Source organism: Humulus lupulus, chromosome X (assembly GCF_963169125.1).
Source record: "Humulus lupulus chromosome X, drHumLupu1.1, whole genome shotgun sequence".
NCBI lineage: Eukaryota > Viridiplantae > Streptophyta > Magnoliopsida > Rosales > Cannabaceae > Humulus > Humulus lupulus.
This window is the reverse complement of record NC_084802.1, coordinates 168,848,997-168,921,085: the sequence shown is the minus strand read 5'-3', so window position 1 is coordinate 168,921,085 and position 72,089 is coordinate 168,848,997. Positions and strand designations below refer to the sequence as shown.

The 72,089-nt window shown below is 40.5% G+C and overlaps 1 pseudogene; it reads left to right on the top strand.

Annotated features, from left to right (window-relative positions):
- The first annotated feature begins 38,655 nt into the window (after positions 1 to 38,655).
- Positions 38,656 to 43,643, top strand: LOC133806443 (uncharacterized; annotated as a pseudogene).
- Positions 43,644 to 72,089: the final 28,446 nt, after the last annotated feature.

Sequence of the window (72,089 nt, the reverse complement as noted above, 5' to 3'; positions counted from 1 at the left end):
GCCGCGGATGAGGATGAGGACAAGGAGGACAAGGTGCCCCTCGTGCGCTAGAAATGGGTTCTGGAGGTCGCCCAGGAGGCCAATGCAGAGAGGACCCAGTCTGGGGCAGTCGCCGGCCCCTCCGGCCAAGGTAACCCTTACTTATTTAGGGACTTAGACAGGGCCGCCGTAGACCTACGGCTCGCTAGGTTTAACCCCAGCCAACTCGTTCACCGCCACAAAAACGACCCAGATTGCAACATCGCTCTACTCCAGTGTGTTGACCAGCTCGTGTTACGTAATGACATGGGCCGCCCTAGGGGTACTATATTAGTAGATAATACCCTAGCCTTTACGTCGGCCTTCTTTGAGGAGTACGGGACCAATCTTAGGTCGTGGCCCTCTTTTCTGGAGGGTGTAGTAGCTCCGAGTCTTAGGCAGTATGTAGAGGAGTCTAGTCCTGAGGCAGACTCGGAGCCAGAGCCTCTTCTCACCCGCGAAGTCATCATCTTAGACTCCCCCGTAGAAGCCCTGGGGCCGGAGGTCGTGACAATAGATTCCTCCTCTAGCTCGGAGGGTAGGACCGTTTTCAATACATTAGCTTTTTGTTATCAAAGTATTGTTACATGCATATTAATGCTTTGCTGTCTTTGTTTCAGGCGAGGAGATGTCTCAGCCCAGGGACAATGTTCTGCGGTCTATGTTCCAAGGGGGAAAACCCTCCTCCGGGTCCTCCGGGCCCTTGGTGAAGAGGCTTCGGGAAGCCAAGAAACTCCTCCCACCGGGACCAGCTCCAAGTCTCCGGCCAAGGGGAGAAACCAGGGTCCTGCTGCCATAGGGAAGGTGCCTCCACCCCCTCCTGTAGTGGAGAAGATGGCTCCACCTCCCTCGCGACCTCCTGTCCCTAATCGGGAACAGGAGGTACCCTCCGGGACCTTGTCAGCCCCAACTCCCGACGTGCGCGTCCCGGTCAATCCTCAGGCCTTAGAGAAAGTCCTCGACATCTTTAGGAGGACGGTTTACGAAACTGCGACCTACATGGTGGACCATTGTTACAATGCCACCTCGAGGGACATGCGCGAGATTGAGATGAGGAGCCCCGAGCATGTGATGGAGTCTTCACTGGGGATGACCCTCACGGTAAGCTTGCTTTACCACTGGTTCTTTATGTTGTTTTTTTTTTGTCTAAGGCACTTGCCTTATTATCATTTTGTCTTGCAGGCGACTTTGTCTCTCCACCAGAGCATATCTCGGTCCAGGGCAGGATTGACGAGATCAGGGGCGAGCACCAGGCTGCTCAGGTTGCCCTTGCGTCCGCTCAGCAACAAGAGTAGGATGCCAAGGCTGCCTTGGCGACTGCCCAAGAAAATGAGAGGGTCGCTGAGGCTGCTTCGGTTGCTGCGCAGACTGAGCTGGAGGCATCTCGGGCCAAGCTGCTGGAGGCCAAGGCTACCAAGGTTGCCCTAGACACCACGAAGGTCCAGCTCGAGGAGGCCAAGACTGCTCTGGTGGTGGAGAGGGCGGAGTCTAGCTCCTCCATGGAGGCCATGATGTACCACTGCTGGGCCTTCAACCAAGATTGTGACTTTTCCTTCTTAGGGTCGGACGTGTGGGGGTCCTTCTTGGAGAAGTTTAAAGCTCGCCTTCAACAAGAGGAGCCCTCCGAGACTGGGGAGACTTCCACTGCCACCGAGCAGGATGGCGAGGGGGTGACTTCATTAGAGTGGCCTGGCGGGGCTTAGGATTTTTCTCCTTTTCTCTTGTTATTTATTTATTTTTTTTGTAACTTTTCATTACGAGGTTTTTATCCTTGAAACAATTGGTATCCCTAACTTTATTTCAATCTATTTACATATTTTTGCCTCGACCTTACTGTTACTTCTCTTTAATGCATTTGGTGAGAACTTAGTTTCTGTTGGTGTTGTGATTGACATCTTATGCTTTTTAGGAAAAAACATATGTTTATCAAATTGACCCAACTTCTAAGATTTAGGACCGGGTTATATCCAGGATATTAATTTGACAACTTAGTTCGCGTCAATTCTTTATTGATATCTTGTGCTTTTTAAGAAAAACATTGATCAATCAATTTGAACTAACTTCTAAGTTTTAGGACCTGGTTATATCCAGGATATTAATTTGACAACTTAGTTCGCGTCAATTCTTTATCGATATCTCGTGCTTTTTAAGAAAAACATCGATCAATCAATTTGAACTAACTTCTAAGTTTTAGGACCTGGTTATATCCAGGATATCAATTTGAAAACTTAGTTCGCGTTAATCCTTTATCGATATCTCGTGCTTTTTAAGAAAAACATCGATCAATCAATTTGAACCAACTTCTAAGTTTTAGGACCTGGTTATATCCAGGATATTAATTTGAAAACCTAGTTCGCGTTAATCCTTTATCGATATCTCATGCTTTTTAAGAAAAACATCGATCAATCAATTTGAACCAACTTCTAAGTTTTAGGACTTGGTTATATCCAGGATATCAATTTGAAAACTTAGTTCGCGTTAATCCTTTATCGATATCTCATGCTTTTTAAGAAAAACATCGATCAATCAATTTGAACCAACTTCTAAGTTTTAGGACCTGGTTATATCTAGGATATCAATTTGAAAACCCAGTTCGCGTTAATTCTTTATCGATAGCTCATGCTTTTTAAGAAAAACATCAATCAATCAATTTGAACTAACTTCTATGTTTTAGGACCTGGTTATATCTAGGATATATGCCCCCCAAGTAATTAGGAAAAGGGTCTTTCATGGTTACTTGAGTTTACACCCAAAAACATATACAATAATGTAAAAGATTAGCAGTAATTACTTAATAAACAAAAGATGGCCTTTCCAATTAAGTCTTATAAAGATGTTATTGATAATATTTCTTCAAGTGGATAGCGTTCCAAGTCCGTGGGACTGCTTCTCCATTAAGTCGAGCTAGCTTGTAGGTTCCTTCTTTCACAACCTCGGTTATTTGGTAGGGCCCTTCCCAGTTTGGTCCCAACACTCCATCCTTGGGATCTTTACTGGCTAGGAAGATTCTTTTGAGTACCAGGTCGCCAATGCTAAAGACGCGTTTCTTGACCTTTGAGTTGAAATAACGAGTGACCTTTTTCTCATAATGCACGAGTTGCAGCTGTGAGTCTTCTTGTTTTTCGTCAATCAGGTCGAGGGATGCGCAGAGCAATTTGTCATTCCAGTCTTGGTCAAATGCCTGGACTCTGTGCAATGCTACCTTTACTTCGACAGGAAGGACTGCCTCACTCCTGAAAGCTAGGGAGAAAGGAGTATGACCCATCGACGTTCGATGTGAGGTCCGGTATGCCCACAGTACCTTGGGGAGCTGTTCTGGCCAGACTCCCTTGGCTTCGCCCATCCTTTTCTTAAGGCTTTCCTTTAGCATCTTATTGATGTCCTCGACCTGTCCATTAGCCTAGGGATAGGCCACGGAGGAGATGCTTTTAACAATGTCGTGCCTCTCACAGAATTCGGTGAAGAGGTCGCTATCGAACTGCGTTCCAATATCTGACACGATCTTCTTTGGCAGCCCGAATCGGCAAATAATGCTCTTGACCACGAAGTCGAGGACACTTTTTGAAGTGATCGTTGCCAGGGGCTCTGCTTCTGCCCACTTGGTGAAGTAGTCGATAGGCACCGCCGTGTAACGAACCCCTCCCTTTCCAGTAGGGAGGGCACCAACCAAGTTAATCCCCCAGATCGCGAATGGCCATGGGGACGAGATCATCTTCAGCTCGACCGGGGGAGCTCGGGCAATTGTGGAAAATTGTTGGCACTTTTCACATTTTTTGACATAGGAGATCGAGTCCTTTGACAGAGTGGGCCAGTAATACCCTTGCCTTAAGATCTTCAAGGCCAGGTTTTGCCCCCAGTGTGATCTCTGCAAAAACCCTCATGCACCTCCTGTAAGATGGTCTTCGCCTCGGCTGGTAGAACACACCGTAGGAGAGGTAAAGAGCATCCACACCGATATAACATCCCATCTATCACTGTATACCTTGGAGCTTGGTAAAGTACCCTCCTTGCATCATTTCGCTCCTCAGGTAACATTCCTGCTGCAAGATTTTCAAGGACGGGAGTCATCCAAGTTGGTCTGGCATAAATCATCTCGATCTCCAACCTGACTTCCTCTATGCTGGGCAGTTCCAAGAACTCTACCGGAACCAATCCCAAGGTCTCCGCCTCCCCAGAAGTAGCGAGCTTCACGAGGGCGTCCGCATTGGCATTCTGCTCCCGCGGTATTTGCTTGATTGAGGCACGCTCAAATGCGGATAGCTCGCTCTTTATCCTGGCCAAGTAGTAGCCATCTTGGTTCCCCGTCCTTGGTATTCTCCTAACACTTGGTTTACCGCGAGCTGGGAATCGCTGTAACACTGGACGGAGCTGGCCTTCAGCTCCTGGGCCACCCTTAGCCCAGCCAGTAGAGCTTCGTATTCAGCCTCGTTGTTGGACACTTTGAATCCGAATGATTCATATTCAGCCTCCCGCGGAATTGATGCCCTTCCGGGGATATCAATATGATTCCAGCCCCGGAGCCACTCTCGTTAGACGAGCCATCTACGAAGACCTTCCACGAGGCCTGGGTTAAGGAGGCCTGGACTGACTCTTCTGTAGGATCTTCTCGGAATCCTGTGCATTCTGCCACAAAATCAGCCAGGGCCTGGCTTTTTATTGCAGTTCGTGGTATGTACAGCATCTCAAATTGGTTGAGTTGATTAGCCCACTTCAACAGGCGTCCCGATGCTTCAGGTTTTTGCAAAACCTGCCTTAAAGGTTGGTCGGTTATGACGTGTATTGAGTGGGACTGGAAATACAGCCTGAGATTTTGGGAGGCCGTTATGAGACAGAAAGCCATCTTTTCCATCAACGGATACCGGGACTCAGCTTTGAGAAGGCTCTTGCTAATGTAATAGACTGGCTTCTGAGATCGGTCTTCTTCTCAGACTAATACGGAGCTAGCTACATCTTCCGTGACAGCTAGGTAAAGGAAAAGAGGCTCTCCTGCTGTTGGTTTGGATAATACGCGTGGCTTGGCTAAATGTGCTTTCAGGTCAAGGAAGCACGCTCGCATTCCTCGGTCCACTCGAATTTCTTATTCCCCCGGAGCAGATTGTAGAATGGCAGACACTTGTCAGTAGATTTAGAAATAAACCGATTAAGGGCTGCCACTCTTCCTGTCAGACTTTGAACGTCCTTTCGCGACCGGGGGAAGGGCATCTCGAGTAGCGGCCTGATCTTATCAGGGTTTGCTTCTATTCCCCTGGTATTGACAATGAAACCCAAGAATTTTCCTGTTGCGACCCCAAAAGTACATTTTTGGGGGGTTAAGCCTCATGCCGTATTCTCTCAATATCTTAAAGCATTCCTCCAGATCGGAAACATGGTTATCGGTAGTTTTTGACTTGACCAGCATGTCGTCAACATACACTTCCATATTCTTCCCGATCTGGTTGGTAAACATCCTATTTACCAACCTCTGGTATGTAGCTCCGGCATTCTTCAGCCCGAAGGGCATGACCTTGTAACAATAAACGTTAGTTGGGGTCATGAAGCTAGTGTGTTCCTGGTCTGCTGGATTCATGGCGATCTGATTATAGCCCGGGTATGCATCCATAAAAGACATGAGCTCGTGCCCCGCCGTGGCGTCTACCAATTGGTCGATCCTTGGCAAGGGGAAGCAATCTTTGGGGCAAGCTTTGTTCAGATCGGAGAAGTCGATGAAGGTCCGCCATTTCCCGTTGGGCTTCGGGACCAACACAGGATTGGAGACCCAGATCGGGAACTTTCCCTCACGGATAAAGCTGCACTTTAAGAGCCGGGCTACTTCCGCTTCTAGGGCCTCAGCTCGGGTTGTTCCTAGGCGCCTCTGTTTCTGGGATTTTGCAGGCACGCTCTTATCCAAGTGGAGGGTGTGCATGATGACGTTCAGACTAATCCCTGCCATGTCTTCATGAGACCAGACGAAAACCTCTAGATTCTCCTGCAAAAACTTAATCAGCTCTGCCTTCATTTAGATACATAGATTTTTCCCGAGCTTTACCACCTTCGAGGGATCTTGTGGATCGATGCTTACCTCCTCGAGCTCTTCGATAGCCTGGACCTTGAATTTATCCTCGCCTATTCTGGGGTCGATATCATTATTTAAGATGATATTTTCCCCTTTGGCACTTTGAGGTTTTTCAACCTCAGGACTAAGCACAAGTTCCTGAGATTCCTCACTCCTGCCCTGGATGGCCATTGTTAACTGCCCGGGTTTTGATTTTCCCTTCATAGAAATTCTGTAGCATTCCTTTGCAGCGAGCTGATCTCCTTGGACCGTGCATATCCCCGTGGAAAAGGGGAATTTTATCACGAGGTGGCGGATGGAGGTTATGGCTTCAAACGCTATCAATGTAGGTCGGCTCAAAATAGCATTGTATGCGGCAGGACAATCGATGACCACAAAATCGAGGAGTTGTGAGACAGTCCGGGGTCCCTCTCCTAGGGTCATCACCAGCTCGATTATTCCTATTACCACCACCCCTTCTCCAGAGAATCCATATAACATCATGGAGGTGGCTTTCAACTCGGTGAAAGATAAACCCATCTTTTCCAGCGTAGATCGGAATAGCAGGTTCACCAAGCTCCCATTATCGACCAGTATTCTCCTAACTCTCCGGTTAGCGAGCTAAGCGGCTATGACCAGAGGGTTGTTATGAGGGAACTGGACGTGGCTGGCATCTTCCTCAGTGAATATGATTGGTTGCCTCTCCAATCGTTGTTGTTTGGGTAGATGCTGCTCAAGGACGAACTCCACTCCATTATGAGCCTTAAGTTCGTTGAAATATCTCTTCTGGGTGCCTCTGCTCGTGCCAGCCAGATGGGGGTCTCCGGAGATCGTGGAGATCTCTCCTCCTATCACAGTAGGAGGGACGTCCTGGTCTATCCGAGACCCGGGCTGACTTATCGGAACTTCCGGAGCTGGTTGGCCGGCGGGAACTCTTTTCCGTGCATACTGAGCCAAGGGTTCAGCTCTGATGAGGGTCTCGATCTCATCCTTCAAGTGCCTACAGTCATCAATGTTGTGTCCAATTTTGTTGTGTAACCGAAAAAACTTGGAGGGGTCTCGCTTACCTTTCCGGTGCTTCAATGGTTCTGGCTTCTTCCAGGGCAGGCGAGCAGAGTTTGCTAGGAAAATATTCTCCCTAGTGTGTGTGAGCTCGGTATAAGTCGTGTAGACTAGCTTAAATTTCTCCACAGACTTGTTCTTCTTCGGGCCGTGCTGGCCGCCCTCGCTGCTTCCTTTTCTCTTGCCTCCACCAAACTGGTTATTCTGTGTAACGGCTTGTGTCGCTGTCACGACATCTGTTCCCACTCCAGCGGGCTGTTCAGGGGCCTTGCTGGTTCCCGCGGCTGATGCTCGCGCCTCCTCCAGGTTTATCCATCCCTGAGCCCTTTTTAGGAATTCATTTACGGTGCTGACACCCTTTCTATGTATCTCTTCCCAGAGTCCACCTTTGACGAGGATCCCAGTCCTCAAGGCCATGAGCTTGGAGCTGTCGTCTGCGTCCCTGGTACGAGCAGCGATGTTTGCGAATCTGCTCAGGTAAGCTTTCAAAGGTTCGTCGGGCTGCTGTCTCACGTTCGCCAGGGTGTCGGCTTTGACGCGGGCCGCCTGAGAAGCTCGGAATGCCCTTTTAAAGTTGGCAGAAAAGGTTTTCCACGAGCTGATGGACTGTTTTTTACTCTGCTTGAACCATTGTATGGCCGGCCTAGTCAAGGTGGAAGGAAATATCAAACATCTCAGCTCGAGACCAATGTTGTGGGCCATCATCAGGGTGTTGAACATACCCAAATGATCTGACGGGTCCCCGTCTCCATTGAACTTGGACAAGTGAGGCATACGGAAACCAGGTGGATACGCCACAGCTGCTATGCTTGGGGCGAAGAGCTCGAGTTTGTCCCCTGAGTCGTACTCATCTTTTTCTTTTTCTGATAAGAGCTTCCTCATTAGCTCCTCCATCTGAGCCAGACAGTCAAGGGTTTGGCCCTGACTTCCTTGGTTATTCTGGGGCTATTCAACAGCTCCGGTTCCATGGTACGCGTTAGGCAGGTCATTGTCCCTCCTATCTTGAGATAGGTTATATGGGACATTCCCGCTATCACATACTTCAGATAGGCCTTCCCCTTGGCAAGCACGACTGCCACTTCCAACTGGGTCTCTCTGAGAGTTTAGACGATCTCAGAGGTTGCCCCTCGGGGCGGCCTAAGGGCTTTGCGCCAAGCTCAAGCGATGGCGCAGGTCTCCGCTGGAGATGTCACTTCGACGACTCCCAGTCCAGTAACTTCCATTTGAAAAGCTCGGAGCCTGCCGCTGAGTTTGAGGGTCCGGGGCTTCCCTGGGCGTTCGACTATGATGGGAGGGTCCAACGGAAGGAGGATTCCTCCTGCTGCTTCCATGAGCCGGAATGTCTCGGACTAGACGGGGAGGAGATGGGTATCTTATTAGTGAAGGTGGATGCCTGACTGGGGACGTGATCCTAGTCCCGTTAGGGCGGATTAAGCTAGGTCGTGGCCGCTCCACCCTACCATTCTCCGCGTCTTGTGCTCAGCGGTCTGAGCGGGGAACAGGACGGCTGGCCGGGGAGGGCTGTCATCATGAGCCCTCCCCGGATCTCCTTCGCGAACTTCCTCAAGCCCTCCTGGGTGCACTCGAGGGAGGAAGTGAGCTAGGAGTTGAGGTCCGGACCGATCGGCTGAATTGCTGCTCGACCCTAGGAAGTTCCTCAAATGCGGTTTACCGATGGTGCAATGTGGGAGTAGAATTTGATGTTGAGGGTCTAACCGTCCGACTGGGCCTAGACCGGTTTCCCCGGCAGGACTTATGAGTCTCACCATGCCTCTTTCTCACATTAGCGTCGGTTGTAAGGGGGGGTAGTCGGGCCAAAACTTCTTGAATTTGCTTGTTTGCCTTCACCAGCTGACTCCTCAACTATGCATTCTCCATTTCTACCGCCGTGTAGAAATCCGAGTTCGGATTGGGTGGCCAGGGAGCCGAACTTCCGGTGTCGTCTTGGCCCATTGGCTGCTTCCCCGGTCGCTGCTGAACCTTAGGGTTCTGCCCATCTGACATGGCAGCATGGTGGGCCTCCTGCCCATCACGTTGGTCCGCCCCGTTACCATGCCTTGAGCGAGTAACTACCATGGTTGGGTATTTGCGATAGCACCAATCTAAAAGCTCTCAACGAGAGCACCAAACTGTTGATGTGGTTCTTCAGCAACAGATAATTATATGAATAAGGCGAGGGATTAGTGCTAAATGATGAACCGTAATAGATGAATGATCTCAAAGGAAGATTATAACTCGAATACTTTTTTTAGGTGGTTCGAAGGTTAAAATCCTTCTAGTCCACCAGTCAATATTATTGATATATCTCTGATATTCCTCACCGGGTATTTCTTTACAAATTAGAAGCCAACCCTTTGCAACTCCTAGGGTCTCCATATTTATAGGGAGAGGAAACCTGGGTGTTGGCTAAGAAGGTCATCCCGTGACCTTCTTACCCATCATGTCACTTCTGTGACATTCATGATTAATTCCTAAAACCTGACAATGAAGTGTGGTCTAATCAATAGGTAAGGGGGATAATGGGTCGCACGGCCCAAACCAGTCGTGGGATGCCTGAACACACACGTTTATGCTGCGTGTCCGAGAATTCAGGAATGGGGCAGACACGTGATGTCTGATATATGCACGTTTACATTGCGTGGTTGACTTTATAAAAGTCGGAGGTGTCAGCTCCAGCTCGTACCCCGAGCTTGATGTAGTCTCAACTCGTGGTGTCCACACTGTTGATCCGACGTTAGTAATCTCACTAAACCTTTGGCCATCTCGAGCTAAAGAGGCAGAGACTTTAACAGCAGCTCTGGGTAGGTGGCTTCCACGTGGCGGATAGAATTAGGTCCTTTTCCAGTTCGCTAATAACCAGTGGATATTTAGGGCGTACAATTATGCAGACACCGGGCTCCGCAATCAGCAAAAAGCAGCTTGCTCTTCTCTCTCACTCTCTCCAAATGTGAGTGAAGCTCACACACACATCAGGGAGCAAGTAGCTCTCACGCATGCCCAATTGTTTTTCTCCTCTTTTAGTCCACGTGGGTCCCACCTCAATGAAGCTTTCTCTTTTTCTCTCTCCGTGTTAATTTTGGAGCTCAACAATTCTCTCTAAATTGGTCAATGCAAATTCAATTTGATTCATAGCAAATTAACACTAAATTCCCACTTTGAAGATAAAGCATGCAATAGAATCTTTATTAATGTTTTAATCCTTTATTTTATTGTAATATCCGAATATTGCCAATTTAATTTCATATTTTTGGAATTTAATTTGTTAATTTATTTTATTTAATTTTAGGTAAGGAAAAACACTATAAATAGGAGAAGAAATTATGAAGAAAGGACATTTTAGTTTTTCACTTTCTTCTCATATTTTCTCTATAGATTATTGTAAGAATGTTTGGCATAATAAGCTAATAAAGTTAGAGATGATCCTATATGCGTAGTGATTTTATTTGTAATTTTGATTCACTAACCTCTTATTGTTTATATATTTGAGTAATTATTTTTCTTCTATTATTATTCATCTTCATATCAATATTTAATCTTTGTAGTATTATATAGGATTAATCACGTTCTTTCTACATATCTCAAACTTGTAAGGATATATATATATATAAATTGATGTTCAATTTTATGATCAATCTTTTATTGCATTCTGTCAAATGGTATTTTGTCAATTTTATATTTTTCATAAGATTGTTATTGTGTTTTTAAGGTTATGATTTTAATTACTCATATATATTTTTGCCGAAATATGTATTGGCTTTAAACTTTAATCTTTCGATTTTTTTTGGGATGTGAATAATTTATTTGCGTAATTTTCCAAATATATGAACGATGTATTTAGGTGACTTTGATACCTTTCAATTTTTTATTATTGAATTAGATCTCATTTTTATTATTGTTATTTTGTTATTAAATCCTAAAAAAAATCACAAATAATTTTCAGTTCTCGCTTCTCTTTACTTTTTTTTTTTTGAGTCTAATGTTCTACTAATATGTTTCTTTATTCTATCTCTTTATTCTATCTTTATTCTATACTACATCCACCGCTAGTGGAAGTCATAGTTTAGGCGTTACACATGAGCTCACCACTTCCAACCCTCATTGTCATCATGCTACCAACAAGCTCCCTTGAAAACTAAAGTATATGCAAAGAAGGATAAACAAGGGTAGTGTCTCTTGAATCTAGAATTCAGGATGGCATAATGTCTTCCACTATGCAAGCTTAAAGGACAAGTAAATCAAATTTACCTTCTTTTTCTTCTTAGGGTCTGTGAGATACTTATCTTTCCAATGACCATCAACTCCACACTGGAAGCAAGTTCCTCTATGTTCCTTTATTTTTTCAGGATGAGTTGATTATTTCGTATAAAGCCTTGGTGTCCAAAAGATTCATTCCATAAATCTCACATATCTCCATACATCTTATGTATAGATTTCTAAAATCGACATGCAGATTTCTTTCTTTTGAAAAACTTTTTATACGCACCACCCATGCTCTGGTCCATGTAGTGACAAACAATATCATTAGATCTAATCCATTTCAAATACTTGTCTTGAACCTTCAGAGATTACGTTGGTTCAAATTCATGAGGCCTAAGTTCATTTAATCCATATATATCCTAAGTATAAATTAGGTCACTATATTACATTCATCAAACTTTAATAAAACATTTTTTTTATATAAAGTTGGTTATCTAAAAGGCTTAACTTAAAAAACATGCCTTTATTACAATGTGATTTACCAAGTTTAACTAGTTTGTTGTTGACATGGAAATTGATTTCATCAAAACAATTCACATAAACAATTAGGACAATCCTACATCATCATTTTTCTACATAAGAGATGCATTATTAAAAAACAGTGTGGGGTTTCATGTATGGCATGTAATCGACTAATTAATGATCATGTTATCAATCACATCAATGAATATTTATTTAAATAAATACCATAAATAAATAAATAATAAATGATGAACCGAGTAACAATCAATCACTGCTCCGCTTTGCCCTTACCTTTTCCTACAACATGAACAACTAGGTAAGTGACAATGCTTAGTAAGTACAACTTTACAAACATAGAAACAAATAGATCAACCAAGTGTTAAGAATGAAAACATTTACGTCATACAAAACCACTTACCAGAATTAGGTTATGGACATGGTCCAAACCTTAAACAAAATAAATCAAGAATGCCTAAGCATCATGCAGAACCAAGTATAGTCTAACTAGCATATCAACATAACCATGCCTCATAGGTACACAGGCGAAAAGTCAGACAACAATACCACTAGTCATTGCAACCAACTTGGGAAAATACCAATTAGTTTTCGGGGCTAAGAAACCCTAACATGCATACCACTCAAGTGGAGAACCAATCATACGATATCCAATCCAATTAATAAACATAACATAATAGATATTGGTTCTTAGGGAAAAAATATATATATATCCAAGGTGTAATTGTGATTACACCGGTTTACAGAGACTCCTAGTTATAATCGGGTTACCCATCTATCATCCACTTGTCACAGACTTGGACCGAACCGAATATAGTTGTCTCGGACTATAAGCAGGCCGAATATAATTCTCATGGACTTGAATTGGATCGATATGGTTCACGAACTAAAAACGGAACAATATGGTTGTCATGGACTTGAACCGGACCGAATATAGTTGTCTCGAACTTGAACCGAACCGATATGGTTGTCACAAACTTGAGCTGGACCAATAATTACAAATAGAATCAAACCACACAAGGATAAGCACCCTACTAGGTAACAATCTCTATGTAAATCTTCTACGATAAGTGTATGCATGTGCATGTGTTCCTATACTAACATATTTAACACAGGGTATTTCATGTTGTAGCCATAGAAGTCAAAAAGTTGACTTACTAGTAATCCTTAGCAATAAGTGGGATTTCGTCTATTAGACGTTCCGTTCCCAATTGGCCAATACTGTACACTCAGATTAATTTTGACCATTAGTGATTATAAGTTTTCTTTGAGCATCAAGATCAACATTGAAAAATATTTAACTTGGACAACAATTTCATTATTGGTTTTCCAAAACCTTTCTTTTACGCCCCCAAAAACCTAACCTTAGATTTCTCTAAAAAGATTCGACCTGAACTACTCTCCAAGGTTTATTATATTCTCGACCCTAACCGAGTAATTTAAATTTAGAAACCTATTATTGTACTAAGCTTAATCCCTTATAACAAATAATGGCAAAGAAAATTTGTTCAATTAAATTAATATTTGATAACAAAGAAACTAGGTTTGATTTTTTAATTAAATTAGGTCAAATAAGAATTAATATATTTTTAAATCCACGTAAGATCTTATTTAGAAATTTTTTATTTTTACTTAATGTTTATCCATAAATCAGCTGCGGATGACGTGGCAAGGATTTTCGACACGTGGCGGACACGTAGCAGAGATACGGCTCTCCTATCGACCAGCACTATTTCCACATGAAAAGATCAAGTTTATATATGACCAGACTGGTCTTATACTCCGTTCATTTATGTAAAGATCTGTATAGTTGTAATGATATTCGAGAATATCTCTTCATTATGGCTTGCAGATCCATTTATTAAGGATAGATATTATTTCCTAATTCATGTAATCTTTCTTGAGCCTATAAATACACAAGAAATAGCTCAAGGAGGGGGATCAATCTTTTTCTTTCAGAATTATAGTACTATTATCCATTGTTTGTATTGCTTTCTTCTTCCAAGGTCTGTGAAACTCAAGAACCCTAGTTCTTTGATCACACCTTTGGAGCTCAATACTAATAATAGCATCAAGTGGATGTAGGTCATTACCAATCACTGGGGCCGAACCACTATAAATCTCTGTGTTCTTTATCTTTCCATTAGATAATTTTCTCAAGCTCTATATTACTTTCCTGTCGTTTTCTAGACTCCGTGTCATTGACCAAAATCAAGGTCAACATTCTGGTGCTTTCATTGAGAGACTTGAATCCAAGAAAATCTAATGGAAAAGACTACCAAGAAGACTGGACAGGCTGCCGCTGCACCATCCCAGCCACCTCCGCCAAATATGGCTGAAGACGAACCTCATTTGGAGTTTGATGAGGAGAAAGTGGACTCTGAGGCCCTGAAGTCAACACTGGGGGTGTTGCAAGATGAGTTGGTCGCTTTGAGGGCCAATCAGGAGAGTGCTGCCGAGATAATGGCGTCACAGCAGAGGGAGACAGAGCGCCAGTGCCAAGAGCTGAGCGAGAGACAGGCGGAGATGGACCATCGTCAGAGGGATGCCATGGCAGCCCTTGAAGCAGCCCTCCAGTTGGCTAGGAATCAGGCTGCGCCTGCCTCGCAGCCTGATCAACCCCCAAGCGGGCCACCTCAAAGAGGTCCCAATCCTAGCCCTCCACTCCAGCCAACAAGCCCTGAAAGGCCGGAGCAGCCACCGATGCTTCAGGATGATATCCCACCTAGGGCCCCTGAGACGTAGCCTCCGTCCTAGGCTGGTCGAGGCAATCCCCCGCGCTCGAGGTAGAATAGGTCCGGGCAACAGCCCCACGGCCCTAGACGCCCAGGGGTGAAAAGCCGCATCCACCGAGCAGGGGGCAGCGTCCTTCTGCCAACAGAAGGAACTCAGAGACAGGCTCTGCGGTCAGGGGCCCCCCACGACATGACAATGCACGGGGACCCACCGACCAATGCAGGCCTCCCCCTAACGCCCGGGAAATGCCAACCCAAGGAGGCAACAGTGGAAACAGTCGGTCCCACCATAGCCAGTCAAGGTTCAGAGATGGCCACGGCTACAATGAGGCCAACTCAGGCAGAGGGAATGCTTGTCGGAGGAACGAGGAGAGACGTGGAGGCAGAAGCCCCTCACCTAGAGAAGACCGAAAAGCAGGACATAATGCTGGGGGGCAGCCTAGACAAAATAATGTCTTTAGCCGGAGCCAGTGAGCAGTGACGAAGAGACGATGACTTGAGGGATGTACCCAATGACTGCCGAGAAAGGCATGATGAGTACATTCCCCCAGCACCAGAGGCCCCAGCAATTCCTGAAGCCGTTCAGGCTCAAATCGATGCCCTGAACCAGGCTGTGCAACAGCTGGTCGGGGGGCGGACATCGCATATCGAGTACAATCGGAGGAGAGGCACCCCTTTCATACAAAGGATTGCTGTGGCAGAAACCCCCAACAAGTTCAAGATGCCGACTCTGCCAAATTTTGATGGGTCTGGAGACCCGGTATCTCATGTGAACAAATTTGAGATACAGATGGACATTCAGAAAGTCTCTGAAGATGCTCGCTGCAGGATCTTACTAGCGACCCTTTCTGATGCCGCTTAGGAGTGGTTCTTTAAGTTCCCTCCTACAAGTATAGTATTCTGGGAGATGTTCGTGAAGGAGTTTTACGGAGAATTCTACGCTATTCGTGTGCACCCCACCGAGGCGAACCAACTGGTCGAGATACGCCAGAAAGAGGGGGAGCCTTTGAAGGAATACGTTCAGCGTTTCATGCGAGCCGCAGCAGGAGCCAGGACTGTGGGCGATGAAGGCAAAATGATGGCCCTAACCACTGGGGTTAGGCGCCATTCTCCCCTCTGGAGTAGCCTCAGGAAGCATGGAGTTAAATGTACCCAGGAGTATTTAGATCGAGTTGATCGATACATCAAGCTCGAAGACGCGATTGCCAATGAAGGCAAGTCGCCAACAAAAGACAAGGGGCCCAAAGAAGAACCCGCCAAAGTCGCGAACGGGTCTAAGCCCAATGGAAACGGCAAAGGCAACGGGAATGGCAACGGAAAGAATGGTGGAAAGATGGCAAAGGGCAAACCCTCGACCTTCGAGAGTAAGCGCCCCAAAAATAATCGGTATGAACCGAAATTCACCAATTACACCGCCCTTGTTGAAAGCCGAGCGGAGGTTTTCCAAGCGACCAGCTCGAGCGTGCCCTACAGACGACCCGCACCCATAAGGAAAGATATCTCCAAGAGAGATTCAACAAAGTTCTGTCATTACCATAACGACTACGGGCACAACACCAATGAGTGAAACCAACTAAAGAACGAGATTGAGTTCCTGATAAGATAGGGACACTTAAGTAGGTATGTATGAGCTGCGGGAGGTTCTCAGCGAGAGGCTCAAGGATGCAACGAGTCGGCGCCTGCACACCAGCGCTCGCAACCTTTACAACCAGCTCCCATGGCAGGCACCCTACTCACCATCTGCGAAGGCCCACATCTTGCAGGAGATAGTGGAAAAGTGAGGGAACGATATGCTCGAACCCTAGGCCACGACCAGGATATCGAGATGATGAGTGTCAAGGATCATGCACCAAAAAAGGCTCGAACAGAGGAGGAACCGATCACCTTCTCTGACGACGATGCCCAGCATGTGCGATTCCCACATTCCGATCCTCTGGTCGTGGATGTCCAAATCGCAAATATGATGGTGAAGAGGGTGTTGGTCGATACAGGAAGTTCGGTCAACATCCTATATAAGTCCTCGCTGGAAAGGATGAAATTGTCCGTTAAGGACCTAGAGCCATGCAACCAAACCATTTATGGTTTTTCCGGAGAAGGGCTCGCCCCAGTGGGGTCAATTAGACTCCCAGTCACAGTAGATACTGCGCCTACTAACAGGACATTACTCACTACTTTTATAGTAGTTGATTGTCCTTCAGCGTATAATGCCGTGATAGGGAGACCAATTCTAGTTGACCTTCGATCTGTCACATCTGTATGGCACCTCGCCATGAAATTTCCAACGGATGCAGGAGTAGGATGCGTGTTGGGAAACCAGCGGGAGGCGAGAGAATGCTAAAACGCCTCGATCACCAAGGCAAAAAAGGGTGTATCGAGGGATGCCGCCGGGAAAGAGTTGCAAATGGCAACTGATGTTCAAGCCTGCTCAGGTGATAATCTCACCAAATAGGGCATTGCCCAAAGTGAGGATAGAGACTTAGATCCTCGCTTTGGGGATTTCGAAGAAGAAGTAGGCCCAATCGAGGACCTAGAAGAGGTCCAACTTGATGAGGAAAATCCGACTAGAGTTGTGAAAGTTGGTATTAATTTAGAGACAACAACAAAACACGCACTGGTGGAGTTTTTAAAGAGGAACCAGGACGTCTTTGCCTGGTCGCATAAAGACATGGTTGGGATAGATCCTGCAATCATCAGCCATGTCCTGAACATTGACAAAAGCTTTCCACCTGTGCAACAGAAAAGAAGGCTGCTCGACAAAGACCGATCAAAAACTTTGAAGGAATAAGTCGAGAAGTTGAAGGAGAATGGGTTCATCAGGGTAGCATTTTATCCATCGTGGGTCTCCAATCCCATACTCGTGCCCAAGCTGAATGGCAAGTGGCGTACATGTGTGGATTTTACAGACCTCAATAAAGCCTGCCCCAAAGACAGTTTCCCACTCCCGAGGATCGACCAGCTGGTCGATGCCACTGTAGGACACGAGATCCTCTCATTCATGGATGCATACTCTGGGTATAATCAAATTAGTATGCATCCCCCTGATGAGGATCACACTAGCTTTCGAACTGATACAGGGCTCTACTGTTACAAAGTGATGCCCTTTGGTTTGAAAAATGCGGGTGCGACTTACCAGAGACTCGTCAACCACATGTTTAAGGAGTTGATCGGTGCAAACATCGAGGTTTACGTCGACGACATGCTGGTTAAGTCGAAGAAGGCATAATGACATGTAAGGGATTTGCAGGAATGCTTCAACGTCCTGAATAAATATAGGATGAAGCTAAATCCCTTTAAATGTTCCGTCGGAGTTGGATCAGGGAAGTTCTTGGGATTCATAATTAACTCAAGAGGAATTGAAGCTAATCCCGAGAAGATAAAAGCCCTGATCAAAATGAATTCGCCAGTGAAGATTAAGGATGTCCAAAGCCTGACTAGGAGAATTGCTGCTCTTAGTAGATTTATTTCAAAATCAACGGACATGTGCATCCCATTTTTCAATCTACTCAGAGGCAATAAGAAATTTTAATGGATAGATGAGTGCGAACAGGCCTTTTAACCACTAAAAATGCATATGGTGCAGCCACCCATCCTGTCGAGGCCGGTCGATAAAGAGACTTTGTTCATCTACCTGGAAATCACGGATTATGCTGCTAGTGCAGTTCTGGTGAGAGAAGAAGAAGGTGTGCAGAAGGCTGCCTATTCCGTAAGCAAAAGGCTGATCGGAGCAGAATTGAGATATTCCCCCATCGAAAGGTTAGCCTACTGCTTAGTATTGGCCTCTAGGAAGCTGCGGCCTTACTTCCAAGCCCATTACATTATGGTATTGAACGACCAGCCTCTTCGGCAAGTCTTGCAATAGCCAGAGGATGCTGGAAGATTACTAAAGTGGGCAGTCGAACTCTGGTAGTTCGACATATCTTACCTGCTGCGAGCAGCAATAAAGGGACAAGCCTTAGCTGACTTCATCGCCAAGTTCACAGAGCCCGCGGGAGGCGAGCAGATCAAGGAGCCCAGCGAGCCTGAATGTCAAATCCAAGCACCCTCATGGAAATTATTCACAGACGATTCATCTAATGAATCCCACGCAGGAGCAGGAGTGATATTGATAGCACCGGAAGGGCATCGATTTCACTGTGCAAAAAGATTTGACATCACTGCCTCTAACAATGAGGCTGAATATGAAGCATTGCTCGCTGGACTACGGTTATCCAAAGATATGAACATGAAAGCGCTTGACGTCTATAGTGATTCTCAGCTAGTCGTGAATCAAATCTTGGGAGAGTATTAGGTGCGAGGATTGAAGATGGTCGCCTATCTCAACAAAGCAAAGGATCTGTTAGCCCAGTTCGACAGATACACTCTTTAGCAAGTGCCTCGTGATCAGAATTCCAACGCAGACGCTTTGGCGAAATTGGCAAGTGCAAAAGATGCTGATACTCTGAACATAGTTCCAGTGGAGCAACTATCCGTGCCCAGCATCCAAGCAGCAGAAACCACTCTGGTCATCCAGATGATGAATACATGGATAATGCCATATGTAGAGTATCTATCAAGCAGCATGCTACCAGCAGACAGAAACAAAGCTAGGACCCTTCAGCGGCAAGCTGCTAGGTATATCCTGGTCGATGGAATCCTGTACTGAAGGGGATATTCACTGCCACTCCTCAGATGTATTACAAAGGAGAAAGCCAAAGAGTTGATGAAGGAGGTACACGAAGGCTTTTGCGGGGACCACGCTCGGGGGCAAAACCTGTCAAAAAAGATCCTAAGGCAGGGATATTTCTGGGCAACCATGAATGAAGACTCAATGGAGTTCGTGCGAAAATGTGACAAGTGTCAGAGGTTTTCTAAAATCCCGAGAGTAGCTCCCAAGGAGTTAAAGCAGATGCAGAGTCCATGGGCCTTTGCGGTTTGGGGAATAGATCTAATTGGATCTTTGCCTACGGGGAAAGGTGGTGTAAAGTATGTCGTGGTTCCCGTCGACTACTTCACCAAATGGGCCGAAGCTGAGCTACTCACGACCATAACGACGAAGAAAGTGCTTGAATTCGTAGTAAAAAACATCATATGTCGCTATAGATTGCCACAGAAGATAGTGTCTGATAACGGCACCCAGTTTGACAGTGATCTATTCACGGACTTCTGCAAACGTCACGATATTATCAAAAGTTTTTCTTCAGTCGTTCATCCCCAGGCGAACGGGCAAGTCGAAGCAGTTAACAAAACGCTGAAGGATACCCTGAAGAAAAGACTTGAAGAAGCTAAGGGAGCATGGAAAGAATGGTTGCGTGAAGTCCTCTGGTCGTACAGAACTTCCCACCGAACAGCAATAGGTCATACCCCATTTTCCTTGGCATACGGGTATGAAGCCATGTTGCCTGTCGAGTTGGATCAACCCTCGCACCACAGATTAACATACGACCAGGATTCTTACAGCCAGCTACTGAGGAAATCCTTGGACTCGTTTGATGAAAAACGTGAACAAGCCTAGCTCCAAGTAGCAGCATACCAGCAGAAGGTCGCCCAGTATTTCAACTATTAAAGTGCGAGAAAGAAAATTCAATGTTGGAGACCTTGTGCTCTGAAGAGTTTTCCTTAACACCCGCGGCCAAGCTGCTGGAGTACTCGAGCCAAATTGGGAAAGGCCTTACCAGATTGATGAAGTCCTTCACCCAGGCACTTATAAACTTGCACGCTTAAACGGAGATCCCGTTCCTCAATATTGGAATGGAGAACACCTGCGCATGTATTATCAATGAACAATTCTTCTTAAAGAATTGGCTTGTATAAATTTTACTTTTTACAAGTTTTGTGTACGATGTTATTGATCACTCGTAAAGACATGTTTAGTCCATTTACTACGAGAATAAAAGGGACTGTGCTCAGCCAGTCATTTCTTGCCAACTATTGTATTTAATACAAGTATTTGCTCATTACGTGTGTTGTTTTGCTGTATTATAATTCTAATTATATTGCTACGAGTAGTAACGTTCGGGCAGGTTCTAGTCAAGGCAAGTGACCAAGGACCTAAAGCTCCTCGATCACTTGGGGGGCATACAAGGTACAAGTAAGTAAGCAAAGCATATCGTTAAAAGGTATGTAAACACATGAGCAAAATAAGTGAAAGCATGCTAGGGCACTTAGAGTATTTTTCAAAATTTTGATATTTTATTAAATCAAACCAAAGTTCTATGCTAAGTTCGGTCATGCGAACAAATAGATGTTATAATATGCAAATATATTATAATATCAAAGCGATCCTTTTACACCACAAGCAGTAACTGCTTGGATGTAATTGTTCAGAGTAAAAGTAAGAGTTGCCCGTGCAACAAACCAAAAAATTATATTATCTTTACATCATGACCCATAGGTCGTGTAGTTAAAAAAGAAAGAAATATAAAAATAAAAGACTAAGGAGCTTGAGGAGTTGGAGGATCCTCGGGAAGATTCTGGTCGACAGCACCCGCAGCTTCGTAGTCTGCACCCTCCATCCCGGTGGCCAGCGAGATTTCGGGGGAAGCAGGGACCCTCGATGTTTCTTCTTCAGCCAATTGAGCCGCGCAGCAAGCCAGCTCAGCTTCCCTCGCATTCTCAGGAAGTAGTCAAAATTGGCACCCTGACTGTGCTTCCAGAAATCGTAGAAGCACCTCAGGGTGGCATTTTTGTACCTCTCCAAGCTGTCGGTGTTGGTCTTCTCGAAGTCCTCAACCCGACCCTCCAAATCTCTGGTTTTCTGCCTACTCGCGATCAAGTCGATCTCGAGCTATGTTAGCCACTTTGAAGTTAGAACAGTTGGACTCCTTGTATTGGCCCCTTTGCTCGCGGGCTTTTTCCAAAGACTTCAGCTTCTCCTCCAACTCCTTAGCCAGTTGGGCCTTTTCCTCAGTCACCGCCGCCAGCTGATCAGCATGTCTAGCCTCAACAGCTTTGAGTTCATCCTCGTGCCGTTGCTCCGAGGTCCTGGCCTGCTCGGTTACAGCACCCAGGCGGATGTGGCCGACAGTAAGGGTTAGCATGACCTGTAGTCATAACAAATATTAGACAAACAGTAAACTAACGAAGACCTGTTTTCACAAAAAGAGATGACTTACACTAGTGAACTCGTTTAGGGCACAGTTCAGAATTGGGTCAACACCCATCATCTCCGTAGCCGCCATTGCCTCTCAGTAGCGTTCATGCTTTGCGATCTTGGTGACCCTCTCCTTGATCAGCTTAAAGGCACGACCAACCATCAAGTTCCCGGTTGAGGCAGGATCTTCCTACTAAGGTTGGTCAGATGGGGCATCGAGAGAAGGAGTCGACCCGGCCGCAGCAGATGGAGTCAGCTGTTCGCGGGGAGAAGCCAGAGTCACTGTGGCAGAGGGCCTATCCTCCGAAGGGCCTGTGTTCCAGGCCTTCTTCGCCTGAGGCACTTTGCTGCTCTCCCCAGTATGTCTCTTACTGGTTTTCTTCTTGCTTGGAGGAGCAGCAACAGCCTCTGGGGTGCTGTAAAGATCGAACACATTGGTGGAGTCCATGTTTGAAAAGCAAGAACAAAGTCAAACAGTAAGATAGCATGAATAGCCAAACACATTACATCAGAAAAAGAAACAAAAAAGGATTGCAAAGTCCAATACCCGAGCTATTATTACTGTTCGCTACACTACAGAATCTACTAGTCTTTCACTCATTCTTTGACACGAAGAAGTCTGGCCCTAAGTGTGGAGCATATTTAAAATTGTCGTCCCCGTCGAATAGATGACAGGGAATTGGAAAATTGTCTAAAAGCGAAATAACTATACCGTTGTCATCTGACGAATCACCAGAGAGGTCGACAGGCTCGGTGACCTTCTACTTTCCTTTCCCTAAGGGGGCCGAGGGCCTCTCTGCTCGAGGAGTGCCAGCAGGTTCCCTGATCGTGACCCCAGTCGGTCTCCTCCGTGGAGGTGACACTTGAGCTTGCTGCTCGGGTTCCTCTTCGGCATGAGCACTCCCTGTTGAGGGCCCCCTCATGTCCGGTTGAGGGGCCCAGAGGCCAGCCAACCTAAAGTTAGCCTCTGTAACCAGATTCTTGACACTATTTTCAGCATCAGTCATGCTGGCTAAGAGTGCCGATCTCGACTCCATGCCCGGAGTTGGGTTTGGTCACAGCCACAGGCCTAGAAGACATCAAAAAATTAAGATATTGTGGAGGAAAAAACTAAGTGAAGAAGTATGCCAGCGATACGAAAGTTTTACCTCCTCGTGCGAAAGCCAGGTTGTTCGCGACCATGTCAGCCGTAAGGAAGTACCCTTGGTAGTACCTCCCCACGTTTGAGATGTGGGTCGTGTAAGTCAGGAAAGTGCGCCCAGTTTCCTGATGACAAAGGTGGAAGAACCCCGTGCCTTCATGTTTGGGGTTAAATTTGAGGTCGAACAGGTAGTTGACCTCATGAGGTGATGGCACGGGCCATTTCTTCTGGCTGTACAGGATATAGAGTGCAGCAGGCATCCTATATCTATTCGGGGTTATTTGAAAGGGGGAAACTCCAAAATAGTTGGCCACCCCCTAAAAGAATGGGTGAAGAGGCAAGGTGGCCCTTGCCTCAATATGAAACTGCAACCAGGCGCTATAGGCGCCTCCAGGCAGATTAGCCCTTTGGTCTGGGTTGGGCTTTACTAAGGTCACCCCTGGCAGACTATATTTCCTTAAGTAGTTGGCAATCATTTTGATCGTCACCCTACTTTCAGAGACTACATGCCACTCAACATCCGGCTGAATGGCGTGTCGAGGGCGGGCATGTCTTTGGATGTTTGGGTCGGGAGCATTTTCATCTCTGATGGGTAGTGTCAGAGGTTTTTCTTATCTGGGCCTTGGTTTTGGTGCGAGCCATGTTTCAGATTAAGACTGGGGAAGTGTTTGGATTGGTATGAGAAAAGGGAATGTCAGGTATCAATGTCAAGGGTTGTTCTTCATCCTTGAGCAGTTGAGTTAGCAGATCGTCATCGATGGGTCTTTCTCCTCCCCACAGGTCTTGCATATAAACTGCAAACAGACAAAGGAGGAGATAAGACGCATAGCCTGGGAGCTTATGTTGAAAGTTGGAATAACATTGCTCGTGTCTACGACCAGCATCATTCTAACCGAAACACTATGTTTTATGCGAGCAGTTTGAAAAACGGATCAAAAAGTGAAAGTAAAAAAAAATTTCTGAAAAAAGCTTTTGCAACTCCAGAGGGGTGGGAATTCAGCTAACCTAAAAATCGAATTTTTACTTCAATTTTACGCCCTAAACCCATGATCCTGACTATCAAACTGATTCCTAACTTCTACAGGGCAAAACTACACTACCCTATCAAGCATCAAACATTATATACAAAATCCTCACAAATTTCTACCCAAGAACACAAAAAGTTTCAGAGCATAGAAGCAGTATGCATGGCATCTCAAAGGGTTAAACGTCGAAATTTTTTACCTGAATGAAGATTGGAGATTCTGAAAAGGTGTAGCTTTGGGATTGCAGGCGAAAGATCCTTAATAAAGCGACTGAAAACCTTGAAGTACCAGGCTCTGAAATATGGTTCTTGAGAGTTCTTGGCAAAGGGGTGGCGTGTAAAGAGTTAACAGGTAAATGTGAGGATTATTTATAGAGGCTGAGATGTGATGAAAAGGGGTAATCATGAGCTACCTTTTTCAAGGCATGGAGGAGTGTAACAGCCATTGGAAAGGTTTCTTGAAAACTGAAAAGGCATGATTGGACGTGATTAGGTCACAGTTTTGCAAGAACGCACGAGAGGCTCTGACAGATTTCGTGGGGCATACGAAAAGTTAGTTTCCTAAGTTTACTTATTGTTGGTCGCAATAAATAAACTTAGGGGGCAAATTTTTATCCATAAATCAGCTGCTGATGACGTGGCAAGGATTTTCGACACGTGGCGGACACGTAGCAGAGACACAGCTCGCCTATCGACCATCACTATTTCCACATGAAAAGATCAAGTTTATATACGACCAGACAGGTCATATACTCCGTTCATGTATGTAAAGATCTGTACAGTTGTAATGATATCCGAGAATATCTCTTCATTATGACTTACAGATCCGTTTATTAAGGATAGATATTATTTCCTAATTCATGTAATCTTTCTTGAGCCTATAAATACACAAGAAATAGCTCAAGGAGGGGGATCGATCTTTTTCTTTTGAAATTATAGTACTATTATCCATTGTTTGTATTGCTTTCTTCTTCCAAGGTCTGTGAAACTCAAGAACCCTAGTTCTTTGATCACACCTTTTGAGCTCAATACTAATAATAACATCAAGTGGACGTAGGTCATTACCAATCACTGGGGCCGAACCACTATAAAATTTAAATCCCTGTGTTCTTTATCTTTCCATTAGATCATTTTCTCAAGCTCTATATTACTTTCTTGTCATTTTCTAGGCTCCATGTCATTGACCAAAATCAGGGTCAACACTTAATTACTAGTTGATTCAATTAAATGATATAAAATAGCCATAATATTTAATTTGTTATATTATTTATAATATAATATAATGTAATATTATATTATTTATAATATAATGTAATATTATATTATTTTATAATATAATGTTTTAGATTAAATAAATGTGACAAAGAGTGTCACATATTGTAACATATAATAGAGAGTTACAATATTTAGATATATGTGAATATCCAAATATGTAACATATTTGGTGTTACAAATTCAGTTACAAATTTGTAACTTCCAAATATTGCCCATTATTTTGTAGATTTGTTGTTACACAATATTGAGATGAATTTCTTAAAGCGATATGTGAAATGATTGTTAGAGTTATGATTTTAACCCCAATAATGTGTTTTAGGGGTTACAAAATCAATTTGAAATGATTTGGAACCGTTTGGAAAAACATCACAATTTGGTGTGTTGAAATTGAGCAGTGGCCACGGCCAGGAGCACTGGTGGCCACGGCCTGGGGGACAGAGAGCCACGACCACGGCCATCAATGCCCATGGCTGCGGCCACAGTGTTTGACTGACCAATTTTTAGTTTGTTCCAACCTTTTTTAATGGCTCCAAAAACACAAATAACTCCCAAATCTCATTTTTAATTCCATAAACATCCAATTAATCATTGGTAACAGAAATGAGGGTTGGTGGAATTTAAAATTCAAAGGGTATCTCAAACTCTATAAATAGGAGCCTAATGCTCACTTGTAAGACACACCATTTTCTATCCACAAAGCATTTGGCTGGAAAATACACCATAGAGGCTTGATAATTCTAGAGAGCTATTTCCTAGAGAGATCCCTTAGTGCTTAGAGAATAGGGGGAAATAAGCTTTTGGACAAAGGTTTTGAACCTTGTTCAAGTTGGTGATCCCCCTTACTCTACACTTTTGTTGTGTGAGAGTTTGGGTTTTTCATTGATTTTTCATTCTTTTGTTCTTGTTGTTCTTATTTACTTGTATTATTATTATTTTGAGTTCGTAATCCTCTTCTTCTATTTTCTATTTACATATTTATTTGTATCCCTTGTTTTAGAGTTTTAGTTATTACAATTCTCTTCTTTCTCTAATTTCTATATTTACTTGTATTTTTGGTCATTGAGTTATAAACTTATTTATCTATCATCTTGTCCATTGTACTTTTCTGCATAGAGTTGTATTTTGGTTTTACCATTTCTATTGAGCAATAAAATATATTCTCTAACAATCAAAAGCTTATTGCTTTTTGTTTCAATGAAAGGTGAGACCATCAACATCATGAACCAAGACCTAGTGAGGTTGGATAGGTTTGATGGATCCAATTTACTAGGTGACAATACAAGGTGAAATTCCTTTTGAGAACACTCAAGATAGCCTACATCCTTGAGTAATCCTTGGCACCTCTAGCCGAGCCATCCGACAAAGACACTGCCGAGGAGGTGGAGAAAAGAAGGAAGAGAGAAGAGGACAACCTTCTTTGTAGGGGTCATATCCTTAATGCCCTAATCTGCGAAGGAGATTTGGGATGCCTTGGAGAGTAAGTACAAGGCCGAGGAAGAAGGTACAAGAAAGATTTTAATTTCTCAATATTTTGAATTTTCTTTCATTGGTGGGAAAACACTTTTACCTCAAATTCATGAGTTACAAGTGATTGTGAACAAGTTGAAAGTTCTCAAGATTGAGCTTCCCGGGGCCTTTCAAGTTGGTGCAATAGTGGCAAAATTACCATCAACTTGGAGGAGCTATAGGAAAAGAATCATCCATAAGAATGAGGATTACACATTGGAAGAGATCCTAGCCTTTTTGTTATCTTTTAAGTTTGATCCTTGCATTTTTCTCTAAATTTAGAATGATATAACTCCTAGCCTTTTTGTTATCTTTTTATGAAACTATACCAGTTTTATTACCAATATACAAATAGTGCTCAGTTTGAAAATCAGCCTAAAATACTTGATTTTACTTAAACATTTTTCCAAACTACAAGGATCAAACTCACCAAAAATATTTTTCAAAATTTCTTGTCAATTCAACATTTTATAACTCCAATCCATTAGTCGTCTTTGTACAAAAATTTTCAGATCTAAACTTTTATACACCATAAAAATTTCTATATAGTTTCACTTAAAAATACTTTGATTAGACTATTTAAAATGCTGCCCAAAATTCATGAACTCAATTGGCCAACATTTTTTCATATTTGTACAAGTTTCACAAAACATGCATAACTCCTAGCATACAAAATATTTTTTAGCGTCTCAAAAGCCTAAAATTAATTACTCTTCCAATAACATTGATTTATAGAGTTTATTTTTATGAACTAACTCATTATTATAATGCTTGACCCTTTGGAAGTCAAGTAAAATATTTGGTAGCAAGCATAATATTGTACAGCTTAATGGAACTTTGGATTCCAAGCTGACCAACCAACCCTACAACCATGCATGCATAAAAAATTTACCATAAACACAATATTACAGACCAAATGAAGAGTGTAAACACAAGATACACTCATGTAAATTAGATTTACTAAGTTACAACAACTTGAACCAAAGTTCACTAGAGTTTTACCTTCGTTGCTATAGGTTTTGGATGTGTATCTCTCATAGGTTTTGAACCCCACCACTATCTTCTAATACCTTAAAACCTCTCCCAAAATATCACCAAGTCATAATGTAACCCAAAAAAGAGAAAGAAACAAGGAGAGAATTTTGAAATCAAAGATTTCAGATTATGGAAGGGTGCTCTAGGCTTGACATGGAGAAGAATAAGAAGAAGTAGGGTAAGAACTCACCTTGAACTTTGCCTTTTTAAGCTTGTTCACAAGCTTTCGTGGATGTTCCCTTGAGAAACCAAGAGAGAGAGAGAGAGAGAGAGAGAGAGAGAGAGAGAGAGAGACAGAGGGAGAGAGAGAGAGATGAGTGAGCTCTGAAGTGTTTTAGAGCTTGACTGAAAAAAATGTGAAGAAATTGAGTGTGGGGGTTGACCAAAGGAGGGGATGGGTGTGGATCAGGGTGTTTGAATTGATTTGCACCCCAAACTCAACAAGTGTCACAAAGATCTATTGAGAGAGTTGACCTCAGTTAAGCTTAATACACTCAGCCAACCTCATTTATCCTTTAATCCATTTCATTCAAATATAATCTCCCAATTAGGCCTAAAATTGGTTGTTCCCAAAAGTTGAATTGGTGCCACTAATCCACTAATTCTTTCTTACTATTTGGGGTAAATTCGCAACTTAGTTTTAATTAATTAATAAGATAAATGTGACACCATGAATTTAAATTCCTCAAATTCATTTAGATCACAATTCTTAAAATAGTGGATTTATTTAATAGTTAATTTCCACTAATATACTTAAAAGGCATTTTCTTTGAAAAAAAATGATTAAGGATTTCAAAGGGCTACCCTTTCAAGAATTACAATCATAATTTATTTTATGCCCAAACTAATATTTTTGTCATGATTATAAATTTTCCATTTAAATATCTGAGATTTAACCTGCTTCAAAAAATTTCAGTACAATACCCAAATTCTTGGTTTGCCCGCAAACCACACTTTTCTTTAATAGGCTAATTCTAACAACATGAAATATGATTCCCAAGTATATATATTTTTTATCGATAATAATATTCATTACAAAATGCTAGTCTCCCGGCCTTTCCCTAGCTAGTTCTCGAGATGCGAGGTGTTATAGGTACATTACAAAGCATGCCCAAAAAGTTTGCAAACATTCGAAGGTGTTTTAGGTCACTTTTGGAGAAGTTGACCAAGCCTGGAGGAAATGCATTGCTTGGCAAGAGGCGCACGTCACAGCTAACTTTTTAGGTTTAATGAACATAGCAGAGGGTGGCACATCACCTACATGTTCTATATAGGTCCATCAAACTTTTCAACTATATCTCTCTCTCTATATATATATATATTTATATCTTCCTAAGAATATGAATTTTCTCCAAGAAACTCACATAGAATTACTTGACTTGTGTGAGTTTCAAATGTTTATTTAATCCCACTTCTTATTCCATCTTGGTGAAGCTTTAAGAAAATTTGGGAAGGCTTGGAGTAGAGATTTTGGACAGGTATACTCCTCGTGTATAAGTCTTTTGATGTTCTTCCTAGTTTGAAGACTAAATTGTTCAATTCAAAGTTTGTATCTCTATAAAACCCTAACTCTTTGAGATATACTGTTTTGATTTCATTTTTTAGTTTTCCATTATATTTTGTGACTTTATCTTTCATAGTTCTATTATATTTTATGTGAGGATTCCATTTATCTAGGTGGTGTAATTTTACTATCAAGTTTGTGTCATTTTCTAGATTATGGTTTAATATTTGAATTTTCAAGATTTGCCTTCGTACTATGCATGGATTCTTAATTAGTCTTTAGGGTTTGAATTAATGAGATCATTACCTTTAATCATTGTTGATTTAAAGTTCATGTGCCATAAATTCCCAACCATCAAAATATCTATTCTAATTACTTTCTCTTTTGTGTTTTGCATAATCAACAATGAGGGAAAATTGATCATCATGTACAAATCTCATATCCTCTCTTTCTCCTTCATTTTCAAGTACCAAAAACATACACTAAAGGCAATTTACTTACTTTGGAGATCAACCTTTGTTGGAGGGAGATTTTTGAAGGGATTTGGTCAGCAAGAGAATAAGTTGGGAACCACCAAGGTCAAACTCTAGCTTAGGAATTTCAAAAATTGGAGTAGAAGATGGTATGTCTTGAAGCTCTTTACCATCTTTTGTGATTTCTTAGGTGTTCTTGATGAATTTTGGAGTTAATGCCAATTCTAAAACTTTGATGGTCTAGGAAATTTTATGTTGTTGTTGGTGGAGGAAGTATAATCGCTAGTTGTTCTAAAGCTTGGGATTGGATTTGAAACTTGGAATTTGGCTTGGAATTTTCAAATTTGCGGTAATTTCAAGCTCAAAACTAAAAATGTTGCAAATGGTGATTTAATGTGTTTGTGTTTTGTTTGAGGGTACCTAGATGATGTTTATTGGTTATATCGATGTTTGGAGGCTTGAATTACATGTTAAAACTACTTGGGAACAACGTTTGGTTTGGTTTTGGGTCAGAAATCGCAGGGGAAAAATTGCATTTCTGGGTTTTTTGCAGTGGAGTCGTGGCACCTGGGATGAGCGCCACAACACGTATGAGTTCCTTCGAGGGTGGGTTTGCCTTCGGAGCATCGTGGCGTTGCGACTCTAAATGGGAAAATTTTACAGGGAAAGCTCTCTGGTTATTGAGGTGTTGCGACCCTTTAGAGAGGGCGCCAAAGCTCAAAATGCACAAGTTTTAGAAAGGGGTTCTCGGTTCGTTTAAAGTTGTGGTGATGCATGGGGCACCGCGGTACTATTGCAATTTAGAGTGCAGTTGTTTAGAGTTTCAGGGAGCAATCTTGGGAGGCTTGGGGGACGATTCCGCTATCTCGTATAGTGGTATTCGAGGTGTGGAGAGCTACGTCTTAGTCTTGAGGCCCATTATCGTTGATGTTGTGACTAGGGTTCCATGAAGCTTTGGAAAGAGGATCAAACTCGAGGTCACTCTGTCATCAGGACAAGACTTGTGGTAAGAAAACTGACACATACACCGAGTGTAGGGCTTGACCCCTGATTAGTGAGCGTGGGTGTAACCATGCCATGAATCTGTTTAGAGTTAAATATTTGATCTACATAAGCTTATGTTGTTAGTAATGATTGGTTTTTGCTTGTGATTGATCGGTCGGGAGGCTGTTATTGGCCTTGAGGTCATTATCGGCACTACATGCATAATGTTGGCTGTAGTGGTGGGGCCATTAAAGGGATGTAGTGTGCATCTACTCGGCATGAGTAGTTATACTTGTTGGAAAATCCACGTGAGTCTGGTTACGATTTATAAAACACGTATTTGATATAAATGCTTTTAAATGTTCGATAATAGGCTAGTCTCAACATAGATGGTACACTTATTAGGAACTATATTTGATAATAGGCTTCAGGACTAATTCCTTTACTAATTCCTTTTAGGGGTCAGGTCTCACTGGTGTAGACCTTAGCCTATACAAAATGAGATTCTCCTCCCCACTCCCCATCGGGTAGTGGAATCATCCCCAAACCCCCCGAGCCTAATTCCCAACTACGTGAAAAAAGTGCACCCTAAACGAGCATTAGCATTGCGGTGCCACAGAAGTCAAAGAGAAAACTCTGCTCTGTAGGAAATGCATCCGCACCGCGGCGCTCGTCCAGAGGCGCTGCGATTCCACTGCGATAAACCTAGAAATCTGCATTTTCTAGAATGTTGAATTTAACCCAATTCAACCCCAAACATAATTTCAACTACTTACAAGCATAAACCTGACCACAACTCAATAATATAACCCCCATATACCAAAACCCAGCATCAATTATACACCAATTCAAGCAGAAATCTCAAAATTTTGCCAACTTAACTAAAAACTCTCAAGAACAACAATGATAACATAAAAACATGCTTACCTCTCTGGATTTTTAAAATCCTTGAGCAGCAATGATGCTAGCAGCTCCTAATCCCTCCTTGTGGCTTGAATCTTGCTTAGAGTTTCTGAAATCCCAATCTTTGGCCCTTTGGTTCTAGTATGGTCTTGAAATCCACTTGAAGAGAAAACAAGTTAGGAGAGTGTTTCTAGTGCGAATGGCAGACAATCTAACACTTAGCCAAAATAATCTCTACTTCCTTGGTCAAATGACTCTTTTACCCCTCCTAACAAAATGACCTTCTAACTAACCCAAGGGAATTTTAGTCATATTTCTAAATTCCCGTTAAACCTCAAATTATAATTCCCAAATTAATAAACTAATCCATAAAATTCAATTATTCCACAAAAAAAATTCTAAAATAACCCTAGGCTTGACCCGAGCCGCACATTTATCCCAGCTTATTTCTTCAAGTTACGCTAAACCACTCGAACGAATCCACTCATGTCAGAAATCACCAATATATCAACATAATAATGTAGTCTTATGCACATAGCACATAAAATCACAAATATACCTCCTCTTGACGGTAAGAACTCGTTAACGAATTAAGGTCGGAAAACTCGAAAACTTAACACGAAACTTATGAAATTAGAAGAACTTGTAGAAACTTGGAGAAAATTGAAGAAGAACAATGGAAGAAAACTTGTATATTTCTCTTAGAATAGACTAGTGTTACAAGAATTTTCCAACCCCCTTCTACGTTGAAGGAAGGTCCTATTTATAGGGGAGCTCTAATGGCTCTTAGTACAAAAACGTTCCCAAGGGGACAAAGAGGGGGTGGTATGACTTGGCATTTAGAGGATCATGGAGCAGGCGATAGTGGTGTCGGGCTCCAGGCCTGTTGTGCCAAACATTTGTCGGAGGCGTGCAAGGAGGTGTGCCACCTGTTAGTATTTTTGTACAACCACTACTCTCCTGACTTATGTATGACCACTACTCTTCTAATGGTCGTGTCTGGTTCGTACTCTGTTCTACTTGAGCCTTTTTCGTACATCCTCTTTACCCATGCCTTAATAAGTCATTGAGAACTTGAGTGCAAGACATTTATAGCTCGAGGTCGATGAGGTACTTTGCCTCCACGCAATAGGGACTCCTTAAGATTATTTCCTTTCAAGCTTGGTGATAGCCTTAAGTTAGTATTCCAAGATTGTTGAAGCCCGCCAAATCATCTCCTTAGCTATTTCGGAGTCTTGCACACGTTTCATGGTCTAGTGAGGGGTAGAACCTACGCTTGGGCTTCAGGGGGGCCCTGAGCTCGCCCCTCTGCTGAGGTCACCCCCTAGGTCACCCCCTTGGTGAGCTCTCCCCTGGGGTCCTAGGGAGTGTGAGCTTGGTCCTCGTGTCTCCTCCATCTATTCAAAGCAACTCTTGGGCATTGGAATCTTGTTTGGCTTCTCTTGTCATTTCTCCATGCTCACATTAGTTGCTTAGTAAACAATAAACTCCATGGAGTCTTGAGCTCACCCCTTGAGCCCTAGGGAGGCTTGAGCTCACCCCGAAGCCCAAGGGAGGCTTGAGATCGCCCACCAAGCTCTAGGGAGGCTAGTGCTTGCCCACACGCTCCAGGAAGGTGCAAGTTTAATCCCCGAGGCTTTTCCTATGTCTTTGGACTCCTCTTTGGTGCTTTACTTGATGTAGAATTTTAACATCCACACTTGCCCCCAATCTATGTGAGGGCCTTTAGACGTTCTTGTATACTCTTTTTGTTCAATCTTTATGACATGCAAGGTATAAGTGTGTTGATCCTCAGGACTCCTTTAAAGTTTAATTAATGACGATCATTCGTTGGTACAAATCCCACAGGTACCATTGGTGTACACAACAGTGGGCCACACAATTGATCTTGAGTAAAACTACTCATAGGGGCCCGAGAAGAAGCGTCTAGCCATGGTGAGCCCTCGTGTGGTCCTCCTAGGGAATTCCCTTGGGTGGTTTGCGTGCATCTAGCGCTCGTCAGATTTCAGAGTGAAGAATGCTTTAACAATTCTTTCTTATAGTCCTTCATCTTGTTGGCTTCTTCTTTATTTTCAGCAAGTCAACTCGACCGTGAAGTCTACCAGTACTTGCTCGTTGATTGATACCCTTGAAGTATAAGTGATGTACAAAAGATATATCTTTGTTCGGGGTGGAGAATGATCGGCTTACTCTCAAGATTCAGGGACTTGAAAAGCAACTTGCTGAGGTCACACACAAGATAGGAGCAGCTGTAAAGAAGACTTTCTCTTCTTCTAAGAGTAAGAAAAGGGCAGAAGCTAAAGTTCTTATATGGTGTTGGCAATAGAATCCTGGCTTTGACTTCTCCTCATTTGGTGACCACGATGTTGCTAAGGCTGCCGAATGGAGTGCTCGCGCTGGAAAACCATGAAGTTTTTTCCTACCCCATCTTTTGCTCCCATGTGTGGTCAACTTCTTTATTTTTACTTTGATTTCATTGTAATGCAACTTGACTTATTTTTCCTAAGAGGTTTTTCCAGCTCTCTTGTTTTCTTCATGTGAAACAAGTCCTGTTATGTCTTATACTTATTTTGTGACAAAACATTATCATGTCCTTTTATGCACATGGGCTTCTTATTAGCACATCTTTATTTTGAAAGGGTTTCCTTTGGGACCTCTCTGCTGCGTGTGATTCTTATTTGCACATCTTTATTTTGAAAGGGTTCCCTTTGGGTTTTCACTATCCTTTTATATATTTTTACACGTGCGTTTTATTTTGTGCGAGAAGTGTCATTCTAGTCATTATGCATAGTACTATTTTTGCAAGCGTCTTATTCGAGACCATTTTCACAATCGTCTTCTTTGAGACCCTTTTTGGGCTAGGTGACTTTGTTCGACTGAGGATTATTATGTGGACCCTTTTTGGTCCTTGAGGTTATCTCCCCTTGGGTTGGGACCCTTATAGGGAGATGGTACTTGTGAATCCTCGCAAGCACCTATTTTTAAGGCCTTTTTATTGATTGGGAGGGAGCTTTTTTTTTCTTTTTATCTTTTGCAAAGACCTCCATTAAGGCCCTTTTTCCCTTGGTAAGGTGACTTGGTCGATCTAGACTTAGGGATCTCTTTGGGCACCCCTTTTGTCTTCTGCGACGTGGTCTTTTTGTAGGGTGGGTGTGTTTGTTAGGAGGTCACTTTTGAGGGACCTTTAGACTTTCTTAGATTCTATAAGGGTTGCTAATCCTTATAGATTCAAATGTTATTTTTAAGGTTCACCGCTCATACATATATATTATAAGTATTTTTATATATATCTGATGACGCCAGGCACCTATTTTGCACTTGGTCAATAGCCTATTGAGGCTCGCGAAGCTAGGCACCCATTTTTCATATGGCTAGGTGCCTGTTGAGGCTCTCAAGGCTAGTCACCTATTTTGCACATGGATAGGTGCATGTTGAGGCTCGTGAGGCTAGGCACCTATTTTGCACATGGCTAGGTGCCTGGTGAGGTTGGATCTAATACCTCCCAAGTGGTTGATGTGATCTATCATGCTAAGCACTTTCTTTTTTGTTCGCTCTGATACACTTTGACAATTCCAACGTACAATGGCCGTATGTGTGTCATATAAGTGTCCTTGGAGATGAGAGATGTAATATATAAGATAGGTGCTTGACATTAGTAATAGTAGACAATGTGCAAGGGTAAGCACAATGTCATTGTCATATTACATCCTGGAGTCAGCTTGGCGACCTCTTTTGATCCTATCAAGATAAATTACATCTATAGGAAACCAACTATGGTGAAACTTTTTATTCCTTACGAGGCATAACTCAAATAAAGAAAAACTACTACTACTACTACTTTATGGGGGCCAATTGAGATGACTTCTTTAGTTCCTAAGTGAATCAAATAAAGAGAGTCTTATCGGAGGTTATCCTTGATGAGACTAGCTTCTCCTTGAAGCCTTCTTGTAGACCTATTCCAATCTTCAACCTGATCAGCGACTTCAATATCACAACGATATATTCTATGTGGAGTTTTAAAATGTATTGGTGGAAGGGTGATTGGAGGATGATTTTTTTTCCCCAATATGCAATTTCTTATGGCCCTCTTCCACATATATATACTTTTGTGCTCTTTCAATGAAGTCGTCTATGTTTGTAACCTCCCTCTTGAGCTTGTTATCTCGTAACTTACTTCTTGGACGAACTCCGGCTGTGATAGCCATCTTGAGCTCTATTTTAGTTGTACTTCCTAGCTTAGTTTCTTCCATATTGAATATGGGGATATAGCTCTTCAGGCTTTCACTCTCGCCTTGTTTTATGTTAGTGAGGTTGGTACTCGGCATAACATAATCACGGACTGCGTGGTGCTGCTAAAGAAACTTGCCAGAGAACTGCTGCCATGACCTGATTGTTCCTAGCCTCAACCTCTTGAACAACTTGTATACAACTCCTTTGAGTGTAATGGCAAAGCAATGGCACCTTGTCCTATGGTTGACCCCCCTTAACTTCATCAATTCATTGAAGGTGTCTAAGTGATACTTTGGGTCAGTAGTGTCCTCATACGGAGTCATGCGAGGCTCTTTGAAGTTAGTGGGGAGTTGCTCTACCTATATCTCCCTTGTGAAGGGAGACTCGTGGTCGAATTCATTGTCACCTTTATGCCCCCAGGTGCAGTTACTATCTTACTTCGAAGGATTTTTATTTCGTTGTGTAGTTCCCCCCAATATTTGTTTAAGGAGTCTCGTGGGTTCACAGGGTGAATCCTTACTTTAGTTGAGTCCCTCGGATGAGCTGTAGGGGGTGTAATTTTTACCTCGGACCCTCTCTAGTTAAATTTCTCCATCAAGTCAGGTTAAGCACTTTTGGGTAGTCTTGGGTTCACACCACCCGTAGGTGGGGTTCGCGATAGGTTTCGTCGTTGGTGTATAATCTTCCTTGCGTCCTGGGTGAGGGGTATGACTAGAGAGTTGCATTTTTCCACCGTCCACGGGTACGGTGGTTTCCCCTCATACATGCTCTTTCTCTCTATGCTGGGGAAGGGGCATGCTTGACTTCCCTTACAGCAAGTCGTTAAGCACACACTACACCAAATACCCATTTCCATAACACATGAATATAATAGAAATGAAAAAGTATTATGGTAAATGTTATATATGTAGCAAATGAAAAATGTGGTAATATTTTGGGAGCCCGCCACTTACTGCCACTTATACATTTTTTTTTCAGAAAAAATCACACCAAAATTTCAGACTCACCATTTTCTTCTTCGGCTAAGCAAAGTCCAAACTGTATCTTCGGTTTCATCATCCATTCACTGAGATCAAGTCTCAACATCCAAGGGGCAGCCACTATTATTGATTCTTTCTTATACAATTCTCTTTACAACCTTTACAGCACTCTTGTCTCTGTTCCTCTCAAGATGTTACAATTTTAGAGAATAAAACTAGTTCTTTTTCACGACCAGTGAAAAAACTAAAGTAATACAAACTTATATAGCAAAGTATTACAAGTAAAGAAATAGAACCAACAAACTTAACAGAAACAGTTAGAAGTTAGTTGCCTGGACTAATATAACAAATTTCCTCCTTGGTTCAAAAACTAAACTTGAACTAGTGACTGTCCAAATAGCCCCGTAGGGCCTATCCATCTTGTAATTGAATGAGATCCAAGCAGTGATAAAACTTGCTGCCTGGAAGTACTTTAGTAATCATATCAGATGGATTATGTTCAGTAGGAATCTTCTTAAATTTCACCAATCCTTGAGCAATAACTTCTCTCACAAAATGTAGTTTGATATCTACATGTTTTGTTCTTTCATGGTACACTTGATTTTTAGATAAGTGTATAGCACTTTGGTTAGCACAGTAAACAGTAATGACATCATTCTGTAGCTTCAGTTCCTTAGCAATACCTTCAAGCCACATAGCTTCTTTAACTGCCTCAGTGAGAGCAATGTATTCAGCCACATAGATCTGTGCTTCATAATTGGAGAAAAAACATCATTGAAATCAATGCCTTCTGTACGCCCTGGTTTTCCCACGGGCTGGTTAGCAGGTCGAGCCTCGGACTAATCAAGGTTAGTCCATAAGCCTCCCCAGGTCAGAGATCTGGTTTTCCAGGTCGTACCCACTTAGCTCGAGCTATCCTCAAGAACTCGCCAATGCTGCCTAAGACTGGGGGAAGGAGTCCTTCAGGCCGAAGGTTGGGTCAGTGAAGCAGCTCGTTGTGCGAGCTTATGCTCATGGATTCCTGATCCTTTGTGAAGTCAACACTCGCAAGATAAACGTGCCTATATCTGACATCACGTGTCCGATATCTCCCTGACTTTCCGGGCACGCATCAGGAACATGCGCATTCAGACACCCACGGCTGGGTTGGGCCGTGCGGCCCATTATCTCCTTACATACTGATTAGACCACACTTATGTGTCAGGTTTAGGAATTAATCATAAGTGTTACAGAGTTGATATGACCAATGGTAAGGTCACGTGATGACCTCCCTATCAACTTCCAGGTGCCTTCTCCTATAAATATGGGGACCCTGGGAGTTGATAGGGGTTGGAAAAAATAGTCTCTGAAGAGTTATATACTTTGTAAACCAAATACCCAGAATACGTCAATAATATTGACTAGTGGAGTAGAAGGATTTTAACCTTTGAACCACTTAAAAAACGTGTCTTGAGTCACATAGTTCATTCTCTAAGATTTCATATCTGTGACGGTTCTACTTTCAGCACTAATACCTTTCTCTTCTTCTCTTAATTACCTGTTGGCGAAAAACCGCGTCAACATCTTCCCTTTGTGTGAACCCACGAGCAACAAGCCTAGCCTTGAATTTGCCTCTTTCAACCCCAGGAATTCCTTTTTTAATCTTGAAAATCCACTTACAGCTTACCAATCTAGAACCAGTAGGCCTTTTTACTAAACTCCATGTATTATTGTCATATAGAGATTTCATCTCCTCATCCATGGCTGTAAGCCAATTTTTTCTGTCCTTACAAGAAATAGCAGTTTTAAAACCCTTAGGTTCATCATCAAGGGAGAATCTTTTATCTATGTAAGAAAGAAATCTAATTGTCGTTCTCAAATTGATGATTTTGCTATCAGCCTATTATAAACTATATGTGGTGCCCCCTTGCTTCTCTGTCATTTCCTTTTTGTTTCCCTTAATAAACTTTCCTATAGGGTTGATCTTTGCCATCAGTCAAATGATGAAGATGAGGAAGATGAAGAAAGCAGTGTTGAGGAATCTTTGCTAGAGAAGACATTTAATGAACGGAATTCATTAAATGCAGATAATCATAATCACAGAAGATGTTTACCTTTCCGGTTGGTTCATGTTCGAAGCCGCCAGAAAATTGTTATTTTGGTATGGAAATAGCATGTACAATAGTCTATTAATATTTTCAATAAATTAATGAAGTGTTATGTGTTACTACGTTTCATCAAGATGCATAACTCAGTATTAATTAATTTATCAGGCAACTCTTCTAGTTATTGTAATAATGTTGGCTTGTGCTGTTATAATCTGGATTGGGATGGGAAAAAACCCTATTGATTCTACAGTGGTGGCTCGGGTATGCACTATGCACATATCGATACATTTTCTATTTTTCTTTCCTTGGTATTATAATAGAATGCTCTCTAGATTTTCCTGACTATGAATTGATCTTAGTTTTTCTTTTTATTTTGAGATGAATACATATGAAATGGTTAACAATTACGCTGAATCTCTTTTTCCTATGCTTCCAACACAGTTACATACCAGGCATTGTAGCCAGTATAGTGGAAGGCTCAATCATTTTTATTGTTTCAATTTTTTCTTATAATTGTATGCAAAAATTCCAATTTAGCTTCCAAAAGTAGCGAAAAAAAAATATAAATAGCCCCCTTTAATAAAACTATGGCTCCATCTGGTCCAGTACTGTTTATGGTCCATGATTAAGTTATTTCTTTCTAAGGCTACTTAGGGATTTCTAGTTGCTTTCCCACATTTAAGGATTTTCCAATGGCTTATTTGTGGTACAACATACACTATAAACAGGAGATTACTTTTGCAAAGTGTTCAAATCAGATAATTGGCATGTCTAAGATGCTAAGTTAAAACTAACTTTTCTTATTTTGTGCTCTCTATGAGTTAAATGAACAACTGTTAGTGATAAATTGCTATAACCTTGATTGCAATATCTTCTGATAGAACAAAGAAGGTTATGATACTTTTACTTCTTCATGGATTAACATATATTGGAGTTGTGACAATAATATTATTGATTTACGCAGGTATATGTAGAGGTTTTTGCAGGAGCAATGCTTTTATTAGCTAGAGCACTAGCTTGTTATGGTAAGCAATTTTCGTTCAAGTTTATCTGCTTTCAATTGTCAGAAGTTCTAGTTATCATTTCATTTTCTAGTAATTTTTGTTTCGGTGTAGTAACTAATTAGGTTATTGTTGGTTACTTTTGCTTGATGGGATGACCCAATACACAGTTTTTGTATTATGGTGTCAGAACTTATTACACTTCACAAGATGCTATTGACTTATTTTTAGTTGAATGAAGTAATATAAAGATTAATACTTAAAAGAACTGGAATTCCACTTGCTTCCATATTTACAAGAATATGCAATTTAAGTATGATGTATTTCATTTACAATAAATAAAATAATAATTTCTGACAGCTATAAAACTATAAAATATGTCAAGCAAAAGTAAAGGATTTGCCCCAAATTAACAGGACCTCACATGTAATTTCAAATTCAACACTGATGCTTCCTTGATTTTCTCTATTACATTGAGGCATTAATATTGACTCAGATTGTTTCAATTGATTCAGAAAGTTTGAGTTACCCATTTTTTCTCAGAAACTGATGGTTTTAATTCCTTCCAAAGAAATCCTAGAGAAAAAATAAAAGCATGATCATTAGAGTCTATTTTTAATGGATTTTATTATTTGTATTTTTCATCATAAGGTCAAAGTGTTTATATATAATGAACTCTCAAGTTTGGACACTTTTCCATATGTTTGATTTTTCAGAAATTGGAAAAGCACAGGTTGTTTTACACATGTTTTCTTTTACCATTAATGCATGCTAATTATTGTTTGATTATTTTGTTCTGTGGTGCGGTGAATACTTTTTACGATCAAAACAAATTACTTGGGTCCTTTATCATTATTATTATTTAAGTTATAATTTTTTTTTATCTTTCTTTTTTTCAAGGAATATTACTATGCCTGAAATGAGCAAAGTCAGAACTGAAAGAGCTTCTTTAGAGCTTTGGCAGGTACTTTTTTCCAATTCATTCTTAATATGATATTACCTTCTTTCTTAGCTGCTTTGAGTTTTGCCATCTCTGATGCTAAACATGCTTTACTTTTCAACTTTTCTAGATATAAGATTGCTCAAAAGGTTTGTTTTTTGGCATATAAATTGAAAACCTTTTTATGAGCACTTTCCATGTTTTTTTTTCATGAAAGTTGTTAAGTTGTGCTGAATGAATGTAACTTTGGGTTTGCAGGTTGCGGGTTTAGCTGTTGTTTGTGTTATATGTTTCACCTCTAATGCTTTTGTGGCTTTGTTAACTGACATTCCTGTAAGTTCCTATCTATAGGGCATGTAATGCCATTCATTTTTCATTCAAACATCTAACTCGGTCTAATAGATCTCTAGTAGTTCATTTCTCGTAATTTTTTTAAAAAAAATTGCAGATGCTTTATCATTGGCATGACCAGGAAGTGAATGGTGGTTGTATATGTCTTCTAATTGTGTATTACTTTGTAGGTAAGTAATGCTAACTAACCCTTCCAAATTCAGTTAATGAGTTGACCTTTATTCAATTGATGGTTTTTCATAAACACAAAGTAATTTTGGCCACTATATTCTTCGACTGAGAAGATTCTATGCTATCATTCTTCTCTCTACATTAGAATATTTTTATCTCATGTGGTAATGGTTGCATCTTTAGCAGTTTTATAGATGTGACTAGACAAATCCTCAAGTGTTTTGTTAGGACATTTGCTTCACTATTATATTCTCTTGAGATTATCCATTACAAATTTCCTGCTAGAAGTTTGTATCGAAAGAAATTCCCATTTTATATTAAGAACTCTTGACCAACCAAGAGGGTTTCTTCAGGTTTTATTTTCATTTTATTCAAGAAGAAAAAATGTAATGACAAAACATATAGAAACAAATGGAACTTCCAAAACATATAGATTGCCAAGGTTCTATTGTTAGATCTCTCCTTAGCCCCGTAATGATTACTTGGAGTTAAGCATTGATTAGTAGAGTTAGATGTAAATTTTCTTGTTGATAATAAATAATAGCTCTTACAGGTTGAACATGGTTAAAAGATTGTTCTTCTCTCTAGTAAAATGCTCTTGGGAGAATTGGTAAATTGTCTGTTGATTTGTTTTATTCACTTTTGTGTGCTTCTAGGTTCATCAATCCCCTCAGCCTTTTTATTATGGGTAATGAGAGAAGCAACACCATTAATAACAACTTATGTACAACAAGAATCAGCTACATTAACTTTCGTAAGTTATAGTACAGCAGCAATACCAAATGCTCAGCACTGGACGACTGCGCCAAGTGTGAGAAATCAGGTCTGTATTATTCTCCCTTCATATTCTTCATCTATGTCGTGTATATAGACACTGATAAACTCAAGTTTTTGGAGTTGTTTATGTATCAAATTTGAAACTTTGTTAATGATTTTATGAACCATCTTTGAAAAATAAAATTTCATCAGGGTGATAAAGTCAGAGTAGTACATACTCGACTGTTTGTTGAAGGAATTAACACACTTCTTCAAACTCTCTTTGGAACAAGACTGCCTACTGTTATTGGAGGGTCTTATGCATTCATGGTCCCTATTATATCTATCATTCATGATTCATCATTGGCTAGTATTGATGACCCTCATATCGTAAGTGCAACCCTTCTATTCTTGAATAAGGCATTTCCTTTTCCTTGATATCACTAAAGCATTCTTTTATGGTATGACTTCTTTGTTATCTATGTGTTGTAAGGAAGCTTACTTTTCTTGTACATTTTTGTAGAGATTTCTCAACACCATGAGAGCAGTCCAAGGTGCTTTGATAGTAGCATCAAGCATACAGATTATCCTAGGATACAGTCAAATTTGGGCCATCTGTTCCTGGTAAGATTTACCTATCTTGGAATTAGAGGTAGTTGATTCAGGTATAATGCTGAAACCTGAAAACAACAGTATAATAGCTTGTGATTCTTGCTATTCAAATGGTTCTTTAGAGGGAATAAAAATTGGATGGTTCCTATTCCAAGGGGGAAAACAATGATTCCTTTGTTTTTAAGTGTCAAGTGCAGTACCAATCTTTCAAAATCCTGATATTTCTATGCAATTTATGGTATTGAACTTGGTTTGGTCACATTTTTAGTCTTACTGAACCATTTTCTCTAGTTCAGACATGATATGTACTATTCCTTTATAAATGCTGAATGGACATTTGACCATATGGTCCCCATGCATTTTTCTGTTGAAATATGTTTTACTGTACATTGGCTTTAAGGTCTGTTAACTATTTTTTGCACTTTGGAATTGGCACAAATGGGAATCTTCAATTTGTTGTGTTTTGATTATTTAAAAATTTGCCAAGAGTTTCTTTTCTTGATAGGCTTGTTTGATTTTTCTATAAATTTTTTGGTTTACCTTGTTCTTTCTATTGATATTTTTTTTCTTTATGCTCTAGGCGGTGTGTTTTGCTTTAATGGGCATTGGCAGCTCATTTCATGCTCAAGAAACTACCGTGAGTGGGTAATTGGAGAGTCGAGTGTGGTAAATACCGTTCTTTTCCTGTGTACTGTGTTATGTTTGGGGTCATTTGGGACATGTTACTTTCTGATTCTTTTGAGATCTGCATGTAAAAGCCTCAACTTATCTGTTTGCATACATTTGTTGAAAACATCAAGTTCTAGCCTTCGGGTACTGTGTGACTTCAGGCCATCAACTACAGAAGTTAACATAACAATAAAGCTTTTACTTGTGTTGCTTTTCTCGATAATGGAGTTTTTTTTGTCTCAGTTCACGTTTTGGTGGCATGATAGACATGGAATCTGTAGAGGGCGTGGCTAATATTTCTAATGTGTCTTGGATTACTACCCATTCTTTGCAACTGTACAGTCATTGCTGACCACTGGATCATCTCCCTGCAACTGTACAGTCATTGCAACTGTTGTTTATTTCTTTGTGTTGAAAGTAGTAACTTTTAACTATGTTGAATATTTAAGACTCCTTGAATACTTAAAGAACATTTTGTTGTTGATGACAGTGTTGAATGTTTTAAACTAATTTGTGGATTGTTAAAACAATGTTGAATGTTCTTAGTTTTTGTTATTTGAAAATCAAGTTCATTTGATGATGCTAGTATATATTAGAAAGCTAATTTTAATTATATAAAAAAATTAAAATATAAGAGAATAAATTAGTGTTATATAAATAAAATATATAATGAGAATTTAAACTTATCTAAATATTAAAATAATACAAAAATTGTGTTATAATATCTATTACAATAACACTTTTTATGCAAAGAATTGTGTTATGCAAACTTCATTATATAACAGAAAAAATATGTTATACTAAAGTATAGTATAACACAAAAAATGTGTTATACTAAAGTGTAGTATAACACAAAAAAAGTGTTATACTAAAGTGTAGTATAACACAAATTTATAAGTATTGAAATGTGTTATATAATCGACTATAAATAACATAAATAAACACTTATTTATATATTAAAATAACACAGAAAGTGTGTTATCGTTGACAGTATAATAACACATCTGTATAACAATGATAAAGTGTTATGTAAAGTACCCTGACCTATGATAACATAATCGGTCTTAACACATCAGAAAGTGTTATGGTATGTTTTGATAACACATTTTCGGTGTTATTAAAAGCATTTTTTCTTGTAGTGACATCCTGCATGTTCTCTATTGTGGCTTCTAGCCTTTGATTTTTTATAAGCGAGTTCTGGTGCTGGAGCTCACGGAGTGCACCCGTGGACTGTTGTTGGGCATGCGCGAAGAGGGGCCTAGATCCTGGTGGCTGGAGCACGGCGCAGTCGGTTGTCGAGGAGGAGGATGCGTACTCAGGCCACCCACACAGGCGGTAGATGGTTCAGGATGACCTTCGCTAGGTTGGATAGCCAGGAATAATGCCTCATTCTTCTATCTAGAAGCTGGAAGTTCTTTGGTTAACCTCCATCCTCTGGTGGTAGAAGGTCTCTTCTGGAGGCTCTTAGTTGGTCTCCGTCAAGGTGGGTCTCAACATCCTAAGATTCAAGTATGTGTCTTGAACGCCTTGGCATTTCTTCTTGTAGGAATTGATGGAAGAACAATGACTTGATACTAGTCCTTCCCACAGACATCACCAAACTGTTGACGGTAAGAACTCGTCAATGAATTAAGTTTGGAAAACTTGAAGACTTAACAAGAAACTTATGAACTTAGAAGAACTTGTAGAAACTTAGAGAAAAATTGCAGAAGAACATTGGAAGAAATTTGTATATTTCTCTTAGAATAGTCTGGTGTTATAAGTATTTTCCAACCCCTTCTTAGTTGAAGGAAAGTCCTATTTATAGGGGAGCTCTAATGGCTCTTAGTACAAAAACGTTCCCAAGGGGACAAAGAGGGGGTGGTATGACAGGGCACCTCAAAGGATCATGTAGCAGGCATTAGTGGTGTCGGGCTCCAGGCCTGTCGGGCCTGACATTTGATGGAGGCGTGGGAGGAGGTGTGCCTCCTCTTAGTACTTTGTACGACAACTACTCTCCTGACTTATGTATGACCACTACCCTTCTAATGGTCGTGTCTGGTTTGTACTCCATATTACTCTAGCCTTTTTCGTACATCCTCTTTACCCATGCCTTAATAAGTCCTTGAGAGATTGAGTGCAAGACATTTATAGCTGGAGGTTTAGGAGGTACTTTGCTTCCATGCTATAGAGACTCTCTGAGCTTATTTCCTTCATGCATGGTGATGCCCTTAAGTTGGTATTACAAGTTTGTCGAAGCCCTCCAAATCATCTCCTTTGCTTCTAGGGAGTCTTGTACATGTTTCATGGTTTAGCGAGGGGTTGAAACTATGCTTGAGCTTCAGGGGGGCCCCGAGCTCGCCCCCTAGGGGAGCTCACCCTCTGAGCTCGCCCCTAGGGTCCTAGGGGGTGTGAGCTTGGTCCTCGTGTCTCTTCCATGTCTTCAAAGTAGCTCTTGGGCATTGGCATCTTGTTTAGCTTCTCTTGTCATATATCCGTGCTCACATTAGTTGTTTAGTAAAAAATAATCTCCATGGAGGCTTGAGCTCGCCCCCCAAGCCCTAGGGAGGCTTGAGCTCGCCCTCTAAGTTGGAGGGAGGCTTGAGCTAGACCGCCATGCTCTAGGGAAGCTTGAACTGACCCCCCAAACCCTAGGGAGGCTTGAGCTCACCCCCCAAGCTCTAGGGTGGCTTGATCTCATCCCCCAAGCCCTAGGGAGGATTGAGCTCGCCCCCCATGCTTTAGGGAGACTTGTGCTCGCCCCCACGCTCCAGGAAGGTGCGAGTTTGATCCCTGAGGCTTTTCCTATATCTTGGGACTCCTCTTGGGTGGTTTACATGATGTGGAATTTTTACATCAACACCCCCCAACAGGTCAAAATTACGACAATGCCCCTTTCTAACAAAAGCGTATCTTTAAACACATTTAATACACATAATCATGCATAGTCAATCATATAATCATATAAATTACATAATTCAATAAATTCACACATAGTTACCCTACGTGTCCTTCTGGCATGCATATCAAAGCACTAATCATATTAGGAGTTTCGGGACGCTACATTTATGCTGAAAGGAGGAGCGATTTCTTGGGGTTCAAAGAAATAAACATGTTTTTCACACTCAACTATGGGATGCCAAGTTTATATCTCTAGTGGCAATCAACAAAGAGGCCAAGTGGCTAAGGGGTCTCATGTTGGATGTCCCAATTTCTGGGGATATCGACAATCTCGATACATTGTGATAGTGAGGCCACATTAGCTATAGCCTATAATGATATATATAATGGAATGTCTAAACATATAAGTCTAAGACATGAGTATGTGAGATAATTGATTAAAGATAGAATTATTTCAATCTCTTATGTTAGCACTAGTGAGAACTTAGCGAATTTGTTCACCAAACCTCTTACAAGAGAATTTATATGTTCTACATCTGGAGGGATGAGACTAAATCTCCTAGAATAAGAAATTCACTAATGATAGCAACCCAAATCCAAGCTTGTAAATAACAAGTGCCAGAGTTCAATGGGTAAGAACAAGTCATTGATAAGTGGATAGTTTTCAACACTAAATAATTGTGAGTCCCATTGGAGATTGTTAGTGTCGGTTGCTGCCGAGTGAGGATTCAGCCTACGACTCTTAATGATGTTCAATTGAGTGTAACAAGCATCTTTAAAGGTAGAAAAGATGTTGTAAGAACTTCACCTATATGAACATAGATGTGGTGTCACCTCTCATGAAATTTGCAATTTCTTCTCGGAAAAATCATGAAATGGATGAGCACATGGGCATGATAATGCTAAGCCAGGAAAGTGGGAAAATGAATGGTCAAGTGGATGTATGTGAACTATTACAAGTCTTATCACGAGGAATAATTGGTTCAATCTTTTAAGATGCCAAGTATGTCGATAAGGATTTGTAGTGCTTTCAATAAAGTAATGTTCAAATCGAAAGATACTTTACTTTATGCACCAATACTGTTTGAGTTAGAAAAGAAAGGATTATATGTAACCTAGTGGGGGCATGTTGAGAAAGGATTACGCCTAAACTTATCTTCACAAAGCGGTCAATTGTTGTGTAGAATGGGTGGTCATATCCACGAGGAGATGTCTAAAACAAGCTATAAATGTAGCAAACAGTTAGTTTAGAAATAAGTGTAAAAAAACACAAGAGAATGGAAAATAAATTTTGTGAGAAATTATCGAGAAAAAGTGAATATGAGATGAGAAAATCAATAATAAAAGAAAAAGGTAGGTTTCGAGAATACCGTCTATGCTCTGTTCACTTGTTTTTGTTTGACTCAATGAAAGCAAATAATATTACAAATTACCTAATATCGACAATATGTCCTCAAGCGATAATGCAATAAAAGACTAATTTGCAATAACAATCTTATTGACACGACATTGCATGATAAAATCACATTAGAAAAGCATGACTCAACTTATACGAAATTTTAGCACCAATATTTTGTAAATAAGATATATTTTAAAATGTATTCAAGCAAAAAAAAATTCTTACCATTAACACTTGCAAAAGATTATGAAATAATCTAATTTTATCAATATAATTATAGGCTTCTTAGGATTCCTCCCGAACTATTACCACTACTAAATTGTTCCCCCTGAATTTTTCAGCCTGTTAACAATTTCCCCTGAATTATTTACGTTACTGAAATGTGGGACTTCTGTCCAATTTTGCTAACAGAATGGTGATGTGGCGACATTGGCGTGCTGAATAAATAAGATTTTACCCCCTGAATTATTACCACTACCAAATCATGTCCCCAAAATTTAAAAATTTAACAATATTTAGAATATTAAAAAAAAAAGATAAAAAATATTAAACTAAAAATCCATTTAAATTAAATTAAATCATACCAAATTAAAAAATCAAAATGAAAAAAACAAAACTATATTAAAATTTTCTCTTAATTTCTTTCACTTTTTCTTACTTTCTTTGACATTCCCTCACTTTTGCACCAACAAAATAATTTCAACAAAACTCATCAATTTATCACAAAAAAAAACTCAACCAAAATAAATGATGACAACATATACAAATCAAAATTTCAATCTCTTAAATTCAGACACATTTTAATATGATGTTAACAACATAATGAAAACCCAGATCTTCTATTATTTTTCTCACACTTTTACACCATCCAAATACCTTAAGACACTCAACAAAAGAGAGAGAGAGAGAGAGAGAGAGAGAGAGAGAGAGAGAGAGAGAGAAGTGAAAGAGAGAGAGAAGGGATATGAGATGGGTATGGAGAGGGAGAGATGCAGAAGGACAACATAGGCGATACGAAAGCTGAATATCATCGGGGAACATGCATGAGCCCAGCCTGTCAACGATGTCGCTACCCAGCCAACTTCGAGCTCACTCAAACACATGCCGAACACCTAAGCCAATTTTTTTGTCAACATCAAACTTTTTTAATTTCAATTGATTTTTTTAGTTGAATGGTTGTTTTCTTTTTTTAATATTCAAAAGATTGTTTCATTTTAAAATAATTTAAAATTCAGGGGTGGTCGATTACGTAATGGTAATAGTTCAGGGCAAGAATCCTATTTATTCTTTAAATTATAAATGAGGCATTGATGTGGCAATACCACATCGGTGCCCAAACTGTCACATCACCATTTCCTTAGAGAAATTGGATGGAAGTCCCACATTTCAGTAACGTGAATAATTTAGGGGGAATTTTTATCAGACTAAACAATTCAAGGCGATTTGGAATTGTAATAGTTCGGGGGGAAAATCTTAATATGCCATAATTATATCATGATTGGGGAGTAGGAAAATGATTTTAGGCTTCGGGTTACTCTTGATTGTGTTGTTGGCTTCGAGAAGATTTTTGAAAACTCAAGGAAGTACTATTTGTTTTTCTGAAAATGTTTGGTGAGGTTTTTTCCTCTACTAGGTAAGTGAAAAGTTTTTGCGAAAAACTTTTTAACTGCATTTTGGATCCAGTCTAGTTCTTGCTAGAGCGTCGAATCATGTTTCTCGAACAACTCACAATTAGTTAGGCACACACAAAGGCTGGTCGAATAATTCTCGAGCAGTTTACAATTAGTTAGGCACACACATAGCCTGGTCGAATTACTAACTACCCTTTTACTTTTCACTAGATGTATGCATGCAATCATTGGGGGAGTGATTATTCTATTAACCCAAATGGGTCCCAAAACTCCTACTGTAGGATCCTTAGTGTTTTGGAACACTTGTCACAATGCTAGATCTCTTGGGGCAAACTTTCTATTCTTGAATAGAGAGTTGAAGTATTTCGCTACTTTTTGCTGGTAAGTAGCCACTCTCAACTGTGATTTTTCTCTTTTTTCCTCTATCATGTCGAGGTTTTTAGCCAATAATTGGTGGTTTTTATTTTGTTCATACGTACTCCTCCGATGCGATGGGAGGGTTAACTCAACTGGTATCATTGCTTCATATCAATAAGCTCGGGAAAATGGAGTATGCCATGTTGAGGTTAGAGCAGTAGTTCGATATCACCATAATACTTCTAGCAAAATATCAAATCAATTGCCTTTGGCTTGTTCGAGATGCTTTTTCATTGTGTCTTTTAAGGTTTTGTTGACAGCTTCTACTTGTATGTTTGCTTAGGGATGAGCAACTACAAAAAAGCTCTTAGTGATACCATGCCTTACACAAAAGTTTGTTAATGTGTCACTGTCAAACTGAGCACCATTATCCGAGACAATCTTTTTTGGTAGCCTGTGTCTGCATATGATGTTTTTTACCACAAAATCAAGCACCTTCTTGGAAGTAATTGTAGCCAATGGTTTTGCTTCAATCCACTTCGTAAAGTAATCCACTGCGACCTTTGTAAATTTTACTCCATCCTTTCCTGTAGTTTCCCGGTCAAATAGAAGCCTCATACTATTAAGGGCCATGGGCTCTGGATTTGTTTAAGTTCATTAGGAACTGCTCGAGAGATTTTTTGAGAATATCTGACACTTATCACATTTTCGGACGTACTCCATGGAATATTCATTCAACGTGAGCCAAAAATAGCCTTTTCTCAGTAACTTCTTGACTAGACTCTGCCCCCGTACGTTGCAACAGAATACTTCGTGCTCTTCTATCATTAACAGCTCGGCTTCTGTTTTAGTAACACATCAAAGAAAAGGCATATAATACCCTCTTACGTACATTACTCCATCAATAATCACGTATCTAGCAGCTTGTCTTAAAATTCTTCGGGCTTCATTTCTGTCTTGAGGAAATATTCCATGCTTCAAGAATATGGCTATACTAGTCATCTAGGAGGGGGTATTATCGAGCAGTAGTGTTTGCTCTGTTTCATTAATACTTAGTTGGGCCAGGTGTTCAACTGGTATTACATTTGGGGTGTTTGCATCCTTAGCACTTGCTAGTTTTGCTAGGGCATCTGCATTGCAATTTTTGTCATGGGGCACTTGTTGGATGGTAAATTTTTTGAATTGTGCCAGGAAATCTTTTGCCTTGCTGAGGTAGGATACGGGCCAATTTTCTTCGTTGTGTTCAAGTTCCTTTCCTAGATCTAATTTTTTGGTATTCCAGTGCATTTAGTAATAAATTCTGCTAAAGATTTCCCTTTGATATCCGTCCTTGGCTAGTAGGTAATTTCATATTTCCCGAGCTTGACAGCCCACTTAAATAGTTGAACAGATGCCTCTGTTTTTGCAGAACTTTCTTGAGAGGTTGATCGATTAAATCTGTGATAGGATGAGCCTTGATGTAAGACCTTAATTTCCTCACTGCAAGCAACAAATAATAGGCCAGTTTTTCAATTAATGGGTACCATGATTCTGCCCCGACCAACCTTTTACTTATGTAATACACTAGATGCTAAATTCTATCTATTTCTCGGATAAGGATTGCACTAACAACGTGTTGAGTAATAGTGAGAAAAAAGTATAGAACCTCCTCATCGATTGGCTTTAATAAGACTAGAGGTTGAGCCAAGTGTTCCTTAAGTGATTGGAAAGCCTTTTCACATTCTTTCATCCATTCAAACTTGCTATTTCTCCTTGGGAGGTTAAAAAATTGTAAGCATTTGTCGGTGGATTTTGAGACAAATCTGCTGGATGTTGTAATCCGTCTCTTCAGACTCTGTACTTCCTTTATCTTTGTTGGGGATTTCATGTCGATCAAAGCTTTGATTTTCTCCGGGTTAGCTTCTATACCTCTTGCATTGACAATGAAATCAAGAAAATTGCCCGAGCTTACCCCAAACGAGCACTTTAAGGGGTTAAGTTTCATATCGTAATGCTGAAGGTTGGCAAAGCCTTCTGCTAGATCCTTCAAGTGCCCCTAGCCTATTTTGATTTTACCAGTATGTCATCAATGTAGACCTCCATGCTTTTGCAATTGGGTCTTTGAACATCATTTTTACTAGTCGTTGACATGACACACCAGCATTTTTTAGACCAAAAGGCATTACTCTGTAATAGTACAAGCCTATGTCAGTTCTAAAACTGGTATGCTCGTCATCGGGAGGGTGCATACTGATATGATTATACCTCGAGTAAGCATCCATAAATGTGAGGACTTCATGTCGTGCAGTGGCATCGACTAGTATGACGATTCTTGGTAGGGGAACATAATCCTTTCGACATGCCTTGTTTAGACCATTGAAATATACACAAGTCCTCCATTTTCCATTAGGTTTTGGCACCAGAATAAGTTTTAAACCCACTCAGCGTAAAAGGCTTCTCTTATGAACTTGTTCTCCTTAGCCTCTCTACTTCTTCTCTTAAGGCTTTTGACCTTTCATTGTTGAGCAGCCTGCTTTTCTAGTATACTAGCTTAAATTTTTCTTTGTCAATGTAAAAGGCGTGGCTGATCACAGAAAGGATGATGTTGTAATGCCCCAGATTCCCTAATGTGGTTTAACGGCTGGATTGGTAGGCCGGGAGGGCCATAATTGTTTAATTATGCCATTTAATGTGTTTATGTATGTTTATGAGAATTATATTATAATATAATGTTAATTGTATGCATGTCGATGATATATGTTGAGACCACATTATGATGTGGGTTTGTTCAAGTTGTTCGACATGAGACGATCGTAGATTATTGATTAGCGGTTTAGTCACAACAGGTTTAAGTGTCGGGACTTGGGTTGAGTCTTGGGGTGATTTTGATGATTGGAGCGTTACCGGGTGATAAAGGGTAACGAGATCTGAATTATTGGAGTTTATGATTATTGAGAATAGCGGGAATTGGAGAACGTTAATGATGATTAACGAGTTAGGAGGGAAGTACCAAAAATGCCCTTGGGAGCCTTTAGAAAGTATTAATTGACCTAGGGGTAAAATGGTCATTTCACCCCTAGGATAGATATATCACTTGTTGGCTGAAGGAAATGATGGAAAAAGAGAGTATACTTTAGAGTTCTCCCGTACCTTCTTCTCCTCACTGTTCTTTGTGGTTTTTGAATCAATTTTGAGGATTCAAGCTTGGGAAGCAAGCCTTGGAAGTTTAGGAGTGTGTTCCACCATTGAAGACCCTCATAAGCCAAGCTTTGGGTAAGTTTCTAACCATAGTTTCTCTGGTTTGCTCTGTTTTGGTTTTGTTTTGCAGCTGAGTTTACTAGGATGAATTCATGGTTTTTGTTGGGAGTTTTGGCTAGGGTTCCCATGCTTGCGATGTTTGGGGTGTGTTAGGATGGTTTTTGGGTTTATTTGGCATCAAGAATAGGCTTTGGAAGCTTGGGAATCGAGTTAGAAACGAAGGAGATGAAGAAGGTCGGTTCAGGGGTGTTTTTGGCTGGAGGTAGCACTACAGCGCCCACCCTAGGGCGCTATAGCTCTCCTCAAGAGGCTTTTAGGCACTTGGGCGGTTTTGTGTAGAGCGCTGTGGCGCTAGGGGTTGAGCGCTGTAGCGCTACCCTGTTCCTTCCAAACCCCGTTTTGAGTGATTTTAAGGGTTTTTGACTTGGGGTTTCAATCCTTAGGCCCGGGATCGAATCTACTCACTGTGTGGGCATGTTTCGAGGTTCCGAGGGTGGTGCTTAGGTTAAGACCCTATTATTGTGGATTCTCATTAATGGGGGTTATAATTGGTTGTGATTAGGTAACTGCTATGGAACTAAAAGACCGATTGTTCTCAAGGGTCGTCTTTATCATACTTCTCGCTCAAACTTGAGGTAAGAAAACAGTGTATGGATACAGTTGCACCCTGTACAGGTATATGACATGCATGGTTTGATATTGAGGCATGCTGGTTGATATATGTGAACGTGGATTGCATATTAAACGCTAATGAATGCTGATTACCTGGTTAAGACACTGACTAGTCAGGGACCGACTCTAAAGTCGACGATCACGCATTGAATGGCTCTATGGCATTAATGTGGGACCGACCCTAAGGTCGAAGAACATATAAGCGTTTGCCTGGTCTACGACCAGATGTCTATAGCCAAGGTATATGACCCCGGTGACCGTTAGTCACGTGGCTAAGGGACGTTGTCCATAGCTTCGACTCCAGAGTCGTGAGGAAGGTTATGTTGGTGACTAATCACCATACACCTGTCCTGATCAATTTATGAGAGAATCACTTATCAGTGAAGCCCTGGTGACCCTACCATCACATGGCTAAAGGGAGCGCTGCTCATTATTGTGGCTGTTGGCTATTGTCACCTATATGTCGGACTGATAGTCCTGAATGGTTATTATGATCGTTGTTGATATTATATCATGTTTTATTATGTTTTCTTGCTGGGCCTTGACTCATGGGTGCCATGTGGTGCAGGTAAAGGAAAGGAAAAGCTTGGCCAGCCTTGAGTGGAGAGCTTGGGCGATGTGATGTACATACAGGGCCGTTTGATCGCCACGGTCAAGGAGTTCTCAGAGGGACTAGGGGTTTACCCTATTTTTGCCGCTTAGGCCGGCGGAGTTTGTAAATTTGGAACTGTAGCGACTCTTTTATATTACGAACTACTTGTAAACATTTTGAAAGGCTCATGCGCAGTTTATTTACTTAATGAAATGTACCCTTTCCTTTTTACTGGCTTTTCACCTTAACCTGATATTAACACTTAGATCATGTTTTTAACCAAAGGACTCGGGTAGCGGGTCAAATTTCCGGTTCACCATTCACCGTAACTGTTCTGGGGTAACCAGGGCGTTACAGATGTCCACCATGTCGTTGTACAACCAGGCGAACATGATTGGGTTCTTTCTCAAAAAATTTAAAAGTTCAGACTTAACTTCCACTGCCAAGCTTTTTCCAATTTTTACTCTTAGTTGGTTCGTTCTAGTTGAGTAAAGCTTCTTATATGTTTTCAATTGTTTTTTCATGTTTTGGAGAAACAACAAGGAAGTGAACTACGACTATCTTTGAGCCAACCTCTGGGATAAATAAATTGCAAAATACACTGCTCGTGATAGGAGGAGGAGCTTGCTGCTGTGTCCCCAGAGAAACATTTTTTATGAAAAATAGTTTTGCCTCAATGCAAATGGTAAGATAATTACAACTCTAAAAAAAATATTAGAAATAAATATTGATTGATTAAATAAAGTTACAACTCCATGACTGAAAATACAAATAAATAAAAGAAGAAGTGGAAGAAGAGAAATAAAGAAATACAACTCTTTGCAAAATAATACTAATAAAGTGAAGTGTTTGAAACAAAAAGAAAAGAAGATTACAACTCAAAACAAGAAATACAAATAAAAAAAAGAGAAGAATATGAAGATGAAGAGAAATATAATAGAAAGAAAGAATAAGAAAACAAAATAGAAACAACTCTCACTCACACTACCAAAGTGAAGAATGTTGGGGATCACAACCTTGAACAAGGTTTGAAACCTTTGTCCAATATCTTATTTCCCCCTAACTCAAGCACTAAGGGATCTCTCACAGATTTTTGGAAATACTTTATGGAATAATCACGCCTCAAGGTGTTTCTAGCCAAGTGATGTAATGGATAGAAATGTTGTGTCTTTCAAGTGAGCAATAGGCTCCTATTTATAGAGTTTTGAGACAGCCTTTGAATTTCAAATTCCACCAATCCTCATGGCTGTTACCAATGATTAATTGGATGTTTATGGAATTAAAATAGAGATTTGGGAGTTACTTGGCTGTTGGAAACGTTCAAAATTGGATAAAACCGAAGTTTGGAAAATGCTGTCAGCCGCTTAGGCCGCGACCTGAAAACCACAGGCCGCAGCCCACGATGTGTTTTTGCCTCTTGGGCCGCGGCCTAAAAAACTCAGGCCGTGGCCCAAGACGTTTTTTCAGCAACCAAGTTTCCAACTTTGCCTAAACGTTCCAAATTTATTCTCACTTGATTTTATAACTTCCATATACATTATGGGAGTTAAAATCACATCTCTAACAGTCATATCTCTTATGACTTTAAGAAATTCATCTCAATATTGTGTAGCAACAAATTTACACAGTAATGGGTAATATTTGGAAGTTACAAATTTGTAACACCAAATATGTTACATATTTGGATATTTCACATATATCTAATTAATGTAACTCTCTATTATATGTTACAATATGTGACACTCTATGTAACATTTATTTAATCTAAAAACTATATTATAAAATAATATAATATTACATTATATTATAAAATAATATAACATTCCCCCACTAGATTAAATAGTCATCTATTGTAACACTTATTTAATCAATCATTATATTTTAAAATATAACATATCCCCCACTTGATTAAATAAGAACTCTCTCTTATAGGAGTCATTGCATTGATGCGTAAAGTAAAGTGTTTTTCAACTTGAACTTTTCTATAGTGTAATTATCACAAAATTTGTCGAAAATTTGGTTGCACTAGGCATTGAACCATCTTTTCATTATAACAAATCGGTGATAACACACACACCTTTGCGATGTTCACTTGAGACCTCTATGTCTCGCTTTGCACCGTTAATGGCCATGTGCACTTTCCATTCATGGACGTTCTTGAGAATGCTCCCAATTCTCATGAGAGGCGGCACAACCCCTAGGTCCATATAGGTAGAATTCTTACAGTATTTTGTTACCAAAAATACTTGTCTTCACAAGACTGAATTCTATTAAAAAACGTTTCGGTTTTAACCCTCAACTTGGTAACTCACAAGTACTCAATATCTCATATGGGACTTGTTTTGAGTACAACTAATATTCACTTTATTGACTTGTTGTTACCTATTGAACATAACACTAGTTAAATAACTAGTGTTAAGATAGGTTACAATCAATCGTGAATCTCTTTAGGGAGTTTAAGTCACATCACTCGAGATGATGTAGCCACTAAATCCCTCGTTTGTGGCTTAGTGAAATGATCCGCCAGATTTTCACTTGTTCTCACATAGGATATTGAGATGACTCATCTCTAAATCAATTCTCTTACATATACATGTCTTAGACTAATATGTCTAGACTTCCCATTATACACTCCACTGTATGCTCTAGCCAATGTCGCTTGGCTATCACAATGTATCGATATAGTGGATATATTCTCTTTGATTAGGGGCATCTCTATCAACAGATCCCTTAACCATTCGGCCTCTTTGCATGTAGTAGCTAGAGCTATAAACTCTACTTCCATATTAGAATGAGATATACAGGTTTGTTTCTCGGAACCCCAAGAAATTGCACCCCCACCAAGTGTAAATACCCATCCAGTTATGGACAAGTTGTCCCCAAGATTGGATATCCAGATTGAAGGAAATTTGGAGTAATGAAGGCTTAGTCCTTTGGTTTTCTTGGGATAACCTAGGACTCTTCCAATTTCCTTCCAGTGATCCACACTTGGATTACTTGTAAACCTACTAAGTTTACTCACCGCAAATGCTATATTTGGTCTAGTACATTGGGCAGCATACATTAGACTCCCTATAGCACTAGCGTACTCCAATTGAGCCACCGCTCTTCCTTCATTCTTCTCTAGTTTTACACTATGATCGAATGGAGTATTGGCATCTTTAACCTTGAGATGGTTAAATTTGTTCAATACTTTCTCAACATAGTGGGCTTGCCCTAACGCAAAACCCCCACTATGTTTCTTTACTTTGAAACCAAGTATGGTGTCAACTTCTCCAAGATCTTTCATCTTGAAGGTTGATGATAGAAACCTCTTCGTTTCTTCTATCCCTTTCATGCTATCACTAAGAATAAGCATGTCATCCACATATAAGAAAACAATGATCACATATCCCTTACAAGTTTTGGAATACAAACACTTGTCTCCATTGTTATGTCTAAACCCATTAGACATGATGGCTTGATCAAATTTCCCATGCCATTGCTTAGGAGCTTGTTTCAATCCATATAAGGATTTTACAAGTCTACACACTTTATGTTCATATTTTGGTAGGACAAACCCTTCGTGTTGTTCCATATAGACCTCCTCATTGAGGTCACCATTAAGGAATTCCATTTTGACATCCATTTGATGAACATACAAGTTGTGTATAGAAGCTAAAGTGAACAAAATTCTTATAAAAGTTGTTCTTGCAACAGGCGCATAGGTATCAAAATAATCGATACCCTCTTTTTGCCTAAATCCTTTAGCTACTAATCTAGCTTTGAAGGTTTGGATAGTGCCATCAGTGTGGTATTTTCTCCTAAATACCCACTTACACCCAATTGTCTTAGACTCCCGTGGGAGGTCTACCATTTCCCAAGTGTTGTTGGAAAGAATTGAATCCATCTCATCATTGATGGCTTCTTTCCAAAATGCACTATCTCTTGATTGCATAGCTTCTTTATAAGTCTTAGGATCATCCTCAACAAGAAGTACAATAGGAATTTTCCTAATAACTTCCTCTCTATTTCCTTCTACCATGTAGAATGAAATTCGTTGAGAATCTATCTCATCCACTACTAGACTTTTCTCATTATTTTTTAGCCTTTGACTTCTTCTAAGTTCAAAGGGTTGCTTTACATTCTTTTGAGAATTCTCCTCTTGAGAATTAATTTTGGATGTAGAAGCTTGAGAATTGCTCTCATAGAACACATTCTCCTTTAGAGATGTTGAAGCTTGAGAATTGTTTTCACATAACATGTTCTCAAAGAATTCAACTTCTCTAGATTCAATCACAATATTAGACTCTAAGTCTAATAGCCTATAAGCTTTACTATTGTTGGCATAACCAAAAAAAGCACACTTTATGGCTCTTCAACCTAACATTTTTCTATTAGGTTCGTTTTTCTTGCAATATGCAAGAGACCTCCACACTTTGAAGTACCCTATGTCGGGTTTTCTTCCTTTCCATAACTCATATGGAGATATCTCATTTTTCTTCATTGGTATTCTATTAAGAATGTAACAAGCGGTTAAAAGTGGTTCACCCCATAAGTTGAAGTTCAACTTAGAAAACACCAACATAGAATTTATTATCTCTAAATAAGTCATTTTTTTCCTTTCGGCAACACCATTGTGTTGTGGTGTATAAGGTGCGGTGCGCTCATGAATTATACCATTTTCTTCACAAAATGTATTGAATTCATTAGAGAAGTACTCTCCTACTCTATCACTTCTTAGCACCTTAATCTTTATATTTAGTTGATTTTCAACTTCTAATTTATATAATTTAAAAGCATCAAAAGTTTCATCTTTATGCTTTAAAAGAAACACATAGGTATATCTACTAAAATCAACTATAAAAGTAAGAAAATACGTTTTACCACCTCTAGTTAAAACACCATTTAATTCACAAAGATCACTATGGATTAAATCTAGTAAATTAGATGATCTTTCTACACTAGGAAATGGTTTCTTAATCATTTTTGCCTTAACACATGTTTCAAATTTACCATAGTTTTTAATATTGCATGCAATCATACCACATTTTACCACTCTTTTCATGGTTGAAAAACCTATATGCGATAGTCTAAGATGCCACAAATATAAAGAATAGTAGTCAACAATATCGGCGGAATTTGCATTTTTATTGATAACATTGAAAGTTACATCATTGGGGCATAATTTAACCATACCCTCACAATAGTGTCCCTTTCCCAAAAATACATTTTATTTGGTAAGTATAAGTTTACTGGACTCAAAAGCAGCTTTAATGCCGGGCTTGCCAAGCAAATCACCACTTACCAAGTTTCTACTCATTTCGGGAACATAAAGTACATTCACTAATGTAACTTTCTTGCCAGAGGTGAAAAAGACTTCAATGGCACCTTTGCCAAGTACCTTGGATTTGCCCTCATTGCCCATTTGAATCTCATGGTTGCCCTTTGACTCTTCAAAGGTCTTGAACAATGATTTGTCATAGGTGACATGGACGGTGGCACATGTATCATACCACCACCTTTTCACCTTGCCTTGGACCGCATTCACCTCACTAAGGGTAGCAACTATGTTTTCCTCTTGAGTTGCATTCACCTTAGGTTCTTGCTGGTCTTTTCTATGCCTACACTCTCTAGCATAGTGACCCTTTTTCCCACAAACAAAGCAAGGATCTTTCTCGCCCTTAAACTTGTTTGGGTTGGTTTTTGGACCCAAAGGTTTCTTGTTACCCTTTTTCCCTTTGTTTTTGGGATGTTTTGGTTGTGACACCGTATTTTCTTTCGAAGTCTCTTCATTAGACCCCTCCACAAGTTTATCTCTACATATCAATTCCTCTTCGATTCGAATATGTTTTTGGATTTCCTCCAATGAATAATCCTCTTTTTTATGAAGGATTCTTTTCCTATAGCTCTTCCAAGTTGGTGGTAATTTAGCCACTATAGCACCAACTTGAAAGGCCTCAGGAAGCTCAATCTTTAGCACTTTCAATTTGTTAACAATAATTTGCAATTCATGTATTTGAGGAAGCATGGGTTTATTACCAAAAAATTTGAAATCAAAATATTGTGATATCATAAACTTTTTAGCACCTTCCTCTTCCGCCTTGAATTTTGTTTTAAGTGCATCCCATAACTCCTTTGTCGATTTTGTTTCAAGGCTTTTGACCTTTCATTGTTGAGCAGCCTGCTTTTTTGGTATACTAGCTCAAATTTTTCTTTGTCAATGTTAAAGGCATGGATGATCACAGATAGGTTGATGTCAACCATGTCGTTGTGTGACCAGGCTAACTTCCACTGCCAAGATTTTTCCAATTTTTACTCTTAGTTGGTTCGTTTTGGTTGAGTGGAGCTTCCGATAAGTTTTCAATTGTTTTTCATCTTTTGGAGAAACAACAAGGAAGTGAACTTTGACTATCTTCCAGCCAACCTCTGGGATAAATAAATTGCAAAATGCGCTGCTCGTGATAGGAGGAGGAGCTTGCTGCTGCGTCCCCAGAAAAACATTTGTTAGGAAAAATATTTTTCCCTCAATGGAAATGGTAAGATAATTACAACTCTAAACAAAATATTACAAATAAATATTGATCGATTAAATAAAGTTACAACTCCATGACTGAAAATACAAATAAATAAAAGAAGAAGTAGAAGAAGAGAAATAAAGAAATACAACTCTTTGCAGAATAATACTAATAAAGTGAAGTGTTTGAAACAAAAAGAAAAGAAGATTACAACTCAAAACAAGAAATACAAATAAAAAAAAAGAGAAGAATATGAAGATGAAGAGAAATATAATAGAAAGAAAGAATAAGAAAACAAAATAGAAACAACTCTCACTCACACTGCCAAAGTGAAGAATGTTGGGGATCACAACCTTGAACAAGGTTTGAAACCTTTGTCCAATATCTTATTTCCCCCTAACTCAAGCACTAAGGGATCTTTCACAGATTTTTGGAAATTCTTTATGGAATAATCAAGCCTCAAGGTGTTTCTAGCCAAGTGCTGTAATGGATAGAAATGTTGTGTCTTTCAAGTGAGCAATAGACTCCTATTTATAGAGTTTTGAGACACCCTTTGAATTTAAAATTCCACCAATCCCCATGGCTGTTACCAATGATTAATTGGATGTTTATGGAATTAAAATAGAGATTTGGGAGTTACTTGGCTGTTGGAAACATTCAAAATTGGATAAAACTGAAGTTTGGAAAATGCTGTCAGCTGGTTAGGCCGCGACCTGAAAACCACAGGCCGCAGCCCACGATGTGTTTTTACCTCTTGGGCCATGGCCTAAAAAACTCAGGCCGCGGCCCAAGTCATTTTTTCAACAACCAATTTTCCAACTTTGCCTAAACTTTCCCACTTGATTTTGTAACTTCCATACACATTATGGGAGTTAAAATCACATCTTTAACAGTCATATCTCTTATGACTTTAAGAAATTCATCTCAATATTGTGTATCAACAAATTTACACAATAATGGGTAATATTTGGAAGTTACAAATTTGTAACACCAAATATGTTACATATTTGGATATTTCACATATATCTAAATAATGTAACTCTCTATTATATGTTACAATATGTGACACTCTATGTAACATTTATTTAATCTAAAACATTATATTATAAAATAATATAATATTCAATTATATTATAAAATAGTTTGGAGTTATTAGGGGTAGTATTTGCACAAAAAGTGTGGCGACACTATTTGTACGGAGAAAAGTGCGAGATATACACTGATCATAAAAGTTTGAAGTATTTCTTCTCTCAGAAGGACTTAAACACGAGATAGAGACATTGACTGGAGTTGGTAAAAGATTATGAATGTGAGATTCTTCACAATCTAGGGAAAGCCAATATGGTGGCAGATGCTTTGAGTCAAAGAGGTCCAGGAAAGTTGTCCAGTTCAAAGCAGATATCGAAGGAATTTGCATAAGACATGAGTTGAGTGGGGATAGAGTTTGTGGTGGGCTAGTTGGCCAATATTACCTTGCAGTCTACTCTTTCTTTAGAGAATAAAGGAGGGTCATATGAATGATTCCCAGTTGATAAAGCCTAGAGAGGTTGTCCTAGCGGGAGTAGCTAAGGATTATACTGCTACGGAGACAGGTTTGTTGAGATACAAGGATCAGATCTGTGTCTCAATGGACGTGGGTATTAGATGGGAGATTCTTTATGATTCTCATACCACACCATATTCATTACATCCAGAGACCATGAAGATGTATCAAGATCTACAGTCTATGTATTGGTGGCTTGGGATGAAGAGGGATTTGATTGACTATGTGGCGAGGTGCCTAACTTGTTAGCAGGTGAAGGTAGAACAATAGTGGCCAGCAGAGTAGTTACAGCCTTTAGGTTTCCCTAAGTGGAAGTGGGAAGATATCACTATGGATTGTGTAGAGGGATTGCCTAGGACAGTGGGATAACATGACTTAGTATGGGTGATTGTAGACAGGCATACCAAGTCAGTTCATTTTTTACCTGTGAGAACAAAATTTTCTGTGGACCAATATGTATAACTGTATGTAAGGGAGATCGTACATCACCATGGGGTTCTGAAATCCATTGTGTCAAACTGTGACCCCATTTTTACATACAAGTTTTGGGGAAGCCTACATAAGGCTATGAGGACTCGGCTGAAGTTTAGTACAACTTACCATACCGAGTCATATTGTCTGAGAGGATGATTCAAATACTGGAGGACATGCTTAAGGATGTGTGTTAGACTTTAAGGGGTCCTAGAGTATGTATCTTCCGTTGATTGAGTTTTCGTACAATAACAACTATCATTCAACGATTGGAGTAGCTCCATATGAGATGTTGTATAGAAGGAAATGTAGCTCACCCATTCATTGAGATGAAATGAAAGAGAGGAAGTACTTGGGCCTGAGATGGTGAAGAGAACTAGTGAGACTATTGAGAAGATGAAAGTTCGAATGTTTGCCTCACAGAGTAGACAGAAAAGCTACACTGACCCTAAGTGTAGGAACGTGGAGTTCTAGGTTGGGGATCACATTTGTCTTCGAGTTTCACCACTGCGAGCAGTAAAACGGTTTGGAAGGAAGGGCAAGTTGAGCCCTAAGTTTATGGGACCTTTTGAGATCTTAGAAAGGATCGGGCAGGTAGCCTATAGATTGGCTTTGCCTTTGTCATTGTCCGGAGTCATTGATTTGTTTCACATCTCAATGCTTCAGGGGTATGTGTCGGACACAATGCATGTGCGGGTTATGAGAGTCTAGAGATACATACAAATTTGTCTTATTATGAGCAGCTGGTTCAGATCCTAGATATCTATTCCTCTTAACCGAAATTTTTAACCTAGGACCGTTAATCACATTTAGTTGCACATTTATGGTCAAATGTCTCGTTTAGTGAGTTTAGCACTATTTAAAATACACAGTGTAATAGTCCCTGAGTAGTAGTGTGTTACATTAATGATGGCCCACAATGTCGGGTTTGACTTAAGATGTATCTTGTTCCCCACAACTCTAATCGGACTGGCCAGATTCTAGTTCAACAAGTACAAAAAACATTCAATCACCTCGTGGAAGAAATTGTCTTCCAAATTTAAGAGACAGTTAGGAGCTTTTGAAGGAAGCTCACGTTGAGGTCAATTCGCTGGCCAACATAAAACAACAACCTGGTGAATCCCTAATGGCATATCTGACACGTTTCACCAATGCACGAGCTAGGGATGTTGATGATAGCTCCATGCTCATGGTAATGAGGACAAGGATCACTCTAGGAGGTCCTTGAGTAGTAGGGCTTTACAACTTGGTAACAGAGTGTGCCAAGGTTAAGGGTTCTTGAAGACATGCTGGGCATGTACACTCCCCACTAAAGACAAGCTTGACTCAGGGTTTGGTAACTATTTATGTGGTTATGTGTTTAAATGCTTAAATATGATATAAATGCCTTATTTACATGACTTACTAGGTAGCATGAGACATTCTGATAGGGCCTGGCCCTTGATTGCTGCATGATTTGAAAGGATGTGCTTACTAGCTCTGACATTGCTTGTGAATGCAAAGGAACCGCTTATTAGCACTTTTACATGGACATGTCGATCAGGACACGCTCATTCGTGTTGCATTGATACATGTATGCCAGAAAATGTTTATTAACATTGTTATTTGGTTATAAATGCTAGTAAATGCTTACAAGCACTGTTAAATTTTAAAGAAGTGCTTATTAGCATCGCTATTGATTATGGATATTAGCACGTGCTTATTTGCACCATACTTGGATATGAACATGAATCAGCATGCTTATTAGCATGACTGTTGAATGTGAATGATTATTTGCTTGATCTTGGATCGTGAGGCGGTAAGAGGTATAGTTATTACTCCCTAACTGGCCGAATTGATTATTATAGAAAGGTATAAGCTTGGAAGTATGCTTCCAATGCAGATAGAGTAATCAACTTGCTAGGAAGATCAGGGCCAGAATGATAGACAAGGTTAGACCCCTCTGCCAGCTCCTGAGAACTGACAACAAGTTCTTGCTGATTTGCAAGCCAGGTTATTAAGGCAGGAAGAAGAGATTCGCCTCTTGAGACAACAACATGTTCCTTTAAGGAACATTTTGCCAGAGGCACCACCTGTGACGATGCCAACAGTTGAGCAGACAGATGGGAAACTCTTTTTGAAAGGTTCATAAAACAACACCCTTCAATCTTTGAGGGTAATGCAGATCCAGCTAAGGCCGAATAGTGGATGATCATGTTTACCACCATGCTAGACTTAATGAGGGTGGTTGGTAATGAGAGGGTGGCCTGTGCCACATATATTTTTTGGGAGGATGCCCAAATTTGGTGGGAAGTGATATCCCAGACCAGAAATGTTAATGCCCTAGAATGGGAACAGTTTAGGACTCTGTTCAATGAAAAATACTACAATGATGCCATTAAGGCTACAAAAGCTGAAGAGTTCAACAGGTTACTTCTGGGAAACATGTCAGAGATCGATTATGCCTTGAAGTTTGACAGATTGGCAAAGTTTTCCGAGGAATTTGTGCCAACTGATGGGACCAGAAGGGAGAGGTTTCTCCAAGGGCTACAACCTATGATAGCCCAAGATGTTCATATCATTATTGTGCCAGGAGTGTCTACTTATGCACAAGTGGTGGTGAAGGCCCTTACTGTTGAGTGCGCAGAGAATAAAATCTAGCGCAAGAACACGATCAGGAGAGATAACAGGAGGGCAGGACCTCCATTAATGAGTTCATGTAGGGGTGGGGGCTCCTGATTCATTTCAAGCTCCAGGCCCTTATAGGAGACCACATGGTATTCAGATAGGCCGCCAGGGTGACAATGATCGCTGGAGGACTTTCGAGAGTGTGCCAAATGTAAGAGGCGCCATATAGGGGACTGTCGGGCAAGGCCTGCTTTTTGTGTGGGATAGTGGGACACTTAAAGAAAGATTGCCCAAAAGCAAGAAAGGCGGACACCTCGACCCCAGCTCGAGTGTTCACATTGACACTTGTAGAAGCTGAGGCTTGTCCCTCAATAGTCACAGGTCAACTTTTTAGTGCTAGAAACCCTTATACTATTTTGATTCATTCTGGTGCTACACATTCTTTTGTTGCTAGAAGAATTATTGATAAACTGTGTAGACCATGTGATTATTATGTTGTTGGGTTCAGGACATTATTGCCCAATGGGAGTTAGTAGTATCTAAGAGATGGGTCAGATCATTGCCAGTGACAGTGGAGGGCAAAGAGTTGTCAGTTGATTTGATAGAGTTTGTTATGTTTGACTTCGATATGATTTTGGGTATGGGCTAGTTAGTGAAGTATGGGGCAACCATAGACTGCAGAAGGAAAATGGTAACCTTTGAACCTGAGGGTGGGGTTCCTTTTGTATTTGTTGGCACTGTGCATGGACCCCGTGTGCCTATGATATCGGTATTGAGGGCTTGAGATCTATTGCAAGGTGGTTGCATAAGAGTCTTAGCCAGTGTGGTAGATACAACTCAGGTCGTGCCAGTGGGACCAGAGGAGACTAGACTAGTCTATGAGTTTCTAGATGTGTTTCCAAAGGATTTACCAGAGTTTCCGCCACACAAAGAGATAGAATTTGTGATTGAACTGGCACCAGAGACATAGCAAGTGTCTAGGACACCTTACAGAATGGCCCCGGCAGAGTTAAAGGAATTAAAGGTACAACTGTAGGAGCTGTAGACTTGAGTTTTATTAGACCCAGTTTCTCACCATGGGGTGCACCAGTCCTGTTTGTAAAGAAGAAGGATGGTTCTCTAAGAATGCGTATTGACTACAAGGAACTAAACAAGTTAAAAATTAAGAACCAGTATCCTCTGCCGAGGATAGATGACTTATTTGATCAATTGCATGGTAAGACAGTATTCTCAAAGATAGATCTTCGATATGGTTATCACCAACTGAGGATCAAGGAGGGTGATATACTGAAGACTGCCTTTTGTACTAGGTATGGGCATTATGAGTTCCAAGTCATCTATTTTGGGTAAACTAATGCCCTAGCTGCTATTATGGATCTGATGAACCGGGTGTTCAAAGAATATCTAGATCGGTTTGTGATCGTCTTCCTCGACGATATTCTGGTTTATTCTCAGTCAGAGTCAGATCATGAGCAGCATCTGAGGTTGGTTCTACAGAGGCTGAGGGAGCATAGATTGTTGGCAAAGTTCAAAAAGTGTGAGTTCTGGTTAACTCAGTTAAATTTTCTTAGTCATATTGTCAATAGGGATGGGATCAAGGTGGACCCAGCTAAGATTGAGGTAGTCAAAGATTGGCCTAGGCCAAGGAATGCCTCAGAGATTAGGTGCTTCGTTCGATTGACATGGTATTACAGGCGTTTTGTGGAAGGGTTCTCAAGGATTGTTACTTCATTGACTAAACTGACATGCGACAATCAGAAGTTTTTGTGGTCAGATAAGTGTGATTATAACTCTAGCTTTGAGTCTTCTGGCAGCTCAGGAGAAGTTCGAGATATACTGTGATGCCTCACATCAGGGTTTGGGTTGTGTTCTTATGCAGTCGGGGAAGGTGATTGCCTATGCATCGCGTCAGTTGAAAGAGTATGAACATCGATACCCCACTCATGTTCTGGAGTTTGCAGCAGTTGTCTTTGCATTAAAGGTATGTAGGATTTACCTTTATGGGGGGAAGTGTGAGATATACACTGACCATAAGAGTTTCAAGTACTTCTTCACATAGAAAGATCTAAACATGAGACAGAGGCGTTGGCTGGAGTTGATGAAGGGTTATGAGTGTGAAATCCATTTTCACCCAGGGAAGGCCAACATTGTGGCAGATGCCTTGAGCCGGAAGGGCCTGAGACAGATATACAATGCGAGACAGATATCCAGAGAGTTGGTAGAGGATATGACCAAAGCTGGTATAGAGTTGTTGGTAGGCTAGTTGGCCAATATCACGCTACAATATACGCTGTTAAAAAGGATAAAGCAAGGTCAATTGGGTGATCCAAAACTGACAAAGATCAGAGGAGACATCCTAGCTGGAGTGTCTCGGGACTATACAATGTCAGATATAGGCCTGTTGAGATACAAGTGTCAGATCTGTGTTCCGATGGACACTATTATCAAACGAGAGATTCTGGATGAATCTCATACTACCCCTTACTCTTTTCATCCAGGCACCATGAAGATGTATCAGGATGTGAGATCGCTATATTGGTGGCCTGGGATGAAGAAGGATGTGACAGAATATGTGGCAAAGTGCTTCACATGTCAAAAGGTTAAGGCTGAGCATCAAAGACCAGCATGGCTATTACAGCCTCTAGACATCCCAGAGTGGAAATGGGAGGACATCACTATGGATTTCATTGTGGGGTTACCTAGGATTATTGATCAACATAATTCAGTGTGGGTTATCGTTCATCGATACACCAAATTAGCTCACTTCTTACCAGTGAGGACAACCTATAGAGTTGACCATTATGCAGATCTCTATGTAAGAGAGATAGTGCGCCTTCATGGGGCTCCAAGGTCGATTGTGTTAGATTGGGACCCCACATTTACTTCCATGTTTTGGGGAATTTTATAGAAGGCTATGGGTACATACATAAAGTTTAGTACTGCCTATTATCCTCAGACAGATGGACAATCTGAGAGGACGATACAAATATTAGAGGACATGCTACGAGCATGTGTGTTGGACTTTGGTGGGTCCTAGAGTAAGTATTTGCCTTTGATAGAGTTTTCCTACAATAACAACTATCAGTCGACCATTGGCGTGGCTCCTTATGAGATGATGTATGGCAGGAAATGTAGATCACCCATTCATTGGGATGAGATAGGAGAAAGGAAATACTTGGGTCCTAAAGCAGTTAAGAGGACCAATGAGGCTATTAAAAAGATCAGAGTTCGGATGCTTACTTCTAAAAGCTGGCAGAAAATTTATGCTGATCCGAAACGTAGGAACGTGGAGTTCCAAGTGGGAGACTATGTCTTCCTTAGAGTCTCACCATGGAAAGGGGTGAGGAGATTTGGGAAGAAGGGCAAGTTGAGCCCTGGATTTGTAGGACCATTTGAGATCCTGTAGAGGATTGGTCAGGTGGCCTATAGGTTGGCCTTACCTCCAGCACTTTCGGCCGTACATAATGTATTTCATATTTTGGCCCTTTAGAAGTATATGTAAGACGTCACTCATGTGTTGAGTTACGAGGATTTGGAGCTTGGGGCAGATGTCTCCTATGAGGAACAACCATTCTAGATACTAGACAGGAAGGACAAGGTCCTGAGGAACAAAACTATACCATTGGTTAAGGTATTCTTGAGGAACAGCAAGGTCGAGGAAGCGACCTTGGAGTTGGAGTCAGATACGAAAAATCAGTATCCCAAGCTGTTTAAGTAAAATTTCGAGGATGATAGTTGTAACGTCCAAATTACCTAATGTGGCTTAGTGCCTTGATTAGGGGGCCAGGAGGGCAATAACTAGTTTAATGCATTATTATGTGATTTTTAAGCATGATTATATGAATTATATAAGTTATATTATTATATTATTGAATTCGCATGTATGTGGGTCGTTTCTTATTAAAAGGGCATTTTACTAATTTTTGCCAGTTGATGGCATAATTGTATATATGTGTGAGACTACATTATTATATCGATATATTTGAGATACTCAGCACGAGGCAATCCTAGGGAGCAAGTTAGCGGTTTAGTCATAACGGGGTCAAATATCAGGCTCAGAGTGAGCCTTGGAACAATTTGGTAACTTAGTACATTACCAGGATTGATCGAGTAATGGGAAATTGCTTGGTAATTATTTGATTATATTGAAAGTAGCAGGAATTATAAGGCGTTAATAATGATTAACGGGCTGTGAGACAAATGACCATTTTTCCCATGAGGGCATTATAGAACCTAAGCTAGACTAAGGGGTATTTTGGTCATTTCCTAGCCTAAGGGAGGATATACTCAGAACCTAGTGGAACAAAGCACTCAGAACTCTCAACTCTCTTCCCTCTCTCTTGATCATTCTTCCTCTCTCTTTCTCTCAGCTTGATTTTGAGGCAGGGCTAGAGGAAATTCTTAAGCTTGGATTGGAGGTTTAGGATTGATTAGCTGCAGCTAAGGAAATTAAATTCACAGCTGAGGTAAGGATTGGAACTCTGTTTTTAATGGTATTCTACTTTCTTTTTGTTGTTCTTGAGCTTGAAAGTTCAAGGTGATCGACTTTAGTTTGTGGTGGTGTTTAGAGTGTGTTAAAGCTTGGGTTTTGCTACTGGATTAGTGTTAATGTTGTGCTGGGATTGAGGTGTGATTTTGGGATTGTTTGGAAAGGGTTCTAGTGAGTTTTTGGCTGAGGAAAATAGGGGAATTCTGGGTTCGTAGGATCGCGCCGCGACCCGTGTGAACCCAACGCCCAAGAGGGGTCTCTATTTCGGAGGCACACCGCGACTCTCAGGGGCAAGTCGCAGGCCATGTCTTCTTTCCAGATAGGGGGGCGACTTTCTATCTGGGTGGCGCACCACGACCTTTAGGGTCAAGTCGTTACCTGCCTGGGTAGCTTTGGCTACCTTAGGTTTTAATGACGGGAAATCAAACCGAAGGGCTTAGAATCGATTCTACTACCTGGTTTAGTAGAATTCGAAGTCCCGGAGGCTAGGACTCAGTCCCGAAGCCTTTATTTGCTCGTTATTGATGAGATTCTATATTTGGTTATGACTATGTTACTGTTAGGGGCTCAGGATCAGGATCGTGCTCGAGGGTCATTCTTATTTTACATTACACTCAGATCTGAGGTAAGAAAACTGTACCCATTACGTGATGTACATGGTTAGGGCTTGGCTCGAATGTTGAATATAATCTTGATTGGGCGTGGGCCCCTGTATATGTGCATGATTATGATTATGTTTGTGAATGATTGACTAAGCATGTTGAATTCTCTGTATATATGGATACTTGTTATATGATGAGTGTTTGTTAGCATTATATAATTGAAAAAGGATTGACTTATGAGTTAAGGGTGGCAATAGCGCGCTAAGCGCTGGTCGTTTTGGTCAAATCTAATCAAGAGAGCATTAAACACTTGTCTGACCTAATGGTCGTTGAAAACTAAAGCTCCAGGTACGCTGGGCCAGCTCCAAGGTCGGTTATACAGAGGATAGGGCAATGGGCCCTAGGGTGACTTATTAGTCCATATTATAGGGCACTGGGCCTCAGTATGATTCATTTATCATGTGTTTTGGGCAACATGCCCCGATATGATTCAGTTAATCATTAATTTAGGGCAGCTGGTCCATATGATGTTGTAGTCATTTATATGAATGGTATGCATGCATGAGTAAGGTTATTACTGCTAGGCATGCTTATTATGGTGTGGTAACATGTTATTCGCTGCCTATGAGCATATTTAAGGTTTCTTGCTGGGCCATGGCTCACGGGTGCTATGTGGTGCAAGTAAGGGGAAAGGGAAGTTGGACCAGCCATGAGTTGGAGAGCTTAGGTGGGGATGTGTACATATGCGGCCGCTTGACCACCACGGCGAAGGTTTCTTAGAGGAACTAGGTTTAAACCCTATTTTTTCCACTTAGGTCGACGGATTGTAACTTTTGAGTTGTAATTACCCTTTTTGAACTGTAAACAACTTTGTAAATGTTTATTATGGTATCCCATGTACAACTTAACATTTTAATGAAATATCTATTCCTCTTTATATGAATTTATAACCCTTGTCCATTAATCACATTTAGTTTCACGTTTATAGCCAAATGACTTGTTTAGCAAGTTTAGCACTACTTAAAATACACAGTGTAATGATCCCTGAGTAGTAGGGCGTTACATTAATTATGGACCACAACATCGAGTTCGACTTAAGATATATCTTGTTCCCTGTAACTCTGATTGGACTGGACAGATTCTGGTTCAACAAGTACGAAAAACATTCATTCACCTTGTGGAAGAAATTGTCTTCCAAATTTAAGAGATAGTTACGAGCTTTGAAGGAAGCTCACGTTGAGGCCGCACTACTACAAATATAGGCTTTCTCAGCTGGTTTTTTTCAACAATAAACAAAAAGTGCAGAGAAAAGGTTTGAAAGAGTTGAAAAAATTATATTTAATGTTCGTGCCCTACTTTATTGCGGTTTTAAAAAAAACGCATAGAAAAGTTTGAAGTGGGACACTTTTCTCTGCAGTTTTGGGTATAATACCGCAGAGAAAAGTGCAAAGCTTTTCTTCGCGGTTCTATACCCAAAACCGCAAAGAAAAGTGCGCTTTTCTCTGCGATTTTGGGTATAGAACCACGGAGAAAAGCTTTCCCTCCTCCCTCATCAATCCGAGACCCTACTCTTCCCCCTCATATTGCATTTTCCATATTTTCACAGAGAGGCACGGCGCTCCACCACCATCCCCAAACCACGGGTAAGCCCCATTTTGTCCATTTTTTTGTTTTTTTTCTCTTTTTGTTGCATATTAAAGTTTGAAATCATGTAAATATACTTAATCTTGATTTATTTTGAAGTTTTAGTGTAAAAATGAAGAACTATTTAGTGGGTTTAATGGGGGTTTCAATGTATGTTTATATGGTTTTTTTCAAAAA